General features: G+C 52.1%; 2 protein-coding genes across 2 annotated transcripts; both read left to right on the top strand.

Annotated features, from left to right (window-relative positions):
• Positions 1 to 560: 560 nt before the first annotated feature.
• Positions 561 to 41,844, top strand: LOC119091598 (E3 ubiquitin-protein ligase TRIM33). Its single transcript, XM_037214407.1, has 12 exons — positions 561 to 1,138; positions 2,499 to 2,643; positions 19,924 to 20,253; positions 25,583 to 25,779; positions 26,069 to 26,158; positions 27,817 to 27,962; positions 36,852 to 36,962; positions 37,452 to 37,646; positions 38,430 to 38,533; positions 39,315 to 39,685; positions 40,421 to 40,513; positions 41,809 to 41,844. Exons 3-12 carry the CDS (start codon positions 19,926 to 19,928, stop codon positions 41,842 to 41,844), a joined length of 1,671 nt encoding a protein of 556 aa, XP_037070302.1. The 5' UTR covers positions 561 to 1,138; positions 2,499 to 2,643; positions 19,924 to 19,925.
• A 3,756-nt stretch (positions 41,845 to 45,600) lies between these two features.
• LOC119091208 (transcription intermediary factor 1-alpha) lies at positions 45,601 to 49,386 on the top strand. Its single transcript, XM_037213856.1, has 5 exons — positions 45,601 to 46,575; positions 46,791 to 46,965; positions 47,200 to 47,340; positions 47,819 to 47,956; positions 48,517 to 49,386. The coding sequence occupies exons 1-5, from the start codon at positions 45,626 to 45,628 to the stop codon at positions 48,715 to 48,717; spliced, it is 1,605 nt and encodes a 534-aa protein (XP_037069751.1). The 5' UTR covers positions 45,601 to 45,625; the 3' UTR covers positions 48,718 to 49,386.
• Positions 49,387 to 60,948: the final 11,562 nt, after the last annotated feature.

The following is a 60,948-nucleotide window of genomic DNA, read 5'->3' as shown; positions in this document are numbered from 1 at the left end:
AGCTGATAAATATTGTTGCCCCCTCCGCGGTTCCTACGTCGCGGAACCAAGCAATGGAAACAATGAGTTTTTATCTAATAAGCGGTGAGTTCGCAAATCCAATCTCATGATATTTCAGAGCACTTCACTTCCATTCGAGTCGCATTCCTGCGAGCGGAGGAAGCCGGCCGCCCGCGCACTCCCGTGCGTAGTGGAGCGGCCTCGGGGTAGTTTCCCCAGTCATGGGCGCAGACAGGGACAGCAACATCGGCACAGACAACGGCTCACTTCCTGGGACTTTGATAATCGGCACCCAGTTCTTCTGTTGTCGCGCCGAAATTAGCGCAGCTGTGCGTCATAGTTCGTCGCCACGTGACCCAGGCTGCGCCCTTGCACAGCTCCGTCCTGCCCGGCGCTCTGCGGCCGGGCGCCTGACCTTCCGGCCCTGTTTGACCCGTGAGTGCAGCTCGCGCCCCTGGCCTGTCAGATCGCTGCCACGCCGCTGGTGTGTGGGCGGGGCGCAGGATGAAGACTGCACGATGGCTTGGCTGCGCGCGCTGTTCGAATTGAATCGAGCATCGTAAAACAGTTCGGAAGCTTTAACATGAGATGGGGTTCTCTGGGTGGTGAGATCCGGAAGACGACTTGAAAACTGATACAAGGCTGGTTGCAACGGAAGATTGACGGTACCGCAAACCATCATACCTCAAAACCAGCATTGATGTGCTCGAGCGCATGGCAACACAGATTGGCGAATCCAGTTGCGAATGGAACTGTGGCGTCAGTGCACGTGAAGAGTGGGGACGTTTCATGTGTATGACATCTGCAAGAACTGGTGATAATTATGCACACTACTGTTTTCGTGCGAAAGGAGGTCTGACTCGTGCAAGTGTGGCTCGGGCTTTTGTGAGTGTGCCACCTCGGCGGACAGCCGTCGGCTTTCCGCTCACGTTGACGCCCGTCGCGTGACGCTGCGTCCACGCCTGAACGCCCGCCGCACTGCGTGTCGACCTGTCCGTCCTGTTCGAAACGTTCGTGAGCACCCGTGAATATTTGGTGACGAAACCGGAAATCATATTCGCGCTGCACCGTTTCCAAGTCTAGGACAACAAACGTGGGGAGCTGTTATAACTCCAACAAAATCAACGTCAAGGCCGCAGTAAGTGACAACCTGGCTGCGCATTTGGAAATCACTGGGGTGGTTAGATTGCCCAAAGCGGTGCTACCAACACCGCCAAATGATTTCCGTGCGCTGAATTGCGAAACCGCCATATTTTTTGCGAACGCCACGTTCAAAGCCATTGAAGCAGCTGAGCTGAATTATTAATAATTTACTAACAAGGAGAGGCTTATATAACCAGCCTGACAAAATTCTAAGCATGCGTGGAACCCTATTGTTTATTTATAGTTATCACTTTATTTAGTTATTATCTAGTTGGTTTCTGCTTTTATTTTGTTATAAATACTATAGTTATATAATCTAGTCATTATTTAGTTATTATCTAGTTATATTATTAATCATTTACTAACAAGGAGAGGCTTATATAACCAGCCTGACAAAATTCTAAGCATGCGTGGAACCCTATTGTTTATTTATAGTTATCACTTTATTTAGTTATTATCTAATTGGTTTCTGCTTTTATTATGTTATAAATACTATTGTTATATAATCTAGTTATTATTTAGTTATTATCTAGTTATTATATTATTTAGTTATTATTTTACGTTATTAATTATCTAGGGTTGTTCTAGGCCACGCAAAAAACTGACTTAGGTGTGCCATGTTTCGGTTTTCACTTTGCTAGAAGCGTCCTTTTTCGTTATGTCGTAAGTTACACGGTGTTTGAAACTAACGTTAACAAATATTATCGAAGTGAAGTGTATCAATTGTGTCACGACCGAATTTGTGTCACTTCGCCTTATTCAACTGTTCTCGTTTTGCTACATTTGTTTTTACTAAAAAGAAATGCCTCAGGCTTGTGGTTTGCAGCATCCCGTGACAGCATTTTGTTGTTAATATTTTATGTCAGCATATAAAGCGCTCGCTATTTACGCCGTGGTAAATCAGCCAAGGCTCGGTGTTATTGCGTGCTCGATGAGAGAATATTGGTGCAAGGGTTCCAAGAGATCAGCTATGCAATGCGTCGTAAACATGACCTGTTCCCCATTCCGCATCTGTGCTAGCACTGACGCGGTGCTTTCGAAACTGCAGTTTTATGAATCCGGTGTTCAGTGACGTTTAGTATTCAACAACGTTGAGTGCCTTGGGCATGGGGCTTTTCACACAAGTAGGCAAGACACAGCTCGGGTAAATGCTAAGAAATTGACCAACGCATTAAATGCCAGATCTTTAGCAGGTCAACGCATCAACTGCCAGGTCTTTAGCAGGTTAGGGCATCAACGCACTGGGATGCAAACCGGAGTTATTAATATTTGGACCTGTGACAGGAATTGAACCCATACTTCCAAATCCGAAGCGCAGTAGCTGTACGTAATTGTTGCGTCACTTCCGTCGCCAGGAGCTCAGCACGTTCCGAGCTGATCGCCGTCCTCGGCATCACATCGGACCGGAAGCAGCAGGCACCCCTCTCATGATGGCGGATCACGTCACGGCATGAGCCTCCGTTGCCTTTCCAGTTGACCCAAGACCAGCTGGATATCCAGGTAAATATGATTGCCTGTTTTTATTTGCCCTGCTTGGAAAGGACGTTTTGGGAAGGTTGACGAGGTCCTTCTACCAGGAGCTTATGGCTAACCACATTTAACTTCATTATTGCACGTCACACAACCTACTTCCAGGGGCGCGGCAGTTTTGCTATGAAGTGGAGCACAACTAAATAATATGGCCAAAACACAAGTTTAAACGGGGGAGTAAGCCAGCCGTTCAGTCGAAAAACCTGAAATGTCGTTGCAATATATCACAACCACTTTCAGTATATAAGCCATATAAGCCATATAAGTCATAAGCGTTTGCATTATTCAGCAAGCGATCCCTGAGACCCCACTCTCACGGCAGCATGATAACTATGTTTGTGTGTGACTCCCCCATACAGCATGTCTTGTCATTTAGCGCTACCAAGGGCACATTCGTCAGAATTATTGACAAATGAGTTTCCGAACTAGCTGCACGATTGGCTCGCCGTGAAAGAAGTGTGTTCTGCACACAATGTTTTGACAGAAATGGAGTCAAACAATGCAAGATCACGTTATACCAATGGCTACGCGCAAGAAAAGGCCAATAGTTCGCAGCAATTAATGGAAGCAAAGGGGGCCCATAGTCCGAACAGCGAGGAAGTGATTCGGAACGGCGAGCGATGAGGCAATACGAAACACGTGAACGGTTCGGATAAAAGAATAGTCACCGCTGAAAGTAACTTCAAGCCAGACTGAACCGCTTGACAAAATGATGACATGGCTCGCTAAATACTGTGTTGATTATTAATTACCTTAACCCATAGATGAACATACACGCCGAGAGATGCACGAGCTAACGCGTTATTTATCGATACACGTACACATCACAAGATACAAAAGCTATGGCACCTCCCGGACGCACCATTCTATTCTCACGCACCAGCCCATATCCGAAAGCGGTCTTTCCGCACTGCAGCAGCATGGACGTGCAATACTAATTGTACTAAAGCCCACTGTCATGGGCTTATAGTGTGAGAACTCCTTTCAGCAGTGATGTTGTGACTTTGCTTGACTCTATAGACATGGACAGAAGCGACTGTTCCACTACGCGTGCGCATCAATCAAATAGATGCGTTAGATTAAATGTGCAGATATCGCTAGTAGCACACATGGTCGCCTGTGAGATTAAACGAGCAGAGACCACCAATAACACACAAAGATCATCTAGCTAAGCAACAGACATAGAGGCCACTTAGTAAGAGCAATATAGGCAGACCGCCTAGTGAAATGCAAGCACGGACACAGACCGCCTAATCAATTACACGAAGAGAACGCTAACAATACGGGAAAAGCCTTCTGGAACAGACACAAGCATGCCACCCGGCCAGCCTGGCCCGCCGCAATACACACACGGCATATTTCGACCATTTAGAATAAGGGCATTATGTTCGTGACTCGATCTCGCACACCGACGGATTGCCTCCTCTCCAGGCTAGCCCGCACGTCAGACAGATACAACGGCAACGGCCACCGCAATCAACGCTCCATGTGCAAAGGACGCCACTCGCTTGTTTTAAGAATTAAAACAGCTTAGTTCAGGGGTAAAATTGGTTAGTTTATTATTGAATACCTGACCGGCCACCACAAGCATGACTGGGCGAGGACTTGCATGCCTCGAGTGTTACGAAGGCTCTTGACGCGGTCGGCGGTCAGCTGCCCTGAATCCAGACTCGTTATTCATGTTCGAGGGAGTCCTTTTATATGGGTGTCGTAGTTTTCCTCGTCTTAATGTTATCGGACACTTTTAATTTAATTGGTCGATCTCGCCATGACTCACACAGCCTGACCTCCATTTGACGACATTGCCTTCTCGGCGGTGATCCCCGACCAACACCAGTCAGCGATATTTGAGCTAATTGTGGCGAATGCGGATTTGTGACGGCGACTTCAGAGTGCGGAAGGCGCGGTCCGTGGTCCAGTGGCGGCGGCGTCAGCCAGCCCCCCCCCCCCCCCCTCCGCGCGGTCCGTGGTCCGGTGGTGGCGGTGGCAGCCAGCCCCCCCCCCCGCGGTCCGTGGTCTAGTGGCGGCGGCATCAGCCAGCCCCACCCCCTCCCCTCCGCCACCCCTCCGCGCGGTCCGTGGTCCAGTGGTGGGGGTGGCATCCCTCTCCTCTCCCCGTGCGGTCCATATGCCGGTGGTGGCGGCAGGCCAGCGGACGGCGCTCCAGCTGCGGTCGACGGTGGATACCAATCACAGAAACCTGAGTCATTGTGGCAGAGAAGGATTTCGGCGGTGTGGCGGCTTTTGCACGAGGCGAGCATGGTTCGGGGACCGGCGGTGGTGCGCGGCGGGCGGCAAAAGATACAAAAATTCGTAGCGGTGCATTGCACTCAAGATATTCGCACAGATTTAAAACTAATGGGATTTTGGTCGGCTTGTCTTAAGAAGAGCGTAAGGGTATAAACACCGCGTGACACCACACCTCTAGTGTTTGTTTTTATTTCCTTGTTTTCTTCGTTATGTTTGAGTAAAAGTGGAATCCAGTTTGAAATGCTTGAGTCGCCAGGAAATTGGATCAAGGCGTAGTCCGGACGGGAAGGCTCGAAGATGCGGAGACGAGCCGGCGAGGCCATCCTACCATGATCGGCGACTGTCAGTGGTGTGATGGCAAATCCTCGGCTATTTCGCCGAAAGCTGGCGTGGCCGCTGGGACATCTCTCATGCTGCATGTTGTCCTCCCATGACCTCTGGACGGGTAATCCGTGAGCGTGGAGCGCCCGGCTCGGCGGGATTCGACGGACGAAACCCGACCGCCAGCTCAACCGCGCGGGGCGAGGTCGGAGGCGCCTGCTCTGGCCGTCCCGACTCTCGCCCCTCTCATTCCCGCTCTCTCGTCCGGTTTGCTTCTTCTCAGTCAGGCAGATAGTTAGCGAGTCGCCCGCCCGCCGGGTGGGCGTGCTGCGCTTGCCTCTGCCATGTGAGCGTGCTTCAGCGAGACCCCGGGTGCAGCGGCAAAAGCCTTGAACGTTTCGGACGTAACATAAAAAATGGCTGAATCGCACTGCGCCTTATTCATTAATGTGGCGTGCCATCGTCCACTGTCGGAAAATCAGGCAGTGATATGTAAAGCGCGTGGCACCGCAAATAAAAAGCCCCGTCGGTTGAGTCAAGACTGTTTTCTAAAGTGTAAGTGTAACGTCACGCACAATGCTAATATCTGTGCGTTTGCTTGGCATGTCTTTGCCACTTCCTTTGTACCGAACAGCCACGTACCGTAGCAGGCTGGGCTGGACCACCGGTAGTGTCGGTGATATCTGGCTTCCAGTAACCAAGAATATACTATTTTTGTGATTCACTCACACAAAGACATGATAATATATTTATAATACCCGTCGATCGCAGTGCTCCTGACTCGTGCCTTGAGGACAGCAGTGACTGTTCCAGGGTAAGTGTGCATACAGCGCATCATGAGCTCCGCACACGTGAGGTTTCCACATTAAACGGCACACAACTGGTCGTCTCGGCCTAAGGGTCGCGCGGTGCACGCTCAGACCGCGTGGGTCGTCATTCTGCCAAGCCCAATTCCACTGTACGGAGAACTGATATGCATGAAGCTGGGTTATATCTTTCGTATCCGCAAGAGTAAATAATGGCTTCAAGGATCCAGAACTTGGAAGACAAACCGTGCACGATTCGCAGCACACGGTGAAGACCGAAACTCATGCACGCTGATCATGTGCAACTCACTCATATGAACGGCCTTCATGGGTGTCTTAAATGTATTTGCCCCCCCCCCCCCCGCCCCGAAGAAAAACAGTGTTCAATATTTACGTGAAAATTGTGATATTTTGTCTAAATTCATAGGCTGTGTCTTCGTATGCAAAGGATTCGTTCTTGTGTGTGGCAATAAGTATTTTACCTTGTGGCAATAAGTATTTTACTTCGATATAGGTCATTTCGCAGGCAAGGAAATGTGAGACCACTTTTGATTCTAGCGTTGCGACGAGAGGAGCTCAACGAAACAGAACCAATGTGGGAATCTTCTGGTTGTTTTACATCCTGGGCTGGGCCCAAAACAGAATCTCTTTGTAATTGTGGCTGTTGCATTACTCTAGGACAACTGAAAGTGGAAAACTTGTGTCGAAAATTCAAGCATTTGTTGCGTATTGCCTGGCCATAATTTGCACATACCAGCCAAGCTAATAAGCAGTTCCTATTGAAATGCATAGAAGTAACCATTTTCCATGCGATGTCAGCAGTGCCTCACACGCACGGGACTAGTGCCCATCCCCTGATAATTTCCCAACGTTGATCCGTACATTATTACGCGTGTCCGGCTCACTGAGGTGTCATGGTATTGGTTCTCGAAATAATTACTTCCATAAACACGGGGCTCCATGGGAACGTGAACGGCGCCCGGCTCTAGGCGATCTTTTATAACGGTCACCCGTGGAACACGGCTAGGAGTGCTCCCCCTCCACTAGCCTGAGTGGCTAGTGGAGGAGGAGCACTCCTAGCTGCATTAGCCCGAGCCACACTCCTTGCTTAGAGATGGAGTACAAAGGCAGCACCGTAGAAAGCAAGCGTCGCACGGAGAGGCGCAGACTGTGGATGGGGACATTAATAGGAATTTGTTGTCAACCCGGCAGGCGTCAGCGCGAGGCTGGAATCGCACCGGACCCGGCGCACGCGCCTTCTCAAGGGCCGGACTGCGTGGTCTATCCGACGGGTGGACCGCAGCACTATCGACGCCGTGTGGCGTACCTCACATCGAAAGAAGCGACCAAGCGAGCAACGCTGTGTGGTGTACCTGACATCGAGAGAGAAGCGACGAAACGAGCAACGCCGTGTGGTGTACCTCACATCGAGAGAAGCGACGAAACGAGCAACGCCGTGTGGTGTACCTCACATCGAGAGAAGCGACGAAACGAGCAACACCGTGTGGTGTACCTGACATCCAGAGAGAAGCGACGAAATGAGCAACGCCGTGTGATGTGCCTCACATCGAGAGAGAAGCGACGAAACGAACAACGCTGTGTGGTGTACCTCACGTCGAGAGGAGAGCGACGAAACAAGCAACGCCGTATTGTGTACCTCACATCGAGACAAAAGCGACGAAACGAACAACGCTGTGTGGTGTACCTCACATCGAGAGAGAAGCGATGAATGGGGCGGAGAGTCTATTATCTATCAGGTAATTCATCCCCTCTGCCTTCTCAAAATATGTTTTGTGGTACCAGGGGTGGGACATTCTACAATGTGTGGATCAACTTGATTGAGCAACGTAACCGTAATTCTATGTTGTTTTGACATGGCTCTTTCACTCTCAGTTTTGTACTCCCTGACAGGAATTCCTCAGCAAAGAACATAAGTAATTTGTGACTAGGTACATCGCACGCCGTGCATGCACGCATTTCCGTTCGATTGATATATTCCCAAGTGCTTCTCCAAGTGACGTGTTGATCAAAAGGTTATCTGCCCCCCTCCCCCCCCCCCCCCCGCCCCCACCTTATCTCGACTCGCCATCGGCAACGGTATTGGAGATGCTTCTTTATAGTTTTCCTCCTTTATATCAGAATGCAATCCTGGGATCTAAAGAACTTTGCCAGTGGACAGCGATAGATGCCCTTCTCTGGAAAACATGGAGTAACCTCACTGTTTACTGACAACATCACAGCTCACGTCAACTTTCCCCAAAGCCCTCAACATCATCTGATGGCTCGGGGCTCGCGTCGTATCACGCGTCTTAAAGACGCGTGATGGTCGCACAACAAACTGCTGGAGGATGAATGATCTTTTTCCCGCATCTGAAACATGCAAAGCCTATTGTCTACTGAATGTTCAGTCATAAGATGTGCCGTAAGTTCATGTAAACCTCGTTTTATTTTTTAAGATAGGTCATTGCGCTCAGGCTGCATTAATTGTATGTATTTTGTATTTTACGTAAAAGCTGTTCCTGAGGGTTAAATACCTTTGCGATGGACTGCGATGAGCTGCGGTAACAGTGTTTGAGCAGTCGAGACATTACTTCCTTGCAAGTGGGAAAGCAAGAATAATTTGGGCTTGACATTTAAGAGGTGACGAAGACTGCATGTTTGGGTAGTTGATGTGACACGTATCTTGCAATTTCTTCAGATTGAAAGGAATTCAAGGCATCACAGATGTTACCAAGCCGTTAAATGTGACCTATATATATATATATATATATATATATATATATATATATATGCATAAGATAGCTAAGAGCCAATAGAGACTTTGACTAACTACAGCAGGATTTGCAAGCACGGTTCGTAATAGACGGGGTTCATTTGCAAATTTTTTTTGTCAGGAAAGATGGGTGACGGAAAAAGCTCATCACGAAAGAGCCGTATCTTAGTTGCGTGGCTGTGTCTTACGTTTCGTCGACATTGCTGAATATGTTTGTAAAATAAAACAACACTGGTGGGAGGACCAAAACGGCGCACTACGCCAGCCACGGTACGTATTTTGTGTGGTGTCATCGAGATGCCTCTCGGCCAGCTAGTACTATTGGGGTTAGTATGCGAGCCTTCCTCGCCACAGAAAGAATCACCAACTTCTGGTCGCAAACTGGAAATTTGGAGATAAATCCCGCATTTCCACAGCAGGACGCTTGAGACCTTGGTGGTGTGCAAACACTGCTGAGCGCTGCTGCTGCTCGTTAACAGCTGAACATCGGAATAACTGCGAGCGGTCACTCATATCCCTCGCTTCCTTTTTTGTTTTCTTATCTGATGCACTTAATGTCTCCATTTGTGATTCCGTTACTGTGATATGTTCAGTTTTTCCACTTGTTTTCCACGGTATGAACACCACTGACGCCTGTCATTACAATGAAACCGTTTGGAACTTGCACATTCGCCACTGCCCAAGTCTCCTTATCTTTTTGACCCCATCGCTCACCACCGGTTGAAAACGACAGTTAAAAGGGTTTTGCTCTCTGAAATCCCTGTTGCTATGACTAGTGAGGACAGCACTAATGTTGTTATGCCTGCAGAAAATCATAGCCTTCAGCTGCAAAGTTGGTGTTAAAGTTTCGGAGAGCATGTCTTCGTTGGTTTTTCACATATAAGACAGTAATAATAGTCTTATTCCTTGGAGAATAACCAGGAGAATGGGGATATAGATACGTTGATATTTCGGCATCATGTATTTATCGAAACAATAGCAGAAGTCTTCTGTAAACCGCACAACATACACCTGCTATTAGTTCGATGAAGGTGTGTTGCCGAAATATCAACGCATCTGTATCTCCAGTCTCCTGGTTTCCCTTTAAGGAATAAGGCTATCATTACTGTTTCATCTACGTGAATACTGTTCCTCACAACACGCACTTAACAACTTACGTGGTTTTGTTTTGTGAATTACCCTTGAATGGCCTCTTCAAGTGAGATAGCTTGCCCAACTTGGAGTAAATTGCATCGCTTGGTGGGGAAAGTTGAGCTTATGTTTTTGCTGTCATATACGAAGTGACATCAAAAGTAGCCTAGATGCGTTACGACATGTAGACCAAATTCGCTTATCTGTGGCATTTCGTAACTTGTCGTGGCTATGACATGACACGCTTTTGCCATTTTTCAACCATGTTTGTTTGTTGTACGATGTCAACTATGTTTTCAACAATGTTTCGCATTATATACAGCAAATGCATTTCCCTCCTCTCAATATGACTTTTAGATTGGCCGGATTATGCCATTCATGAATAAAGATACATTAAAAATGTACACTTCCTCTGATCGCTATGCTTTTCAATGATATGCAAAACACATATGTGTCGTCCCCATCCCAAGACGCATACACGTATGCGGCCGGAAGTACACTTACGGGCAGAGGTAGCTGCTGTGCGTCAGCTGAGTGGCTCAAGACCGACATCCATCGCATAAATTGGGAATAAATCACCTGATATTACTTGGACATGATGCAACTCACTCAACTCTTCCCTACCTCACAAGACCTGTGAAATTTTCGTTGTACTTACTCGCTATATATTGTAGATACTTGCATTGTATTTTCATTGTTGCTTCGTCGTAAAGCACGTTGTTTACTTTTGCTCCTTATTTTGCAACTTGATTTTGTCTGCATTGGTTTCAGTAAATAGTTTGTGGGAAAGCGAATGTCCAGACATTTTTTGGTAAAATTTTTGGGGTTAAAATCTTTCTGTGCTAAAAATTCAACTTCTTTTTTAGAGCTTAGATGACCCGTTTGAAGTGACGATGACCCGTTTGAACAGAGAAATTTTCACACCGAGAAATGTTCACACATTGATTCACAGAGAGATAGGTTAATAGTTAATGCCACGTTTTTTGGCTCAGTCGTGGCAACCACACAACATATTTTTCCCTCTGCATAAGCTTTCGTGTCCGCTTGTAAGACCTTCGTCAGGTGGCAAGGAACCCCACAAAATGTTCACGACCGACCTTCATCAGTCGATGTGGGAACGCGGAAACCAGAAACATTCAGCCCGGTCACCAACTCTCGCGGTCACTCCATCGGCTCTCGAGGCACACCGATCAGCCCTCTTCCAGCGTTCGAGGTAACGAGTCGCGCCGCGGTGGACTCCCTGCCCAAAGAGCCAGCTGAACGCGTCATGACTCAGCGTATCGACCAACTCAGCGGCCGCGAACACATTCAGCCCAGGTAGGCAGCCACGGCGCAAAAGTCGTCAACGACCCCGCCCAGCACGTCCGCTAGAGGGGAATGTAGTTTGGCTGTGGCCCAGCTCGCTCCGAAACTTCACACCTGTTATCGATCATCAGAACGGCGTCAATTTTGTTTTGTCACAAAGTAATTGCTCAGGCTGATATGGAGGTTTTCGTCGTCATGGCACCAGATGCAATTTCACGATTACTTTAGTTTTTATTTAGCATGTAAGCCACTTCTTATTTTCGAAATCGTGTGACCGGCTTTGCTAAATGTTACACGGAGGGTTACACCATGCCGCCTGTGTGTAGGTCAGTTTGGACTTGGCAACGCAGACTGATCAGAATAAGCACACACACTTTGTCGTACATGACTAGAAATACAAGTTTGTACTGTGGACGTTGCCTAAGGTGTAAACGTCAGCAAACAGCAGAATGGCAGCAGCAGTATCAGTAACGCTGTCTTAGATCACTCGTTAACACTGTTCCCTTGTGAAAGGTAATGTAATCCTTGTAAAAATATCTGATGTGTCAACTGTATGTACAAAGCTGCACCCATCGGTATGAAATAGTTGTTTCCAACGTGATCTGTCAAACATTCCAAAAAAAAAAAACACGTGACATGCGGACGACCAGTGACCTCGTGTTACCTTCTTGAAAGTCATGGATCTGTTTTTGATGGAAATATGTATGGAGCATACTCCAATGCCTGAATTGTTTCATTTGTGCGCGTGCTTAAACATAAAATTAAAATGGCAGTATTGTTTTACCCGCCACATATTTTTCAGCCACAATTTCACGGATTTGGAAGTCTTATGAATACCACTGTCGCTGCTCGTGGTTTGCCCTTAAATTGGCAGTCGATTGGCAACACAATCACGATTGTGTACCATACACGATAGTCGCTGTTGAGGAAAACGTGTGCTAACTTTTGGTCGGCGATCTAGTGCTTTAAAGAGCTAGCGCATATTGCAGTCCATTTTCTTTTCCCGATCTACCTGTGTTATCTTGTGGAAAGCCGGTCAACACTCGCAGACTGGCCTTGGGTTCTTAACCTTAGGTATCTTAGGTACCTGCATGGACGAGTGTCATTTTCTCAAATCGGTTTGGGTGCTGAGCCGAAACGATTGACCTAACCTACCCACAAAACATGATTTCTTCTCGGATTTCGGCGACTTCTATTTGAGTCCTTGATGTAAAACTAGTCGGTCTTTAAAATAATTTGTAGATTAGAAATGCTTTTCCCATGGAGGAATTACTTTTCATTTCAAGCTACTGTAAGCTGCCTTTCCGCGAAAAGCTTAGAATAGGGTGTAATTCACAGAAACATCTCTGCGAATCAGAAAAGGACCACTGGAGATAACCACCGTTACCGATCGTATCGTTTAACCACCACAGCCACGACTCTGTGACAAATACACTTGCCACTCTTCTAGAAAATATGCATTAACTTACTTATATCGTTTATCTGAGCTAGCCTGAACTTTTACAAGCTGCCGCATATTGCAGCCAATTGTTCTTCATCCCCATCCAGGCATGATCATTTGAAAGAAACTTGCCCTAATATTCGCAGACTGGCGTCCGGAGTAAGGAGTTAGCATGGCAAAACATAAAGCGAGCATCGAAAGGATACTATTCGATATAAAATTAAAGTGATACCAATAGTGATAGGTTTAGGACTATCTAGCATGTCAACAGTTATGATAATTGCTCTAGATTTATCTGGCACAGTACTTCCTCTTTTATCATATGTATCGGGAGGCTCAGAGGAGCGTGGGCGGGGCGGGGGGGGGGGGGTACGCAGGCTTCCCCGAAAGGTTTTAAAGGATGAAGCCCCTGGCGAGCCCCCGAAAAGGATGTAAAGCCCCTGGTTGGCGCTTTTAAATCTGTTGCGGAGATATTTGCGTATTCAGCTATGTAGCTAAAAATTTCACGCGTTTGATCAGTCTTCTTTTTGAAAAGATGCTTTAGGGAAATCAATTAGCCGCCATATTCGGTGCTGTTTTTCGCAAACTACATTCAATTTTAAAATGGTATTATTTTTGTCATTGCAATATTGTATCATGCATTTGTATTCGCATGTTTTATGTTTTGGCGAGGTTTAGCTTTTTAATGACCAGTATTTCTTATCAATTTCAGCACACGTGTGTGAGGTTCATTGGTCAAAACTCCCAGTCAAAACGGGTTCCGCCACAGTAGCAAACTTGAGTGCGCTGTTTGTGGCGGCGTGACACGCCAGTTGCCAGCTGAACGCATTTCCGCCGCTGCGTACTCGCCGAGCGCTGGTCGCTACGTCAACAGAACCGACCCAGGCTGGCCGGGGATGGCAGGGCGGCCCTCGGCCGCATCAGACCAGGCGCAGCCAGCGGCGTGAGGCCAGCAGCAGCGCGCCCCCTCCCCTTCATCCGCCCGGCTATGCGGGCCGGCCTTCATCCTCTCTCGCTGTCTCTCGTACCCCGGTTCCGACCGGCACAGCCCCCTGCCGCCTGCTCTCCCCCCCCCCCCCCCCGACGCCGTGGGGCGGCAGTCACATCCCAGATGGGGCGGTCGACCATCGACCGCCAGTGGCGCCGCGGCCGGCCTGGAGACGCGCCACGCCGCGGCCGCCGCCTGGGCTTCACTCGACGTTGAGCGGCGCGGGGCGAGGGGCGCGGCACACAGCCGCCGTCCGCTGGACAGTGCCGGTCATGTGTCTCGGGGCCGCAGGACCACGCCGACGCGCCCTGATCACGGTCACGTGATGGGGACGGCTGTTGGGCTCGTCAGGCCTGCTGATCTCTGACGCGGCGTTCCGTAGTATTCGTCGGTCTGATAGTTTTGGGACGTGGTCATTTTCGAGGCGTTGCTCGTGGAGGTGTCCTCCGGAGGGCAGGTGGCCATTCCCGCTTGCTGCGCTCCTTTCATTAATGGCTAGGCTACAGGACAAGTTGAAGCAGAGCCTCGCACTTGCCCGAGACTTAATGGCAAATGTCATCAACTGCCAGGGCCTTAACTTGAAACCGGCGCGATGGTATAATGTTAGCCGACCTGAGCAGACGCCGCATGTGAACGAGCTGCGCGCTGGCGCCGTAGGAAGTCTGGGCCTTGCTTGGGTCATTTTATGAGGGTCTGTTTATTGCTCAATTACTCTTTTTGCAGAATTCCAGCCACATAATCACCGGTCCGAATCGGTGACTTATTTACTGAAAAGATCGACCCGTCAGAGCGTCGTCATGAAGCGACAGGCTCCAGTTGAAGGTATTCATCACATGCGTACGTACGCGTTTCGTGACTAACGACCCTGGAACGCTTCCGTACGCATTCGGCGTACGCACCCTCGCGATTTACCGCCACGCGAGCACCCCACCCGAGGCGTCCCCGCGTACGAATAGCCGCTGTCGGCTCCACGCGGCTCTTATATCGGCGGGCTCGTCTGCCTTTTCCCGGAACGGTGACGTGGCGTGATGCTAGTGCGCATGCGCGGCGCGGGACATCCTTTGCGGGAAAGGGTCGGCGGGCTCGGGGCCTCATACCGCGTTCAGAGGGTCGGCGGGGAGGAGACGCACGCGGCGCAGCGGAGGATCGGCCCGCACTGCGCTGGACGGCGAGCAGAGCCGTTGCCGTGGCGGTCGCTTTGCCTTTTCTGAAACCAGCGTAAGTGGACGTGGTTGTTGGCCGGTTGATTCACCATTGGCGCCAGATCTTACTAAGCGGGAGGTTTGAGGTGAGCCGTTCAGAGTTTTTCTTCACAAGCTTCTTTTGTTGTATTGTTTTTCCTGTTAGTGGTCATTTTGCCATCCACCTTTTTTAGCTCGGACTGCGGCGATTCAATGGTTGATGTTTATTGGTGCTCTGACATTTGTGGGCCGCACGAAAATTGTCACAAACGATTTATACCACCCTTGCAATCTAGTGGTATTCACCGCGCACCTGTGCAGCGTATCCTGTGTTCTGAGGAACGTGTTTTTCTACTTGTTATCATGTGAATGAATGTCACACTCCAAGGAGATCTGGGCATTTCGATCGTCAGTGGACAAAACTCCGAGTAGTGGAGGATAGGCATCCGTGGTCGCTAGCCTTCCTGTAAAACGTCAGTGCCCTTTACGTCGGCATCAACAAGGAGTGCATTTAACACCAGGCACACGATGAGGCGCCTGCGCACGCTCGACGATCAACGCAGAGGTGTCCGGCGCCTCTTCTGACTGCAAGGTCAGCGGCGCCCAGATGAAGAATTATAATTTAAAGAGCACGGCCGCCGTCCATGTCCCCCGCCGCTTTGGCCAGCACTGCGGAACAATCGTCCCTGCGTCACAACTGGCGTCGCGATGGTGCGCGGTCGCCATTCGGCCATCAGACGCGGGTTGTTTACTTTAACAAGTATATACAATGACGCCTGATGGAGTGGGACGTTCGCGGAATGCCAAGGCCGCCAGGGCGTGGACTGATTTTAGTGCCAGGAAAATCGACGCAGGTTCACGGGCCAAACGTCTTCAGCCCAACAAGCCTCTTAAATTACCAGGGATTTGTTGGGATTATGCAGGATGAAGATGGCTGCCAAGATCTCAACGGACACGAAGACTGACCGCGGTCGTGACGGTCGAAGTTCCTCTGAGACGGAAGAACGTCACGTCTGATGGGCGACTGCGAAACCGCCGAAGGCACCAGACACCGAGAGTTCATGAAACGGAAAACAAGAGATCGCTACGACCAGGAAGGCGTAGAACACCCGAGGGCCCAATATGTGACCGGCAGTGGCAGCAGGCTTGGTGTGGCCTCCAGGCGGTTGAAATGCAACGGATGTTGCCTGGTTCCAAGGAGTTGCGGATAGAACGGGGAGAAAGGTTAAGCCGAACCCAAAATGCTACAAAAGCTGTTTTTCCCCGAATTCGACACTTTTCAATCTGGGAAGGGGGGCAGGGGCATACCTAGCGGAAAAGTGCACTATATGGTCGCGAGCTCAACATGGACTAAGGGTTCCAAAGAACTAGAAGCGCCGTCAGTATGACGGTGCACGGACGAAATCAACACGGATGCCAAAGTCGAATGGATCGTGTATGAGTATGAAGAATAACGATAGCATAACCAAAAGTCTCATCGGGTCAAAGCATCCTACAATGCCGCTTACTTATGACGACCATGTATGATCATTACTAACCGCTTTTTTACGCATGCTCACTGTTAACCACGTATTTTTACATACAGGTATGATTATTACCTGACGCTTATTGTTGCGTTCTAGACGATTTCGATAGAAATGAGCCTCGGCTCTGAACAAAGTTCTCCTGCGTTACGACGGCGACAAGTGGACGGTGCAAGATCTCATGAGATGGGCAGACGCTAGACGGAACAACATTCAGGCACAATGTGACAGGATGGATGCCATTAGGACGGGTGTGGCAAAAGTTATGATGAAACCCATGTTTTAGTTGGGTCTTTGGCGACAAATAGCTGTTGATAAGTAGATCACGTGTGTCGAACTAAGAAGAAGCTAATCGTGCGAAACGGCGATTTTTAAGTTTTTTTCTTTCCAGTCCATGCTTGTAATTTACGCAGATTAGAAGGTAATGCTGGGCCTGGCAATCAGCGGCGCGGATCGGTCGAGGGTGTTGGGTGCTGGTTGCGCCATCATTGTTTGCGTCGGCGCTGCATGGAGCAGACGGGCTTTGGGGATCATTTTATTAAATCATCTTTCATTGTGGACCATGTTTAGGTACGTATCGCACCGCGTGCGTATTAGGAAATACATCAGGATAGAGGAATTTGTTTTGTTACGTCTGCGTCAAACATGCTACCGATTTTTTTTAGTTTCATTGAGTTGGTAGGAAGAGATCTGACATCAGAACTGGCGATACATGCATGGGCTTGCTTATAGCCAGCCAATAGTAATTTAATCAACGCAGACATTCAACAAGCATGCGTTTAAATTTTAAGCAGAAAATCGCTCATGTGAGTCGTGTGATTAGAAAATTACTCCTAAAACTTTTAAAACCTGTTGTTTAAGTTTCGCACCGTTATACTGCCTAAACGACAATTGTTATATTTCTTCGAATGTGGTATTATAACTTATCTGCTATGGACGCCAATAAAAGTTTCAAAGCTGTGTTTGTCGTGTCCCAGTGCCGCGCATTGTGCACCTACCCACCTCATGCGGGGGGGGGGGGGACTCGTCGGTCAGGCGGGGCATGGGGTAGGGTCAAGTGCGGGCCGGGCACACCCGAACCAGATGTGGTGGGCAGGCGTATAACGCCCAACGCTATCGACAAGATAATATGTCATTGGTGTACTATTGGCAAAACTATTGCATTGGTGTGACACGCGTCATTTATGAACTGGGATCTAGTGCACATATCCAGGACATGTGAAACAAAGAGGTTTGGAACTTGTTTCGGTGATCACATTTTCTAAGAAAAAAAGCAGATTGCATCACACTGGAAAACATGCTTTCGCAGTTTTACGTTCGTGCAGATATGCGACTGAGCTAGAATTGTCAAATTAATGATTATTGGTCACCACAAAGCTAGCTACGCTGTCACCACGTCATGCCCTGATTTCTGCCAGACGTTAACATACGTATTGAAATGCGGCGGCTTGCACCATCCATCGTGCTAGGGTTAAACCTTAGTGCCATCATGCACGTTGTTTGCCCTGTATCTGCCCATCGCATGGCGTGCGCATCGCGCGGTGGTCATAATTACGACGGTGGTCGCGACTGTAGGGAAGACGCGTAGTGCTGTCACAGAGCGTTGACAGCATAATTTGGACTTGAAGATAATTGAGATTGATATCATTGCTATGTCTTGCGGGTACTGCAGTGCCACTACCCAGTGTTTTTACTAGACTAACTGGTCTGGAGGGCATTTGAGTTTGTTTATGAAAAGTGCCCCAACTGTGTAACGCTCCATTTAATATGGTTGCAAATTTTGGGAAATGTTGAAAAACTGAGCTTACGGGAGTCTTAGATGAAAGGCTTATGTTATATCTGCCCCGCCATCTTTGACATTCGTAACATTTTTTCTTCTGCATAACCATTAAGTTGAGTGCCGGCCCGGCGCTCAATAAAATGGATCGGGCAATCTGAAAACCTGTCCCACGGCGTACTTACCACGTGGCTCCAAATGACATGAGCGCACTGGGCACGCGCAATACCACGTTCTCGCTGAACATTGCTCCGTGTCCTGCCTCCTTTCATTTCGTTCCTGTCAGCCGCGCCAGCATGTGCCAGCTATCGCCGTCCTGTTTTCTTGATTACCGCGCTGTGTGACGTCACGATCACGGACCGTGCGGTAGCTTGCTCCAGGCTGACCCGGCCCAGGTGCGCCGTGCCCGCCAGTGGGTCGATGGTGATGTCACTCCGTGGCGGCTGCCTCAGTTAAGTTGCTGGTGTCATTGATCGCATGGCGGTGCGCCGTGACCTCGTCTTTGCTCTTGAGGTTATCGAGCTAAGGTTCAGTGCATGGTCGAGTGCATTGCGCTTGCAAGCCTAAGTCTAAGTGTAAGTCTCGAGTCTAAGGGATTGTATCGCGAGGGCTGATTCCCCCGACCTTTTCGCCAGTTTTGCGTTATCCAATTCAGAAACTGGGACTGTGGGGCTGCGGTGGTGCCATCTGATGCGTGCGGTTGTTGGCCGGGCATGTGACCGCTCCATTACGTGATCTGGCCTTAGGCTTTGGCTTTATCTCAGCCGGTGCTTCTATCTGGTCGGCTCGTACGATTTTACAAATGAAATTGCCTCATATGGAACTGGTGCACTCATGTGTCACGGCCAAATGGCCCTGGGGCAGATGCGACGCAGGAGGTTTCGGGCCGCAGAGTGTGGAGTGGTCCCAAAACGGAGCGTGACTTCGAAGCAGTCGCTGGAACGCTGATAATGGTTGCCGACCACCGAGGCGGTGGCGTGGACCCAAGAAGATCAAGACTTGCCCCGATAGCTACGCAAGGTCAGGATCCTGAAAGCGTCATGCCATCATTGTTGACCATGTAGCCGTTTGCGGCGAATGTTTAAGAAGACGTGGATCCTGGATGGGCATGACAAAGATAAGGTCACGAAGGCAAGTGAAAAAAAACCGAATGTACGCGGTTGGTAGGCAGAAGCAGGAATTGACAAACACGCCGGGGAAGGCCTCGCGGGTTTCGCAGCCAGTCCATCTTTCGAATAAGATGTGATTCACATGGTCGATGAACGTTACAACATAAAACGGATGAAGAACACGTACCGATGACGGGCTTGTTATACAGGTCATAAAGTCTGCGGTCACGGCTACCAAATGGCGAGCATTTGCCCGTGGCATCTGGCAATCCCGCTGTTGCCACTCAAAGAAAAGTCGCGACTATCATATCATTCATATGTCATTTTCGCGGCATCAATATTTCGCAACTATGCTTGCTATATACCGCTGAATAAAACAATGTCCCTTTGAGGCGACTAATTTCGATTTGTTCAGCGGATATACAATGTATTTAGAAGACTTTCCAGTAGAGTTTGAGGAACATGGAATCGTCCTAGCAACATGTTTCATTACGAGTGCAAAAGGAACATAAAGCTGCATGTACACTCTTGCCCCGTTCAGCACCGTCCCGTCGCAGTCCATGGCACCGGTGGTGGTCCCGGGGGGTGTTCGATACCTGATCCATTCGCGGGAGTGCGACGATGACGTTAGCCATATACTCATAGGCATGTCTGAGGGGGATGCCGACCAGGGCGCTCGTCTGACCGGCACGCCCGAAGCGGAGAGGATGGTGGTCAGCGCGTCCAGCGAGGCCCAGCCGCCGACGACCAGGACTGCGCCGCCCGCCAGTCCCGGCCAGTGTTCCTCCAGCACAAGCGGCGATGCGACGGAGCTGGCCGTGCAAGAGGATGCCACCAGTGGCAGCTCCGTCGTCAGGGGCCTGTTGAGCTGTTCCAGCTGTAACGTGCTCCTGCGACACGGGGAGTGCACGCCGAAGCTGCTCACCGGGTGTCTGCACACCGTGTGTGCCCCGTGTGCGCAGCAGTGCAGTTCTGGTGAGTGGGAACATCACGGACCCAGTTGTCGCCGGAACTGCATGAAAACATTCCTGGACCGGCCCGTGTCACACTGTCTCTTGGCATTGCCTGGATAACTTTTTTAACATTCTTAGAGATCCATGTCGTGCTGAAGTTGTTTGATCTGACTTGTCTTCTTTGAATCATTGGTAGTAATTGTCGCCAATTGTTCATTGTCGCCATCACCCAGGAATGTTTTCGTATTGCTGCCTCCGTAATGTAGCTTATGCTATCGCTAATGCTACCAGGCCGCAGTAGTAGTGCGTGCTTGCATATTGTTTTACGCTACCATGCTGTTGCGATATAGATGTTTTAGTTCCATATCGGCTGATGGAAAAGCGGAGCTCCAAAGGTGTCTGGAAAACGGCGTTTAGATGGTGCAGCTCCATGCCGCATACTTTACCACACGCTAAATGCTGCATGTAAAAAGTAATGCTTATGACCTTGGATGAACGAACGTTTCCATGAGAATAAATTCAGAGCAGGGGTGACGTAGCGGAGTTGGGAGAGGCATAGAGAGCAAGAGCATGTTTTTGCTTCCCAAATTTTTGGGAGGTCCCTTTCTATCGAACTTAAGGCATTATAACTATTCGTAGATAACGAAAATTAGAGCAAAGCTCTCACAGCTAAGCTAGAGAGGATCAAATGGGCTCAGAAGACCATTTTCCTCTTAAAGTGGACAGTTTTCTGGATTATGCGGCCATCCTTATGAAAAAGGTACAGTGGCCCACGCTTTAGATCAGAAGACCCAATGTTGTGTTCAGAAGGCCCCTTGTTGTCTCGGGAGGCCCCTGTTATAAACTATGAGGCCTTATTCTGGGGTTATCTTTCTTCAGGAGGTCCCATTTATGGAACAGGAGGTCCCTTTCATGTATCAGATGGTCACGGCTCCGAATCAGGACCCCTATTTTGCGGTAACGAGGCTTCTTGGCTAGATTTTGAGGCCCCCTTCACGAATCAAAACATCCTGTTCTGGATTAGGAGGCCGCTCTATGCATCAGGAGGCCGTGTTTTAGGCCACGGAGACCCCTGACTGGATAAAAAGAAGCCTCCCCAATTCCGTCTTTTTAATGTCGACGTTTATTTTCTTGGGTATGATGCATGCAACAGTTCGATGAAAGAGCTCATACCCTCGACATCTCTCTCCCTCGAATACGACACTGCCCAGAGGCCCCTTGTGAGGAGGCCATTTTCGTCCATCAGAGACCTTTGAAAATGCTGCCTTCCCAGCTCAAAATCCGTGGCGCCGCCCCTGGTTCAAAGAGACTCAGCCATTCGTGCTGGCAGTTTCAAGCTTGCTGCGTTTTTTCCTGTTTCACCTACCTTTATAAAGGGTGACACTGATCTGTCTCTTCCCTTCAACTCTTCATCTGCTGGAGCGTTCTGGATAAACATCACTGGGGTCGTGCACGTCCTTCGTACCGTCACAAATGCTGTCGAGTGGTATTGAATACTTTTCATGTGATAGTGTTATTGATAACCGGTGACGTGAGTGTTATTGATAACCGGTGACGTGAGTGTTATTGATAACCGGTGACGTGAGTGTTATTGATAACCGGTGACGTGAGTGTTATTGATAACCGGTGACGTGAGTGTTTTTGATAACCGGTGACGTGAGTGTTATTGATAACCGGTGACGTGAGTGTTATTGATAACCGGTGACGTGAGTGTTATTGATAGCCGGTGACGTGAGTATTATTGATAACCGGTGACGTGAGTGTTAGTTGATAACCGGTGACTTGAGTGTTATTGATAACCGGTGACGTGAGTGTTATTGATAACCGGTGACGTGAGTGTTATTGATAACCGGTGACGTGAGTGTTATTGATAACCGGTGACTTGAGTGTTATTGATAACCGGTGACGTGAGTGTTATTGATAACCGGTGACGTGAGTGTTATTGATAACCGGTGACGTGAGTGTTATTGATAACCGGTGACGTGAGTGTTTATTGATAACCGGTGACGTGAGTGTTATTGATTACCAGGTGACGTGAGCGGAGTAAGCACCTTAAGCGATGGCTTTAGCCATGGTTGGTGGCCCAGGTCACATGCTGAGGACTATGCCCGTGATTGTATTGGGTGCAGTAAACCTTGGTTATGTGTGTCTTGACTTAAGCAAGAAAGGAATTGAGCTTTTGGTTGTTGCGGCGCAATGCTTTGTGTTTTATCAATTTATCATGACTTGAGAGTTTTATCAACATTACTAATGCTTTCGTGAAAACGCCACTTGACTAATATCTCGTGATATTAATCATTGATGATTGTGAGTCAGGAACTCCCAACTCCTTGTGTGTATTGTTAGGAAGCTGCTGGTATATTCCGTTTCGGTGGTATGCTTTTTACGTAAGGCCATTGCGCACTGAACAAGTAGAGATGCAGACCTTGGAACGCACAACGCAGTTTTGCGTTGGCTGTACATCAACTGAAATGTAAAAACTCAATTTTTTACTAACTGCAAAAGCGTTCACGTCTTTTACCGTAGTTACAATAGTGGTAACATACCTGGTATATAACTAAGGTGATGCGCATATATAGGGATGATAAGGGTATTGGCATCATGTACAAATACCAAAGCAAGCGTATGGTGCCAAACGCCTCTAAGACCGACAGTAAATGGTTCTTTGGTGCATTGACATGTCCGTCGTAAATGCAAATTCAGTCTGCAAAGAGTCCTACCGTTAAATTATCCACGCGCCAAGTCACAAATCGGTTTGCTTCAACATGGGGGGGGGGGGGGGTTTGATGGACCTCCCATTGTTGGGATTTCTATGCCACTCATGACATTAATGGTAAGCTCTTCACGTTTCTTGGTGATTGTCCTTAACAGGGGTTATTAAAATGAGTTCAAACAGTGGAAAATTACGTGAGCTACCCCTAAAGTTACGCTATCAAACAAGTTTTTCCTCGGGTTTTGCCCACTTCCTTTTCGAAGTTGTGGGGACTGGAGCCCCCAAACTTTTTCAAGTTGGAACTGAAGCCCGCCCCCCCCCCCCTCAAATGAATACAGATCCCACACCTGGATACAGTGAACGAGGTGACGCACCTTCGCAATGCATGCCTTATACAGCGGATCCAAATGTTCTACCGCACGTTTACGCTCATGTTAATAGCGCATTAGGACATATAGCCCAAGGGGCAAGCAACGCCCCGGTTCCGACAAAATTATTTAAACACAATTTTTGCCGGCCCCGTTTAGTAGTATTCAGGGTTGTAGTTTTGAAAAATGTGCTTGGAGGACTGAACAGTGAAACATGATTGAGCTTGCCTTTCAGGCACGCCAACAAACGTGTTTCTTTCCTAATTTGACCAGCTTTGTTTAAGTTGGGGTTGGGGGCAGAGGGTGGTGCCCCACTTTTTAGAAATAATTCGTATTTACGCTATGGTGATCCGGGAAAGAATCTTTTTCAAAATTGATGCCCCTCCCCTCACCTTAAGAGACGCGCCTTCGCCTGTGCATCTGAAGACCTGATTCATTCCGAAGTGTGGTCTACGAATCCACTTGGAATCAAGTGGGAATCTGTTCGATAGTGCATATGTCATGTGTTGTGCGGCTAATCGTGTGATGTTGCCGTGGTTGATTTAGTCTTAATCCCACACCAGTTTGGCGATGACCTAAATGTTACTACGTTTCTTCGTCTGTATAGCGTGCCTTTCCTATGTCGAAGCTCTGTTTTTTATTTAAAAAATTCTGCGACGCTGATTTCATTTCGTGTGCTGTGTTTAGGCTCTGGACCTGTCTGAAATCGCGATGTGCTAGCTTGAAGTCTCCAGTCGGCTGGAGCAGGAGGCACGGCAAACGCTTAGAATTAACGATGAATTGCAGCACAGACGCATTGCGGTCGTTCACGGTCGTGTGAATACGTACGGAATACCAGTCACCGAACGGGTGATGTTTCCCCATTCACGAAACATTCTTGAAAGGTGTCTAAACATTTGCTGTTGCCTCCGGGACTACGCATATGCCATTATGGCTCCACATGTGGTAGCACGCTCGACTCAGTTGGTGTGAAAGAGGCTCATCTGAACTACCTGCAGCAAGGTGTATGAGATATCTTACTGTGGGCCAGCGCCTGCCCGATGGACCCTGCCTGGTGGTGCAAGCGATCACAAAGCTGTCAACAATCAGGGTGTTAATGGCGAGCTGCGGGAGGATCTCCTGGTCAGCAGCTGTGTGGTGCGCCTGGAATGTGTCGTGCTTGCGTTGGCACGACGTCACGTCCGCAGAATGATACGTTAGGGGCCTGGGCATTGAGGCTGTGCTGCTGTAAGGTGTCTTCTAGCGATGTTTGTTGCAAGCACGCAAACGTGCGTACCGATCGTGCAATGAACGTTGCAAACTCCCCGCTGTGGTGTGTGAAGTTGTCGGCAGCATTCCAGTGTACCCTTCTCCCGTTCTGGTAGTTGTGATCAGATCTGCAGTGATTCCTGTCTGCTGGAGAACATTGGAGAAATTATCCCGAAGTATTGAAAGTTTCATATTCAGCGCAGGTGTCGTATTTTGATGGGACGAGTACGCTTGGATATATAGCATCATCTTGCAATAGCTTCACACGCCTTTATCTCTAAAGACCCGAAGGAGATTGCAGAACGCCGAGTGAAAATAACGGCATCACTTCTCTCTCCACATGCCAGTGATCATCAGTGACGGCTTGCTTCAATGTGTCAGTTTAATAGCTACGCAGTTGTTATATGTTCCAGCACTTTCAATAGCAACTGATGTAAAGGATACCAACATTGCTACATTCACTTACAATATGCTTTCTTGATGCCGGTTGGAAATGACACCCTGAAGATTAGAATGAAGGGTTAGAAGCCCTTAATCATAAGAGAAACCTTGAAGTTAAATTTTTCACAATTTTGCTTTGTAAAAACGCGATGGTAGTGGCGTGCCAGCAGAAAATTGGGCACCTACGGGAGACGTTGGACACGCCGATCATTGGAGGGGCCCATCATTAAAGGGGAAACTTTAGCGGGAAATATGAGCTGGGTAAATTTTAGGGTGCACAGTTCTCACGTAGCATCTTTTTGGTAAAATTTGAATTTTAGTCGGACGGTTTTTGGTTCAGATCGTGAAACTCGCCAGGTGGAGTGTGGTCCAATACAGCTTTGACAGACTGAAGGTTGAGTGTGAATTCGGCTGATAAACATGGGCAATACAAAATTCATATTGGTACTGCACAAAATGCCACATTTACCGCAGTTTTACCATGTGATGTTCACTGTATCTAAATTTGTGTTATTCGAGTCTTTCGGGGATATTCGACCGTGTTGTCCCCACCCCTGTTGTCAAGGCTGGTCCCTTTACAGCGGGATTCCAGTGCCAATTATGTATGACTTCGTCGCCGTCGCTGCTGGACCACCCGCTGGTGGAGGAGCTGCTTCAGCGGCAGCACGAGGAGCAGCGGAGCCGGCTTTGCGGCCAGTGCGCAGAGCGCGGCGGACAGGCAGCCGCTTCCGGCACGTGCACCGAATGCAGCACTGACCTCTGCAACGTCTGCATTCAGGTACCCCCCCCCCCCCTGCACTGCTCCGGGCCGGTTTTGAACGACTTTGGTGTGGCCACAGATGGCTGGCATGTGAATGGATCTCGCGCAGTTTTGGGTGTTTTGATGGGGTTTGCCTGTGTGTGACGCCTGCGTGTGTTGGTAGGTGGTGCCCACTCGCTACTGTGGCTGCTGAAATGACGTGTGCAGCTTTCACGGAAGCGCGTGTTTGAGCGATCGCGTTTTTATGCGCTTGGACTTCGTTTTAAGGTGTTCGCTTTCTAAGCATGCATTGGGGCTGGATTTACAGGCTCACAGAGTTACCAAGCCAACGTGGGGACACAACATCGATGTGTGCCAGGATAGCTGTGCGCAACAGCAGTGTTCAAGTCACTACAAGGTGAGCATTCGAGCGGCACTCTCAACCTCCAAACCAGTTCCATTGTCGTCTCTTCGTTACAATTTCCATTACAGTTCCATTGTCGTCTCTTCGGCACAATGGTATAACTCGTGTTCTGGGACTCTAGTAGAATCAGATCGCTGTCACAAGCTCGCCATCTTCCTCGCGGATGGCGAGCGATGGCATTAAACAAACTATAGGATGGCTTCAACATACAGATGGTTGTGTGGCATGTGTGGTATTAGCACGGTCTTGTGTAGGTGGTGTACGCATCTGTAAACATGCATAGCTTTTATTTCTACTTCGGCCTCGGCACAGCCTATTCGATCGTGTAAGTCTCAAGACCACATGAGAAGGGCAGAATGTTTTAGAAATCCAGTCCAGAAATATACTTTTTGCACAAGCGACGCCCTTAAAAGTCAGGGGGTACATACATAAATGAGGTTAGCCTCAGAATGTTTGTACCCTAGGATTTTTGTGCATTAAGGGACACGGATCCAAAATTCCTGGTCTCAATGTGGTGTCAGTCACAAAACCATATAAGGTATAAGCATATATGGTACATTTTTATTGGATGTTGCACACCACATTAATCAGATTTTTAACGCCCATAAAGCTCCGCCGCTCAGAAGCGGGACAGCTGAGCCTGAAAGAGCGCTCAATCGGCAGGTGACAAGCAGGGATGATTTTAAGTCGGAAATCTACGAGGACATTATTGGCCATTAGGTGCACCCTACTTAGCTCCCCAGTGCTCACACGCCTGCAGTTTTGTTTCTGCCAAATTTTCGGATTATGGCATCGCTACTATGTGTGCTGAATGCTTTGCGATGAACACAAGCGGCTGCATTACGACCTAGCGAAGCGACGGCTTCCAGTGGTTTTTGTGTTTTTTTTGTTTTTTTGTTTTTTTGGGTCGGGAGCATTAGGAACGAATGTATTGGTTTGGCTAGTAATTTCACAGCCTTGCCCTGTTTTTCGTGCAGGTCTGGATGCCTTTGTAACGATACATTGTAATACACCAGAATCGTATAAAATCGGCCATCGGATGCCATAAGGGACAGTAAATGATATATTTTCAATAATGTTTCTCAACTCTCGGCATTCCTACTGATACAATTTGGTGTCGGCTTATCTACACTTAAAGGGGAAGTGATCACATGCGGCGCGTCCTGCTGACTTGGACATCGCATAGATCGGAGAGCAGAGTGTGGCTTGACGGGTGAGGAAGCGGCCAGACCAGTCTTCTTTGAAAACGTCATGCTTCTTTGTGGTCCGTATGATAGTTGCTAGTTCTGATGGGTTTTCCAGATGAGGCTTTCTGGGCGGCAACACGTATCATGGCCAATCTTAATCCGACACTAATAACGGCATTTTTCATTAACCATATCCTCGATCGTCGCCCGCGGTTTTTGCCAGCATGGTGCTGAGAGTTTATATTGAAACCAAGAAGATATATATTGAACCAAAGGAATGATTACATTTGCACGTTTCATCACGCTTGACCCATGGGTTCCAAATGGACGCAACGTCAGCTCGGTTTCGACCACGGCCTTGTTGTTTTGTGACTGCAAAGCGCGTAGGTTGGCAGCTGTGATCCAGCCCCCGCCGCCGGAGCGGGCTAACGCAAACGCTGACGTGACCTTGCCTGCACGTTTCAGACTTTTGACAACTACTGTGACACGTGCAACACGTTGGGGTGCGGGGAGTGCATCCTCTCGGCGCATCGCTCCCACCAGTCGTGCACGCTGCTTGCCAAAGATGCAGAGGTGAAGGAGACGCTGAAGACCCGCCTGGCTGGCATGAGGTGAGCGCTCTTCACCGCTGGGACGGGGTGCGTCTTCTGTAGGGTAGGTTCGAGTCTTCACGCTTGTAGGTGACCCCAGCTAGAGACCGATGGTAATGTGTGGGAGGCAAGAAAGCCCCATGCTAAAATCATCCATGATGACGTCGGCGGTGCAGGAAACCACAAGGCAAGTGAAGGAAAGGGGCCGTTTACACGTGGGCAGGCTGCACTAAGAGATGAAGTCTTGAGTGGCGTGTTGTTGTTTAAACTTACGGAATTTTTCTATGAAGCTGAGCGATGGCCTGGCAAAGGCAGGTGTGAAAAGCAAAGGATAGCATGTCTTTGTCTCAAAAATCAACACAACGGAAATTGTACTAGAGTTAAAAGATCTGGATGGCCGTGAAAATTTTTGTCTGGCGAAGTCCAACTTTGTGTCCTATTAGATTAAAGGTAGCATCAAAATGCAAGGAACGAGTGGCGAGGCCTTGAACTACCACGCCAAGAATAGCATCATCCTCGCTAGAGAATCCGGGAGAAAAGATAAGTCGGCATCCACTCGTGGTTTGCACCTGACATGACCATCAAGCCCGTGGATGATGCAACCACAATGTGATATGCCGGGACCGGAGAAGATGCAGACCAGGCGAGCAAATCCCTATGAACTTCTCTGAGACACTGGACATCAGCCGGTCCGATTATGTACAGGAAAAGGCCGCAAACCTTGAAGAGTTAATGTGTAAAAATAGCTTGCGAGCTGGTCATGAGCCAAGACGATTCAAAGTGAATGCGGGCATCTGACGTTCTTGTTACCCTTGAGACATTTTTTTTAGTGTGGTTCAAACCCTCTCCCTAACACCATCGCGGTGTCGAAGCGGCGATCACGCAGTCATCATGACCTCCTTACCCTGCAGCACACCTGCTCCCCGGGCCTGGCGTCCGGAGCGTACTACGGTGTTGGCTTAATGCACTGGGCACGTGTCTGGACGCTGTAGGGAGGGATGAATCGACGCGGGCTAGCAAGCGGACCCATTAAGCTGAGTTAGTGCCGTGTGGCACCGGGCCGCACTGTTACCCTAAAGCATCGCACTGAACACATCTCGATGTGCTTAATCCCGAGGTGTAAGCTTTAAGCTGTGTGCGTAGGAGGCACAGAGAAAGAAAGCGAAGAAGGTGCATTAGGTTATGTAAGAGATGATTACGTTTAGACCGTACTTGAAGCTTATGCATGCCGGTCTAGCCGCGTCCATCTGTAGCTGAAAATCGGACCGTACCGTGCGCTTCGTCTCGCCACGTTGGGACACCAGCCATCCTCATTCCCCTCCCTCCCTCACGTCCTGCCGTCCGTCCGTCCGTCCGTCCGTCCGTCCGTCCGTCCTGGTGCATTACACCCGTGCGTCAGGTGTCGCCGTCGGGCAGGTCCTGAACCGCCCGCCAAACACCCTTTTATGCCCTCCCTCCCTCTCCCCCCCCCCCCCCCCAACGCGGCGAGGGCGCGAGCGGGCCCGACAAGCGGGGCAACACGTGGCAGAAAGACGGGCAAAACAGTTGAAGCTGGCGCCAACACAAGGCAAGACCAAGATAAGCTAAGCCGATCAGACGGAGGCTATCTAACGGAAGGTCGGTGAACTGCCGGTCCCGCGGGCGGCTCGGACTCTGAGCTCAAGGCCATTTATCACGCAGCAAAGGGGAATGCCGCGGGGTCAACTGCATACGCATCATTGCCACAGGGTATGGTGAGACACACGTCCCAAGCCCTCTCGGCCCTGGCACGCGTCCGGAGCCCTCTGACCCTGGGTTGGGCCAACATGGCCCGCTCCATTGCAGGTTAGCATGTTGCGTATCAAAGCAAGAAAACTCTACCGGAAGCCAGCAGGATGGCCAACATGAAGGGTCGCGAGACAAAACCGGCTGAAGATGCGGCAGAGGGCTTTTGGCTCGCTTCTCTCTCTCCTATCTCCCACCTCCTGTCCTGCTATTCCTCCCCCCCCCCCCCCCCCCCAGCTCTCCTCCCCTTTTCTCTCTCTCTCCTCTCTCTCTCTCTCTCTCTGACTCTCTCTCTCTCTCTCTCCCTCTCTCCCTCCTCTCCCCATCTCTCCCTCTTCTCCCTCTCCTCCTCTCTCTCTCCTCTATCTCTCTCTCTCTTCCACCCCCCCCCCAGCTCACTCCCGCTCACTCCCTCGGGCTCCAAGGTTTCTCGCCCCTAGCAACAAGAAGGAATTCGCTGTTGCGACGGTGCAGGCGGCAGGCCGACCTTCGGGCCGCCGCCACGCTGCGCCGCCCGACAGCACACCGCGACGCCATCCTGCGGGGCAGTCATCCGCGCCAAGGCGTCATGGACCATCTTTTGATTTAGCAGGACCCCACACCACCCACGTTGTTGCATACATTAGTTTCATCTGTTACTGGTGACAAGGCCTCGAAAATAATGCAAGTACGCGCGTCCCTGACAGCATGCGTCCGTCCGCAGCTGGGCATGGCCTTCTGAAAGCAAACTTCCCGTGAGCAAAACAAAAACATGAAAATGTGGTATTGGGGCAGACATAGTGTTAACAGAAACGGAAGGCTGGGAAAACGGGTGCCCGGATTTTTCATTCAGTTACAATTTTGATTGTTGCTCTGCAGTCCTGTCCTGCAGTCCTGCAACCAGCTTCTCCTGTCATCCAGCTTACTTGTCCTCTCCAATCAACGAACTTAATGGTTCGTCTCTGTAATGTCCTTTTGACGCAACTTGGAACTCGCTTTTGACACCACCCGGGGATATGATAAGTCGAGGCGGAAATAGACCGTCGTTAAGGGCAATAACACCATCTACGCCATGACCAAGTTGGCTGTAAAGCCGTGCTATGGGTACTGTTAGCGAGCAAACGGGCTGTCGTTGCCGGCGCGGCGGCGGCGTCTCCACGATGGTGTGACCCTCTGCCGATTGGTCCCCACATCTGGAGCTCATATGTGGGCCACGTGGGTTTATGGGGACACGCAGGCGGGGACGCACGGTCCCCGCCGAGCAGCCCACGTTCAGACTCCGACGGTGCGGCTCGACGCGTTTACGACGACGACGACGACCTCGGAGTGTGCAACGCCACCCTTCCAACCCCTCTCTTACATTTGCCTTGCAACTCTTTGGCTAATAGAGACTCTTCCCTTTCAACGTCTCAAGTCGATGGTCCTCCGGAATACTAGCGAACTCTTTCGCACGAACAGGTACTGACCGTGCACTTTACTATCGCTTACGACGTTTAGGTCACGTTCAGTGGAACAAACTGAACAATTGTAAAACTGTGGGCGTATCTACCATCGATCTTTAAGCTGTGCCGCAGTAATGTTATTAAGGATATCATCCTTGCCTGAGAAAGGAGTGCGCTGCACGCGAATGCACCAGCGCTTGTACAGATATGGTTTGGCATCTGGGGGAGCACGCCTGTCTCCAGACCTCGCTGTAAACAACGAGCCTCTTGTTCTACGAAAACGGCTCATCTGGACCGCGGGCCGCGCCAGGCTGCAGCGTATTTATGCACTAAAGCCTGCCGTGGTGTCCGACATAATCTGCTCCCAGTACCGTTGGCTCTGTCAGCATTCCGGTTTGGGGTGGATTAGGGGACGACTGTTTGCCTCCGCTGTCAGTCATTTGCGCCCCGCCGGCGTTCTCACAAATGTGGGGAACCGAATTTGGTGCATATTTGATATGTTTCGACTCCGCACAAATTGCAAACTGTTCCGCAATTCACCAATGAGTCTTCATAATGCGACGTAAGTTGTGCGGCCTGGGATGTTTAACAGTGTCTGCCACCTTTTTATAGTTTTCAGATATAGTTAGATGAGGCGCATACGATTTGATCAGTAATGCCAGGTTTCTCGAAATCCTTCTGAATAGCTCAGAATTTTGATTTGAAGTAGGCGACCCTGCAGGACACGTGTCATCACTCTATGCTTGCTGCTACGAAAGTAATACATTTCGATTGCGTTGCTCTTTCCAGTGTGCTTGCTCTGTAATGTTTGCAACACGAACGGAACCGTGCCATTTAGTATTTCCACTAGCGAAAGTGCGACGGTGGTCGCGACAACAGGGGAGAAGCGTGGTGCTGGTACAAAGCGTTGATGGTAATTTGGCTGGAACATAATTAAGATTGATGCCCCTATGTCTTCACGGTGCTGCAGTGGCACTACCCAGTGTTATTATAAGACGTAACTGATCATGAGGTTTCACTAGTGAACATTGCCGAAAGATGGACACTTTCTTTAACTTTTCATGCCATATATTTAATTAATGCTGGTATGGGTAAGGCCCCACCTCCCGTTCCTAGATGCTTGATTGCGTTAATTGGGGTGTCTCAAAGCACAGTATAATTTGCTCTGAACCTGATGTCCTTATTTTATGATATTTGTAGGAAGTGCATAGCATTTGTGACATTTGTTCAATAAGCGTTTAATTCAGACAGTATCGGTTTTTGCCCATTGGGCCATGTTCATCACAATGATTGTTTTTTATGTGGCTTGGCCACATGAGCAAACCTAGCATGTGGCTTGGCCACTGGAATGAGGAGGATTGACGGTAATAAGTGGATATGTGCCTGGCTTCGTCACTCGATGTCCACATCTTTCCGTGTGCTGTGTGTTGTTTATGTTGAGAAATGAACTGTATCAAGTTTTGAAAAATGTTGTATTTGTCGTTGTGAATCATTAGTTATAGATGGATCATTTTTATCAATCATGCTTCATATGATGTATACAAATATATGAATTATGATTATGAATTATATTTCATATCATGAATCATTAGCATTGCAGTGACATGGGCACTGCCAATGGTAATGATTCCGCTCCAGCTCGAAGGTAGAACGAAAATGGACAGTATCTACAGCAACATTAGATAGAAATGTTAGATACCTTCTTGGTGTTGGATATATCTTGTGTAAGTTGACTGTCTTGTGGAATGCTGCGATTAACTACATGTTGAAAATACCCAGCATTGTTGTACTCAATGCACGACCATTAGCCGGAGTGAATTTGAGAAGTGCTGTTGGTAGCCAAGTATTTCCTGACTGGAGGAACAGTAGTGGATAATTTCCGGTAAATTTGTTGAGTTCCAACGCCCTTCGCCTGCTCTTGCTTCTTACTTCTAATGTGAAACCGACATCGTGATGTCCGAAATGAAACAAGGTTCCACATAAGTCTGGTAGTTAAGATTTTGTGCTGTAGTCTGGCCCCTTCAACTTCACATGAGTCGCCTTATTATGCGCAATGGATTTCGCTGATTGCGTATTTAATTAGAATGTCAGGCATTGGCCTTCGTATGTCGAGTCGACGCAGTTGTCTAACTTGACACACAATCCTAAATATGGCTTGTATTTTTGTCGAATGCCCCGAGTAAGCCAATTCTCATGACCCAGCTTGGGGCAGCTTTCTAGTAACACGGCGTGCTGTTGCGGTCAACATCTCCAGCTGGCCGGGCCGAGGTCTGCTACGGGTCGGCAATAAGGAAAAGGCTATCTGTCGTCCCAACGATACGCGCGCCGCCCACGGGGCAGTGGCCATGCCACCTCCCATCGGAATGAAGCACAAGTTCAGCATGTCGCTGGGAAACGGCTGCTCTAGCGGACAATTTCAACGCAGCAGTGTTTGGCTAGGTGCTATCTGTGCCGCCTCGGGTGAACAGTAAAGTGGGCCGGCTCGGCGGGTCATTTGCCAGTCTCCGGCCGGTCTGGGTCTGCTTGCCCCACTCGGCGCCCTGGACGTCATCCCGGGCGGCTGGCGGCCGCCGCGCGCGCGGCGCCCCTGCCGCCTGAGCGAGAGGGCGCGGGAACCGCGCCCTGGCGCGGTGTCAACTGCGCTGCGTTGGTGGCATAAAATCCGTCTGATCCGGAAGTCACCCGACACGGCGAGATCATCCCGGCCGCCCAGCGCTGTGGAACACGGGCTGGTCATGTGTATAGGAACTTGAGGCTGATAGGCCGGTGCTCCCATGTTTCGCAAACTGAACGTTGACCGGGTCCCTCGGATGTATACCACCAACACCGGATGGGCTGATTTGATACCGCCTGCTTATCTCAAGAACGGTGGCGCCAAATTCAAATTCAAATGGCTAGCGGATGGAACCTTGACGTGTGACCTCGGATCGAGTTGCAAAAGCGCCTTTCGCCGCCCGGTCACGTCACTGTGGCAGCCCGGAGCTCCGCCGTCCGCTGCCGGGGGTCCGGGCACACATCGGCACTGCCAACATACGCTGCTATGCATTGTAGGTCATAGCTCAGTCATTGTTACAAAAACCGCGTGGAACGCGGTACAGACATTGTCTATAGCCTGGTCTAGGACGTGTTGTATTATGTCTCATTATTTTGAGGCGGCCAAACATGTTTAGCGTACTGTTTATCAATAGCTGTGTTATTTGATACGCCTTAATATTGGAAAAACACAACAAGGCATATGAATGATGACCTGATATTGGCACTCACTTCCCGTTTACAAATATGGAATATATTCACTAGGTCCGTTTTCATGTCAGTCAGCTTCACGCTTTTGTCAAAAATCGGCGAACATGACATCACTCTGACTTGATGAAACCTTAATTCATAGCCGTTATTTTAGCAGTTTTTGAGTTATCCATTCAATCGACAAGGCGACAGATTTGACCCCTCCCGGCGTGGTGAAACGACGATGTAGTAGTGCGTGGAAATAAAACCACGAACTATCAGCAAATTTGCGGAATATCGGACGTTTTGAATTTGCGAATACTTCATCACTATCGTTTGGGCCCACCCACCGCTCAATGAACCCAACATGTATCAGCTAAAAGCTGAAACGCGAGGCCGCTTGTGGCGAACGCATATTTGAGCGCGCCATAATTGTATATTTGTTGTAACATTTGTACTTTTTAAAGCATTGCTTAAGCTCTCGGTGTAAGTTACTGGCAAAGGGAGCGAATGGGCTGGAACCAGTATATCAAAGGTACCAGTATACGCGTATAGAAGCTATGCGCCGGCGGAACAACACGGAGAAACGGTCGCCGGGGGACCTTCCGTGGGAATCTGAAGTTATTTTGTCCTGCCATATAGAGGTGTCACTTTCTAAAACCGGTTCTCGGGCTGAGCCGATAGATTTGAACCAGCATACCCTACACTCTGATTTCTCTTCAGATTTCTGTCACTTCAATTTGCGTCTCTCATGTCGTTTTTTCATGAGAAAAGGTGGTCGAGTTCACAGTCGTTTTCGTTCTGAGGATTGAATCTTCATTTGAAACCGATGCCAAGCTGCATTGGTATGGAACGCTTAGAATGAGTTGTGGTTCATAAAGTCCTTATTGGATTGATCGAATGTTGTCAACGGATAAGTGTCCTTTTTCGTTCCATCAAAGATAATCCAAGGCCCAAAAAGACGGTATTATGCGGATGGTGTCGTCTGACACATACAGAAAGTAACGCCATTGCCACCAAACCCTCATTTTAGGTAACGTTTGCCGTCTTCAGCTTGTTTTGGCGGGTCGGTGAGGCTCAGGAGTCAGGACAGAACTGTGTCTGAGGCGGGCAACGGGCCGAGCTAGAGGCGGGCGCGCGCGCAAACTGCCTGTCCGAGGAGTCCGGACGGCCGCCACGCGCCCTCCGCTGCTGCTGCCAGGCGGCTGCTGGGACGGACTGGCGGTGGGCCGACGTCAACGGCAGCTCCGGCAAAGAAAGTCATATTCATGCCACGTCAATTCAAAATTCTGTATTGTTGTTTTCGGTATTGAATCGCAATGCAACGTTGCCAGCTCACTTTGCCGTCATTTCTCGTCATGGCTGGAGGGGTTCTCTTATCCTCAAAGGTTGGCCAAACTGATGAGGGAGCTTGATGCGTGCGACAAACCTTCCCGGAAATGACACACGACACAACCATATTTACCGTACATCAGCGCAATCAACGGCCGCGCAAAGCCATAAAATAGACGATTAGCGTTCTTGAGAACTAGACGGTAGATGGTGCAGCGCTGCCACGAACGGTGCTGCCGAGTTCAGCTCTCAATCACGTGTAGCGAAGTGACGTCTGCTTTGGGGGCTTACGGCTCTTCTGGGTGCATTTCATTGACAATCAGCTGGATCGCGTGTATCGGTGGCCGAGACAGCAGCGGTGTCGGCCCACAGCTCTGGACCATGGCTGTCAGCTAAAAGCGTTGTCAGCTGCCCGTCGGCGGCAGCCGGCGCTTGGTCGTAGCCTTGCGTAGTCGTCTGGTATGGGTGGGACGTAAACTTCCGCCTTGGAGTGGATGCTAAAACGATGGCGATTGCTGTCTCAAAAGTATCGTCTCACTGCCCTCGTCAGGCGCATTTTCAGTACGCATTCTATGTCACCCCCAATTCTGGGTGAGTCGTCACGAACTGTGGGGACTCAGTCGGGCTCGTGGAAAGTTGGAGTCGAAATGAGTGGATATCGATGGGCAGTATTCAGTCAGGCTCACGCAAAGGTAGCGGGTTATGTTTTGTTTGTTTTTTAATCGTGCTGCCAGCCGTTACCCAGGCTTTGAGTAAATATACGGCAATGCTTTATGATGTAGTATGGATGTGTATTGACCTTTTTTATCATTCCTCTACGGAACATTAATGTGTTGTTGTTACTTTCATTATTTTTCAGAAACCCCGATAAGTTATTCCGCCACCTTTTTACTACGTTTCTTTTGCAATTGCAAATCCTTCTGATGAGACTCGAGGGCGGAATGTTTTTATCTGCATATTCGCATGATAGTGACCAGAGTAAATGTGCGTTGATTCCCATTATGGCACGTCTGGTTTGAACTTCTCATCACATCACACGTGCTTATTTGTGGTAGCACCTCGGTCCCTATTCCCTCACACCATTTTCGAGGGAATGTATACGCTTTTTTTGCAGAGCAGGTGTCCGGGGCGGCGGAAAACCACCGTCTCACTGTCGTTTCCGTCATCCCAGGGAGCTTCGAAGTACCCTTGAAAAGCGAAGGGCGAGCCTGCAGGAGAGAGTGGCGGAGGCAGAGACGGAGATGTTGGCGGCGCTGGATCGTATCACAGCCCTGTGCAAGCAGTGAGTCGAGCGATGCCATACCTGGTGTTCATCGATGCAGGGTGTATCAGCAGAGTGCGGCTGACTGCTGCATAGTGGCTAGAAGCTGTCGACAGTATTGAGAGACCTCAAAAGGCAACTGGTACCGCTATTTGAACCGTGGTCTTCGCTGAGCACTCTCTGGTCGGCCGTATGGGTTCATCGATAGCAAACACCAGGGACAAGTTCATGACGTTGTGAAGTTCGGAACGGCTTGCATGAGTGGGCAATGCAATCACATGCGCTTCTATTACCGTTCGACAAGATTCACGAGTTGTCAATATCTGCCTACCGTCACAACTTTCAGTCTTCAAGCAGGCGGGTTACATTTGGTCATACACAGTGCAGTATCGCATGTTTGGTTGATGCGGTTGACTGTCATTACGCTGTTAAATGTTATTCACCATCCGCCATTTTGTCCTGCTGACCGCAACGTAAAGGTCACCTGACCTATCCCTCTCCCCGCCCCAGGCAGCAGGAGATCTTAAAGGGCTACTTCTCGAGACAGTTGGAGGTAGCTCAGTTGAAGTATAACGTGTACAAGCGCGAGCTGCTGGGTCACCTGAACAACGTGACACTCATGGAGATGAGGCTGGCGCACCTCGACAGCTTCGCCCAGCAGCTGATGGAGAACGGTCGGCCGCTGACGCTAATCAACAACTCAAGGTAAGCCGGCCGCACGCGCCGCCCGCCGGTCGTCGGAGCCAGCTGACTGTCGGAGCCGACACGGCGTCGAACGCCAGCTGACTGTCGGAGCCGACACAGCGTCGAACGGCAGCTGACCGACGGAGCCGACGCGGCGTCGGACGCCAGCTGACCGTCGGAGCCGGCACGGCGTCGAACGCCAGCTGGCCGTCGGGGCCGACACGGCGTCGAAAGCCAGCTGACCGTCAGAACCGACACGGCGTCGGACGCCAGCTGACCGTCGGAGCCGACACGGCGTCGGGCGCCAGCCGACTGTCGGAGCCGACAGGGCGTCGGACGCCAGCTGACCGTCGGAGCTAACAGGGCGTCGGGCGCCAGCCGACTGTCGGAGCCGACAGGGCGTCGGACGCCAGCTGACCGTCGGAGCCCACACGGCGTCGGACGCCAGCCTTTCGATGGCCTGCGTGGCTCGATATCCCGCCAAGCAACCTCACGTTTCCTTGTCGTGCTTGGCCTGGTGTCGATGCCTTTGCGGACTTGCTGGAGGTTGGTTAGGCGAACTTGAAAGCTAGCGTGAGGGCATGCCTTTTGCCCTATATAAAGCGGCTTTATCTCTAAGCGAAGACAGAAAGTGTAGTAAACCACTGGGTCAAAAACAAGACTGAGACGAAGAGACAAAATCGCAGACCAACTTCCATGGCAAGAGAACGCTACATATATGATGTTTGTCGAAGCGAAATGGTCGCACGGTTCTTCTAATGACCTCCGTGACCCTGGATTACAGCGTTTCGTTTTTCCTTTCAGACATGTCATCGGGATAACTAAACGACTTAAAAGTGTGGATATGAACCCCAAGATGGAAAACAAACTTCCTAAGCTGCAAATGCGTCGGGTCGTGCCATTTGACAGTAAGTTACTGCGTCAGAATATTTTAAAATTTGAGGACCCCAGGCACTACACTTGGCTTCAACAGTACCATTACACATCACACACTCCTGCCATAGATGCCGTCGTTCTTTTCTTCTTTCTTTTTTCCTGGAGGCAGCTCCACTGCAGACAGTCATGAGTAATGTAGCATTGCTTTCTAATATCCTACATTGAAGGTTTTAATATCCTACATTTGAAGGAAGGTTGTCGCTCCTGTACTGCTGTTGTCGCAGAAAATGCCGTTCGCAAGACTTAAAGCATCCATTGATCTGGAATACTTAAATGGCGTTCGACCAAACAGTGGATGTGGCCAAGCCATTAGATCTATTTCATTGAATAAATTATTTCCCCGTATCCAGGATCCATGCTGAAATCTACGAAAGTATCGTATGGGATCCCAGACCTGAACGTTGGGTTCATAGATATTACAACAGTTAAATATATATATATATATATATATATATATATATATATATATATATATAGTGTGTGATACATACATAATATAGTACATACAGTATAATATGTCTAATAAGTATATATACAACAGCTGGTTGTTTCTCGCATCCCTCCATGGTACCCTTGCCGTTGCTTTAAACTACGGTGTATGCAATGCATTTTCGTCATGAAACGTACATGTGTATGCTCTTTTCGTTTGAAGCTTGGTTGAAAATTGTGTTATAGTGCTGACGTGGGAACGCAATGGGCTGGATGTTAACGCCCATATGTCATGCTATAATGACCATGAAATAACGTTTCCAGGGATTGGTGACATGATGTGCTCGTGCTCGTATGTGCTCTTCGACGGGGCGTTCTGCATCCAGCCGGTGGAGAAGTCCGCGTTTTGCAAGGCCCTCCTGGACGTCACGCACCACGTCCTGACGCAGGAACTCAACATGGGCTCCGACTTCGGCTTCAGCTTCCTCAGGCTGCTGTTCCAGACCATCTGCAATCTGGAACCAATTCGACCGGAGCTGTTGAAGATGATAAACGTCCTGCACACCAGGACGACTCTGCGCGCGCGGGGCGAGCCTGATGCGGGCCGGGGGCCGACGCCCAGCACGCCGGCTCTGCAGCACCAGCCGGGGGCCGCCGCTGCGCTCTCGGGGACCTCCCAGGAGGAGGAGCAGGAGGTGTCGCGGCTGGCCAGGTGGCTCGCCGCGTCCACCGCCGGCGACCAGCAGTCGCCACCAGCGCGCGACCTATGTCAGCAGCGGCTGCATCAGAGGCAGCAGCAGCAGCAGCAGCATCTGCAGCCGCCTCCCTCGTATCAGCCAGCACACTTTCAGCAGCGCCCGCGGTATCAACAGCCGCAGCAGCTTCCTTCGTTTCCGCGTCTGCCGCCGTCGTCATACCAGAACCTACAGCAGCAATTCATGCGGGATCAGAACCTACAGCAGCAATTCATGCGGGATCAGAACCTACAGCAGCAATTCATGCGGGATCAGAACCCACAGCAGCATTTCATGCGGGATCAGAACCTACAGCAGCAATTCATGCGCGATCAGAACCCACAGCAGCAATTCATGCAAGATCAGAGCCTACAGCACCAATTCATGACGTCAGAGGCCGTGATCAGAGAGCGGCCCGCCCAGACAATGTCTTGGGCGGGGAGGACGGCCACGGCGGCGCCGCACTCGTGGAACAGCACGCCGCGACCGCTAGCACAGCCGACTCCGGGGCGACAGACGCCGGCGTTGCCTGCTCAGGCTGCTCAGCTCCGGGCGTCGCCGTCGTCGGAGCGGTGGCAGCGGGCGCGAGGAGGCGCGGCCGAGGTGCAGCGCGTGGCGACCGAGCCGGAGCCCCCAGAGCCGACCATCACCTGGCACAGCCCTGCCACACCCCAGCCGTCCCGGCCGACCCGCCAGCTCTCGCTGGACAAGGAGTTCCGGGTACCGCTGGGCAGAAAACGGATGCTCTCCGACGATGAGGACGAGGAGAACGACGCCGAAGCGGCCCAGGTAGGCCACGTTCTTCTTTGTCATGCTGCGGTGCTCTAAGACGATGTGTAGTCATTCGGGGTGGGCATGAGACGGACATATTTACGGGCATAACTTCTTCGAATGAGTAATTTTGTGTGTGCCGCTGCATGAAATTCCCCTCGTGTTTGTCGCTTCAGTGTCCTTTCCTCAATTGTCTTTGCTTGTGTCCTGTAACTTGTTACGTTGGAACGCTGGTTCTGAATAATGTTGGAAGAAGAGATGAATACTGTGCAATCCATTGCGATTCGTTTCAGCACACCGAAGTGTTGCTCGCGGGTTCCCGGCGCACTTTTGAAATGCATATTGATTATACGGCAGACAGACCGACATGCCCACTCTGCTGCACACACCAGCATTCGTCTGGTCCTAGGCGATAAGTGGTTAACCAAACTGTCACTTCCGCTACGTAGGTAAGATGACCATGCACGCTACAAACGTTAACGCACTGGTGACGCCATTGTGACGTCGCAGGGGTCGTCGAGGACGGGCCGGTCAGCGGAGGCCGGCGGTCGGACGAGGACGCCACCTGCTCTGGGAGATATCGGCCGATCCATCGGCGAGGCGCTCGCTCCGGGTGCCCCCCAGACCGGCGTCTCGGGCGGCGAGGCGCTCACTCCGGGTGCCCCACAGACCGGCGTCTCAAGCAGCGAGGCGCTCACTCCGGGTGCCCCCCAGACCGGCGTCTCGAGCGGCGAGGCGCTCACTCCGGGTGCCCCCCAGACCGGCGTCTCGAGCGGCGAGGCGCTCACTCCGGGTGCCCCCCAGACCGGCGTCTCAAGCGGCGAGGCGCTCGCTCCGGGTGCCCCCCAGACCGGCGTCTCAAGCAGCGAGGCGCTCACTCCGGGTGCCCCCCAGGCCGGCGTCTCGAGCGGCGAGGCGCTCACTCCGGGTGCCCCCCAGACCGGCGTCTCAAGCGGCGAGGCGCTCGCTCCGGGTGCCCCCCAGACCGGCGTCTCCAGCGGCGAGGCGCTCACTCCGGGTGCCCCCCAGACCGGCGTCTCGAGCGGCGAGGCGCTCGCTCCGGGTGCCCCCCAGACCGGCGTCTCCAGCGGCGAGGCGCTCACTCCGGGTGCCCCCCAGACCGGCGTCTCAAGCAGCGAGGCGCTCACTCCGGGTGCCTCCCAGACCGGCGTCTCAAGCAGCGAGGCGCTCACTCCGGGTGCCCCCCAGACCGGCGTCTCAAGTGGCGAGGCGCTCGCTCCGGGTGCCCCCCAGACCGGCGTCTCCAGCGGCGAGGCGCTCACTCTGGATGTCCCCCAGACCGGCGTCTCCAGCGACGAGCCGACTTTGGCGACGGCCGCTACCGATAGCGCATCGCCGCTGCGCATTAGCGAGATTTTCTCGCTGAGCGACCCGGTCGGCGCCATGCCGACAGTGGGCCGCTCGCCCTCCTCCGACCCCCTCCAGGCCCTGAACGACGCACTGGACGCGTTAATGGGCGACGCGTCAGGCCAGCCGCCGCCGCCGCCGTCAGCGGGCGCAGGCGCGGGTGAGCCCCCGCCCTCGGCCGTGGCATCCGGGGACCCGCCGCCGGCCGGCGAGGCACCGCGGACGGCCGAGGACGCCGCGCCGGCGCAGGCGGCCGACTTTGCGCTCCCGCGGCCGCTCAGCGCCTCCCCGCCGCAAGTGACGAGGCTGCTGAAGGAGGAGGTTGTGCTGCCCGCGGTGCCTGCTCCTCCGATGGTGATCATCCACCAATCGCCGGCGGTGTACGTGGTTGAAGCGTCGGTCACATCTGGGAGTGGCGCGGGTGTTTCCCAGAATGGCTCCAAGACGTCGGCGCCTGCAGGCGCGCCGCCTGCGCAGCGGGCCGAGAAGCGGCGCGGTAGCACCGACAGTTTGGTCGACACGGCACCGCTGGAGCCCGGACGGAAGAGGAGACGCAGCGACGCTCATGGGGCCCAGGCGAGCCTCCAGGGACGGGCATCGCTGACACAGGCAGAGCGGAGTGCGCCCGGGCAGCCGGAGGTCAGGTCCCAGGGCGCCGACCAGGGGACGGGACTGTCACGATCGAACCCGGCCGCCAACGCGGGAAACCAGCGGGGACCATCTGACGGTCAGGGGGCAGGACGGCAGGTCCGCGCGGAATACGCCGCTGGCGCCGCGCAGGGTAGCCGCTTGCAGTCTGTGCTGTCAGTTAATCGGCAGAAAAGGCAGCAGCAACAGCCGGACGCTCCCCCCGGCCAGCAGGCGAAGCAGCATCAGTCCTGCGCCAGCAGCCAGCCGACCCGACGTGACCCGGAGGTCGGTCACGGGGAGTCTGCCCGTCCTCTGAAGCGAGGCCGAGCCAACCGGGACATACTAATGCCGCAGCGGCCCACCGACACGCAGCCGAACCGCTTCATGCTGAACCGGCCGTCTGGCGGGCGGAGCCAGGAGGCGGCGCCCCCGGCGCCCCGGCCCGGGACCAAGGTCCCCCAGCCGCGCCCCGCGTCCGGTCGGCCGTCTGGCGGCGGCGCGGCGCAGGATAGCCACCTCCAGTCTGCTCCTCCACTTATTCGGCAGAAAAGGCAGCAGCAACAGCCGGACGCTCCCTCCGGCCAGCAGGTAAAACAGCATCAGTCCTGCGCCAGCAGCCAGTCGACCCGACGTGACCCGAAGGTCAGCCACGGGGAGTCTACCCGTCCTCTGAAGCGAGGCCGAGCCGACCGGGACATGCTGGTGCCGCAGCGGCCCACCGACACGCAGCCGAACCGCTTCATGCTGAACCGGCCGTCGGACGGGCGGAGCCAGGAGGTGGCGTCCTCGGCGCCCCGGCCCGGGACCAAGGTCCCCCAGCCGCGCCCCGCGTCCGGCCGGCCGTCTGGCGGCAAGCCGCGGCAGCCGGGCGCCGACCGCGCCGGGCCGCGCTCTCCGCCGCAGAATGTGGCGGCCGGCCGGGCGCGGCCGGCTGAACGGGCCGCGCCGGGCTCGCCGCCGGCTGAACGGGCCGCGCCGGGCTCGTCGCTGTCGCGGAGCTCGCGCTCCCAGAGCAAGGACTCTTCGTGCAGCGTTGATGAGGCTTCGTCGCTCGCCAACGCAGGGAAAAACAGCGCCTCGGCGACCATGACAGGTGAGTAGCTCAGCATTGTTGTGTTGACAGTGCGTACCGGGAGGCCAAGTGCTGGTTCCCATTGTAATGAGCATGCATGGTGCTGCGAGTTTCGCGTGATTGTCTATTTTTGCGTTTTGCTACGTGCTGTAGCTTCAGAAACCAGTTTGCTGTACTGTCATGGTACGTATCGGTAAACTTTGAGCATGACAGATACGCCAAGCGCAGACAACGCTTGTCAGTCGAGCTGCGGCGGCATGTTATGGTGATTTCTGCCGCGCTCTCCTGGATCTCGGTCACAAGTGACAGCGAAAGATGTTGGTTATAAGGCAAGCTCTAATCTTAGCACATGTAGTTGCTCGGATATGCCTGTGGATTTTACTGGATTCCTTGAAGTACAAAGCAGAATATACCTGTTAGCAATGATTCGAGCGTCGCTTGGGGTGGAATCCTGGCCGTGCGCTTTACCGCGCGTGTTTCGTTTTTCAGTTCCGGGTGTCCTGGCCACGGACGAATTTATTCTGCGCAACTGCGCGCCCCCAGACCACGCCGATCGGCACAGTTCATCCGAGGATGGTGCCGAAGAGTCGCTGGACATAGAGCTGTGCGTCGAGGAGCCGCCGGAGGCGGTGCCCCCGCCCGCCCCGGCGGCGACTCGTCCCAGTCCGCGGGCGGTGCCGTCAGAGGCGGTGCCCCCGCCCGCCCCGGCGGCGACTTGTCCCAGTCCGCGGGTGGTGCACCCGCTCGCCCGGGTAGAGGCTAGTTCCAGTCCGCTGGCGTTACCGTCAGAGGCGGTGCCCCCGCCCGCCCCGGCGGTGCCCCCGCCCGCCCCGGCGGCGACTCGTCCCAGTCCGCTGGCGGCGCCGTCAGAGGCGGTGCCCCCGCCCGCCCCGGCGGTGCCCCCGCCCGCCCCGGCGGCGACTCGTCCCAGTCCGCTGGCGTTACCGTCAGAGGCGGTGCCCCCGCCCGCCCCGGCGGCGACTCGTCCCAGTCCGCGGGCGGTGCCGTCAGAGGCGGTGCCCCCGCCCGCCCCGGCGGCGACTCGTCCCAGTCCGCGGGCGGTGCCGTCAGAGGCGGTGCCGCCGCCCGCCCCGGCGGCGACTCGTCCCAGTCCGCTGGCGGTGCCGTCAGAGGCGGTGCCGCCGCCCGCCCCGGCGGTGCCCCCGCCCGCCCCGGCGGCGACTCGTCCCAGTCCGCTGGCGTTACCGTCAGAGGCGGTGCCCCCGCCCGCCCCGGTGGCGACTCGTCCCAGTCCGCTGGCGTTACCGTCAGAGGCGGTGCCCCCGCCCGCCCCGGTGGCGACTCGTCCCAGTCCGCTGGCGTTACCGTCAGAGGCGGTGCCCCCGCCCGCCCCGGTGGCGACTCGTCCCAGTCCGCTGGCGTTACCGTCAGAGGCGGTGCCCCCGCCCGCCCCGGTGGCGACTCGTCCCAGTCCGCTGGCGTTACCGTCAGAGGCGGTGCCCCCGCCCGCCCCGGTGGCGACTCGTCCCAGTCCGCTGGCGGTGCCGTCAGAGGCGGTGCCCCCGCCCGCCCCGGCGGCGACTCGTCCCAGTCCGCTGGCGGTGCCGTCAGAGGCGGCGCCCCCGCCCGCCCCGGTGGCGACTCGTCCCAGTCCGCTGGCGGTGCCGTCAGAGGCGGTGCCCCCGCCCGCCCCGGTGGCGACTCGTCCCAGTCCGCTGGCGGTGCCGTCAGAGGCGGTGCCCCAGTCCGCCCCGGTGGCGACTCGTCCCAGTCCGCTGGCGGTGCCGTCAGAGGCGGTGCCCCAGTCCGCCCCGGTGGCGACTCGTCCCAGTCCGCTGGCGGTGCCGCCAGAGGCGGTGCCCCTGTCCGCCTTGGCGGTGGCTCGTCCCAGTCCACCGGCGGCGCCGTCGGGGCAAATTTCGCCGTCGGTGTCTGTTGATACGAACGTCGCGGGTTTCTCTCCGCCCGCTGCAGACGGTGTGGACCAGTGTCATCCCACTGTAGGAGATATGGACCCGTCTCCGCCCGCCGCTGCGGGCAAGGACCAGTGTCCGTGCCGTGCAGAAGGCACGGACCAGTCGCCTGTCCCTTCCGGTGGCATGGAGCAGTCTTCTCCCGCCGCCGAAGTCGTACATCAGCCTCTGCATTGTAACGAAACCGGGCAGCCTGTGCCCGCTACGAATAGCAAGGACCAAGATCTGACTTCTACAGAAACAGTCGGGTTTCCTCCCGTTGCGGGAGTGGTGGACCAAAGTGTTCTCGTTGCGAAGGGCACGAAGCAGTCTGTGTCCCTGAGGGAGATTAGTCAGTCTCTCCCCGCCGCTGAGGGCGTGGGCCAGACTCTGCTCTCTGGAGAAACGGACGGGTCACCTGCGACGGGAGACAATAATTCGTCTCCGCTCATTCAGGAAGCGGACCAGTCCGCTTTTTATGCAGATGCCGCGAACCGGCCTCCCGGCTGTGAAGGACGGGATCAACCTCCCGCTGCAGACGATATGCACCGGTCTGATGAGGCTGCGGAAGACCTGGGTCAGCCTGTGGTATCTGGTGACGACGTAGCTCAGTCGTCAAACATCGGGGGCTCTGGTGAAACGCGCGTCTCTGATAGCGGTGTTGAAAGTGCTAGTGCTGCTGATGCCACGGCCGAGGTCAGTTCCGGCCTGGTTGCTGCAAGTGCGATCCGGGCGGCGACGGAAGGCCTTGACCGGCAGCAGGTGTCGACCGAACCCAGGCGCCAGTCGTCTTCCTCTTCTGACTGTACCGGCGCGGCGACAGGCGCAGGACCGGGCTCTTCGGCCAGCGCCCCAGCCCCGGCTGCGGAGGGCGACCAGTCGGGAGCGGGGTGGACATCTGGGGATTCGTCGCTCGACGGGCCCGACGTCGGTCGCCCATCCGACACGCCGCACCAGCCGCCGGAGCGCGGCCGCCCGTCCCCCAACGTCAGCTACTGCGTGCTGTGCTGGGACGGCGGCGAGCTGCTGCTCTGCGACTACTGCGAGCGCGCCTTCCACCGTGAATGCTACGTCGGTCCTGCGGACCACTCTGACAGGTGAGCTGGCCGGAGCGACGGCCGGTGAGCAGATTGAGCGTCGAGCGCTGCAGCTGGCTGAGAGCGCTCCCGTCCGGCTGAGGCTCGTACGGCTGTGTTGTTCCGTCGTGTGATTCGTGTAGCGTTGCGCCTGTCGCTAGGTGCCAGCACTTGCGGTGGCAGCTGCGAACGTGCGTCGGTGGCGCGTTTGACGGCCGTGATCCTCTTGTCCGCAGGGGGCCGTGGCAGTGTCTGATGTGCCGCGTTATGCCGACCCCCACGAGTCCGCTGGAGCGGCGCGTCGGTGACCAGATGAGCACAGAGGACATGACGTTAGCCCGTCGTTTGCTGATGGAGCTCTATGCAGCGTACTATTCGTCCATGTACTTCAAAAGCCTGGAGAATCTATCGGTAAGGATGGGTTCTGCCCCAGTTTGTTATAACATGGAGGAGTTTGGGATGTTGAAGTGGATAGTGCTGGTTTATATAATGTTGATCTTGCTCCAGGATACATGCTGGATGTTCACCACTATACAGACGTATTCTATTATGAAGACTTCCTTTGTCGCTGTGCTGGACAGCAATTATGTTTGCTTATCTGGGGTTTGTTTGCACGCCTTTGATATGTTTGTCGTCTGTCTTCAGCTGAGGCGCTCAGAGAGCACATTTTCCCGGCGTTGGGTGAAGCATATTCAGACGCGGGCTGAGACCGAAATGGGGAAGGGCTTCAGCAAGGAGACGGCCTTCTACTCCAGTATGCACATCATCTGCCAACCATTGAGGGAGGTGAGCATGTTACCGGGTGGGACCAACGCCTTGGCCAGTTGCGTGTGCCGACTTCTCTCGTGACGCGGTGCTTCGCGTCAGCGCAGCGTTAACCAGCCGTCCGCCGCGTGACGTGCCTGCATCGCATGCCACTTGCGGGCGTTTTCATCGAAGCTGTGGTAGGTATTTACACCTGACCGAGCCTTGCGTTATCCCACTCAGCTTGTATCGCAATTAGCCATACGTCAAACGCCAGCTTCTTTCATATTTTAGGTCTTCTGGCCTGAAAGTTGAAAAACTGCGCGTGCTGGTAATGACGCTTTGTTCTTGACTGGCATTTGATGTTTGCCCAGCGCCTGCATGCTGTGTGGCCCCTGGTCCGCCGGGAGGGGCGATTTCCTTCAACGTGCTGTGCGCCCATCCTTAGAATGAGGAGTGGCAGCGTCCGATGGGCTCGAGTCGCGCGGGCGGTGGGTCATTCGGCACCGTGTTGTTGCAGATCATCGAGTATGGGAAGATCGCACGACCCACCTGGCTGGACCAGGTCAGGGACCGGCTGGTCGCAGAGGGCCTCTCCACGCTCATGGGCTGGCTCCGCGACCTGGAGACGCTCGTGGATCACAGCACATCCTCGGAGGTACCAGCCAAATACACGCATCCAGTGTATTTTCAGTATTTTTTTTTCCAAACAGCGAAAGCCAATGTCAGAGCAAGACGACTTGCAACCTCTCTTGCTTCTCTCCCCCCAGCCCCTTCAGACTCCAGAACTCTTGAATCCTGTTTGTGTTGTTACCCGAGTATATTTTGTGACTTGCACAACATCCACCCGACGCTGGAATATCACGAAACGGAGGTGACAGAAACATGTCGCATGTAACTGCATCATCACAATCCTGCGCCATTTAAGATGGAAATATTACATAACCACCTGTGGAAGTAGTATCTGTGAAAGATGGCAATGTTTTACGACGCAGTCCGAGTGGTCTCTCGTGGTGGTCGAGTGGTCAACCGAGTGGTCGAGTCGTCAACCGGTGGTCTCTTAGTCATGTTATTTGCCTCCCCGCATGACGCCGATGCAAACAGTAAACAGTGAGGAATACCAACGCTTGCTGGTGACGCAGCTCAGCACGCTGCTCGCTCACTTGCCCGTAGCAGATGGGCCGACAGTAACATCGTCTGGTGCTTGCTGTTTTGCAGAACGGCTCACCTGTCCACAAGTACCTGGAGGGGACGAGAGAGGCATTCAAGCAGTTCATGCTGCAGCACTTGCGCGTCGCCTGGCTCGAGTTGGACGCGATGTCGGACGAGAAATGGCGGCCAGCCGACTGTCCGGATGAGGCCAACAAAACAAAGTCAAAGACATGGTGCCCCAAGGTACGCTGCGCTGTTAAGAAATAGAGATAGAAATGGAGAAGTCGCGGCAGGGGGTATGACGTCACTACGCAAGGCTGGTACAACATCACTGTCCCGTTGTGATGTGATGTGATGTGATGTGATGTGATGATGTGATGTGAACCGGACCCAGATGTGGACCGGACTATGTCAAATATCTCAGGCCTTATATCACTCAGATGTGAAGATGTGGTGGACGATGGTCTTTGGGAGGAGATTGATCGTGATGAGATGGTCCATGGGAGGAGATTGATCGTGATGAGTCGAGAAGAGAAGTCGCCTGTGTCGCCAGCCGAGTGACTGCGTGCGCACACTTACCATGTCTGGATTAGTGAAGGCGTGTGCCTCTGTTTATGCGCTGATTGTATGGGCTGTGTGATGCCGCTGAATCGCCATTATTATGTCACCATCGGCTGAGCGTGTAGTTGCTGGGCAAAACGAACAACCGCAAAGAACGTGGTGACGAGGGCTCTGCATCTGTGATATCGGCCGTAAGGCGAGTGCTAACCAAGACCTGTTCCTGTCGCGATTCGCATTTCGTTGCTTTGTATTCAGATATTAGCCTTTGATACTCAGACGCGTGTTCCGCTGGCGGGTAGCCAGTGTGAGAAGATGTGCCCAGATGCGCCCTCAGCCTGTTCCGCCAGGCAGACGTTGACTGTTTAATAGAAAAAGATCGACCCTCGAGGTCTTGCCATTCTTGGGCAATGCAAAGATCTTGAGATTCGCAGCTACTGTTTTTAATCGCAGGGTACTGCGAGTGTCGGATCGCTCCCCGTGCTGTGGGACTGGAAGGTTTACAATGGAACTGGCAGGTTTACGAGGCCACATGATGAATGCCGGAACAGCATGCGGTGAGATGAATGACGATTAGGATGCGCAGTTTAGGATGCGTTCCCAAAATACAGCGTAGTAGTTAGCCATAATGTTTAAAAACGTAATCCAAATCCAACGTAAAAGGGAAACATCGTCTCCAGTTTTGTTCGGAGCGTGAGCTGTTTCCGGATGTTTTGTTGCGTGCTGGGGCGACAAGTTAGGGCGCGGGCGGATCCATCTGCTTGCTTGGGGGGGGGGGGGGGGCACGACATAACTAACCTACCACAAGTTTGAAGTTTTCCCCAGCTTCTACTCGCGTTATGTTTCGTGCAGTTTCTTTCAGAAAAAAAAGCACTAGGGAAAGATCGCAAAAACTCAGGAAAAGTGCGCACTGGAGTTTTGGCCATAACCGTATTATCCCTGGCAAAATATTTGAAACCCACGTGGATGCTTGTCAAGTAGATCAGCGTTAACATAATGCATACCACAGAGTAAGTCCAGCCATATGGTGTGGGAGAGGGAGGGGATCAATTATTTAACGGCCAGACAACAGACGACAATGAACGTAAATCAATGACGGTTTTGGCGATGTGGGGCAGAGACCTGGGTTCGCTGATGATGATCTATAATTAGACCTCAACAGTGTTCAGAGAAGTTTGTTTTCTGAGACGCTAATACTTGTGAATGTGATTAAGATTTTTTGACTGCCACATTTTGCAACCAAATGCTTTCCCTCTGCTGGTAGCCTTGCAGGATTCCTTATTCCCATCAAAGTACACATTCCCCCCGTCTTCCGAAAAATTTGGCGTAGATCGATCGTCTCTTTACATTCGCCGCAATGCCCACTGTTATCGGTCAGACCGACTTCCCCGACCTGCCCGCTCATGCAAGCTTGCAACTGGCCTTCCACGTCCAAATTTTACCCCGCGTTACGTTTCGGTTTTCTTCTGAATTATTTTGTCTCCTCGCTCCATTCTCCTGGCACCAATAAGTGACGCGAATACAGATGGCGATGATACAGGGGGGGGGGGGGGGGGGGGGGGAGAACGTTGTCGCCCGCTGACCCGGGAACCCGGTCAGACCGCAGTGAACGCGCACGGGAAGCTGACCCAGAGCCCATGGCACGCTCGGGCCCCAACCAGCAGCAGCGTCACCGCTCGGCTGGCGCCCCGAGACCGACCGGCACGCTGGGAGAACAAGACTCAGCATCGAGACCGGGTCCTCAGCGCTAACAACAGCCGGCGCGAGAACGCCAGCCATTTCGGGACAACCCCGAATAACAAGTCCATGCCTGTGGCGTCTCGCGTCCGGAACGGGCTGTCCCCGTTTCATGCGGCCAGAGGTACCGGTCCTGAGAAATCATGTGCGTAAACAGCCCGTGTGCGGTCTCCCGCCCCTGAAATGAGGGGGTGGGCGTTTATCTGGGTCAGACTCTGGCCTGGCTGCGCCGAGCTGCGTGGGAACGAGGGCAGCGATTGGGGATGCAGGTTCTCGCCCTCCGTCCCGCCACTGGCCACGTCTGACAGGGCAAGCAGCTTGAGGTTTTTTGGCAAGCCTTTTGTGGGCTAAAGATTGTTAGCAATTCAAGCGTTGCGTGCTTTGTTATGTTGGTTGGTAAAATTGTACCGCTATCACATCAGGCAGCCAATCCAAGCGCGGACAAATGCTGATGAAAATAATCTTCTAATTCCGCTAAACAGGACCACACCTGGCAAGTTGTCCAAACGCCATGAGCACCTAGGCGTGGATATGCATGCCAATATGATCAGGGGCGCAGCCAGAGCGTTGATAAAGGGGGAGGGGCACAGGATTGACGAAATCCCCACGAAAAAAAACACGGGATCAAGTCTGCTCGATTTCGAGGGCTACGATTTTCTTCATACCATTTTCATTTTTCCTTAACTGCAGAATGCATGCCAGAAACTACCGGAAGATGCAACTCGGGTCATATTTCGAAGCTATAAACTGAAGAGAACAGCATCAATGGCTGCATGGAATAAACCACCGGCACTATCTATTTCTCAATGGTCTAGCAGGCTCTTCCTAAACGGACAGAACTCGAGGATTTGCCAGAATACTTGTCCTGAGTTCTACAGAGATGTTGAAGACGCTATGAGGAGCCACGAGCACTATCATAGATTGAAATGGGTTTAAAAAAGGTTTAACATGGCCAGCACGTTATTTGTTGGGGAATGTCCGACCTTCATTCAGAACAAAAAGGAAGAAAACTACGTAACATGGTTTTGAGTACGCGCGCTCACAGGACTTAACACAAAACCCCGACGCCTTGTGCTGCAGTCTCCATAGGCCACGTGGCCCTGGCGCTGCGGCGTACTCTATGTGGCGGAGAATGAGCGGACAAAAACGATGACGGTTATGAAATAAATAGCGTTTGATGACGGTTCTGAACTAAAAATTTTGGACGCTTTGGGACATCAATTCATGCATTTTCGACATTGAATCATTTATGATCATGATTCATGTTTGAAAAAAGAAAATAGCAGGACCGGGCCAAATGATCACAGATCCGAAGGGTGCAAGTAAAGCGTAAAAAGTCGGCTGGGTAAATCGTCAAAATGCATCAAAATGAAGCCATCCTGGGGTCCTGAGAGTCAATCTCACAGCGCCCCTTTCGGAACAAATCCAGGGCTCTCCGCATGGCCAAGAGATCATTTGTACTCTTAACATGTCAGCCATAGGCCCCAACAAACACGTGAAAGTCAGAAGGGCCGTTTTGTTACAGGCGGGACGGCAGTTGCGAGAACGGGCAGGGAAGAGAGGCGGTAGTCCTCTGTCTGCCAGCATGGCCAGCAATAAAATGCATTTTGTGCCCCCAATCATTTGTGAGGTTCCTTTTTAAGCGAAGCTGAACGCTGTGCAGTTGCGCATGTATTGTGGAAATTCGGGTCGAGGAGGACCATGACTGAGCTATAGGGTCCTTCGCTGAGCTCAGGAAGCCGTTATTTGCACCTAGATGCCACTCTGCCGGATCAAGAAGCCCCTTTACGAACTGTTTACGCCCTGGGCTGCAACAGAATTCCCCATGATGTATATTGTGTTGCGTCGTTACTGCTCACCGGCCCGTTGTGAATCAGCAGAGTTCTGTTGAGAGGCGCTCCATGAATCAAGAGGCTGCTGTGTTCGGTCAGGAGACCCCTTCATGTATCCATGGACAGCCTGCTTCAGAAGGCCTTGTTCGGGATCAGGAAGCCAGGAGGATCTCTGTGCTGGGATGAGGAAGCCCTTCACTGGATTGGGGCCCCTTATTCATTCAGGAGCTTGCGATCCTCCCACCTTGGGTGCGACATGCGGCTGTGACAGATCGTTTTCACCCGCACCCCGATGGGCAACTTTTTATCCATCCCCCTCCCCAAATTGCCCAGCCAGGCGCACCGACTACGTCACCATGTTCGGACAGAAAACACTTGGGCTTGGCCCCCAGAATGATGACTAACGAAGTGACATGATTTTTTATTCCGGGAAGCAGTCATTTCGGTAATATAAATGTTTGGTGTAGGCTAGAGCTAACCAGGTCGTGTTCTCTCGTTGAGTGTCTATTTATTTTTCTGTAATGTACGGCAGACGGATGAGAGTTTGCACAAAAATGGCTTCGTCCGCGGGTAAAGGCGTGCACCGCCATACTAAGGTTGCTCTCGCCGCCTGTCCGCGATCGGGGAGCCTCTCAAAACAGGACAGAGCAGCAGGCAAGCCGGCTAGGTGGCCAGCGACTCCCGCTCAACCCGACCCAAACACCATCATCAATCAGGGGGACAGGCAGTAACCTGACGGGGGGAAGAATGTTCACCCTGCTCACCCGCCAGAACCTGCACCTGTCCGGGTCATGACAAGACGGAGCGTCTACGATCGGCCGGAGCTCTGAGATGAATCGACCCACGGCGTCGGACCATCCGCGAGAACCCCGTCCGGCCACCCCCTCCTCCCCCCTCCCCCCCCCCCGAACCCCGCCGCGACGGTGTCGATGTCACGACAGCTGAAGCTGTAGCGCCGGGCCAAGCGTGAGAACTCGGCCAGGGAGGGACACGGAATGGTCTGGTCGGGACGCAGCGCCACGGTGTCTGTAACTCACGCAGCTGGCGGGCCGCTGACGCGTCAGCACCCGCCAGCAGAACCCGTGGTGGCGCCGACCACGCCGAGTGATAACGGCGCGGTCAGGTCGTGCGGCTCGCGGGTCGGTGACGCGCCAAAACCCGCCAGCCGGACCCGGGGTGGCGCCGGCTGCGGAGGACGGAGTGCCGAGGGACGTTTCAAACTGCACCGAGGCTGTGAATAGTAAGAATTGAGATAAACGAGGGTGCAAAGCGAAGGAGACGAATGTTTGCCCGCGCCCCAGTGGTGGGCGGACCGCCGAGTGGGGCTGATCAGCCGGTAGTCGGGCGTGTCGGCTACGTACGCTTTGCACACGATCTTTGGAGGGACCATTCCCGTGGCTAGGAGATCGAGTGGGGTCGTTATTGGAAGTGCTGGCCGGCGTGTACGTCCGTCAATCTAGCAGCAGATTGATATCCAATTGCCAGTTGGATATTGCGGGGCATCTCGATTGCCTCCAAATTTGGTGTGCAGGGCCTTCTCAACACGCTGATTCCGAAAATAACGACCTTTGGGAGTGAATTTTGCGTAATTTTCGAGTTATACGCTGCGTAACATCCCAATGTGACATTGCGGGGCGTCTCGATTGCCCCCAAATTTGGTGTGCAGGGCCTTCTCAATACGCTGATTCCGAAAATCACTGCCTTTGGGGTAGAATTTTGCGCAATTTTCGAGTTATACGCTGCGTAACATCCCAATGTGATATTGGGGAGCGTCCCAATTGCCTCCAAATTTGGTGTGCAGGGCCTTCTCGACACGCTGATTCCGAAAATCACTGCCTTTGGGGTGGAATTTTGTGTAATTTTTGAGTTATACGCTGCGTAACATCCCAATGTGATATTGCGGGGCGTATCGATTGCCCCCAAATTTGGTGTGCAGGGCCTTCTCAAAACGCTGATTCCGAAGATCACTGCATTTGGGGTGGAATTTTGCGTAATTTTCGAGTTATACGCTGCGTAACATCCCAATGTGATATTGCGGGGCGTCCCGATTGCCTCCAAACTTGGTGTGCAGGGCCTTCTCGACACGCTGATTCCGAAAATCACTGCCTTTGGGGTGGAATTTTGTGTAATTTTCGAGTTATACGCTGCGTAACATCCCAATGTGATATTGCGGGGCATCTCGATCGCCTCCAAATTTTGTATGCAAGGCCTTTGGAGTTAAAAGGCGTAGAATGTGGCAGCTTTAGAAAGCTGCCCTAATGGTCGTGAAACCTGCAATATATTAATGCTGCTTAATTACGTGATTCTCCTTAGTTGTCCACGTGCTTGTTGCTTTCCTTTTAAAAATTTGTCAAGGATGAGGAAGTGCAGTACCGTGGGTTGGAAGGTGCAGCTATGGGTTGCAATGAGCAACGGTATTTTATACATGGAATTTTTCCTGACAATCTTATTTTTGGACACTGTTGGACGGACAGCTGATCCGTCCTCGTGGTTTCGATTGGACTTTGGACAATCGTTCCCGGAAAAACGTCTGGTCAGGAAACATCATCCCACCATTACACAAATGGAAAGTGATCATTCTCGCTGCCGCTGCTTTTGATGCTTATGACCGTACTAAAGCGTGTCCGTGGGTTCGTGAAAAGTCGACTACTTTGGGACTTAAGTCAAGTTTAAGTTTTATTTCCTGCAATTTGTACACATGCGAAGTGTATTTTACGTTACAAGCAACACCCTAGAAAAGTTTGACTCTATTGCATTTTCGGCATATGGAAATGAACATACAATACAATGCTTGACTATGAGCTGTGCAACATCGGACCTCACAATAAATAAGTTCTAAAACACCACTCTCCGGGCCACCATCACCTGCTTCTCTCGCACTTATGATTCCTGACATTCTTGGGGTCACACACGCCGCGCTCCTGTGAACGTTTGATGCGACGCAGCGCAATGACCCTGCCACACATCTTCGCCGCTAGCCAGCCAGTCATCTCGCGTGACGGCCATCACAGGAGTACGAACACGCGACAGGCAATGCCAGTAAAAACGTCGCTTCACGGAGGAAGAGAATCATCAGCGATACATTGCCGCGGCCCCAGTTCGTTTCCATCCCCTGCCTGATCCACCGCGTGAAGCAGTGCGGGATGCGGGCAACAAAATCCATCAGTGGCGCGTGGGAACGAGGCTGGTTGCCGTCAGCGCTTGGGTAAGGACGGGGTTGATGGCAATCAGCGCCCGGCGCGCACGTCGTGTGCCGTCCCATGCTCCGGCATGCAGTCGGCAAAATTCCACCCCAAACGCAGTGATTTTCGGAATCAGCGTGTTGAGAAGGCCCTGCACACCGAATTTGGGGGCAATCGAGACGCCCCGTAATATCACATTGGGATGCTACGCAGCGTATAACTCGAAAATTACGCAAAGTTCCACCCAGAAGGCAGTGATTTTCGGAATCAGCGTATTGAGAAGGCCCTGCACACCAAGTTTGGGGGCAATCGAGACGCCCCGCAATATCACATTGAGATGTTACGCAGCGTATAACTCAAAAATTACGCAAAATTCCACCCCAAAGGCAGTGATTTTCGGAATCAGCGTGTCGAGAAGGCCCTGCACACCAAATTTGGGGGCAATCGAGACGCCCCACAATATCACACTGGGATGTTACGCAGCGTATAACTCAAAAATTACACAAAATTCCACCCCAAAGGAAGTAATTTTCGGAATCAGCGTGTTGAGAAGGCCCTGCACACCAAATTTGGGGGCAATCGAGGCGCCCCGCAATATCACATTGGGATGTTACGCAACGTATTAACTCGAAAATTACGCAAAATCCACCCGAAAGGCAGTGATTTTTGGAATCAGCGTGTTGAGAACGCCCTGCGCACCAAATTCGGGGGCAATCGAGACGCCCCGCAATACCGCACTGGGATGTTACGCAGCGTATAACTCGAAAATTACGCAAAATTCCACCCCACGGGTTGTTATTTTCGGAATCAGCGTGTTGAGAAGGCCCTGCACACCAAATTTGGGGGCAATCGAGACGCCCCGCAATATCACATTGGGATGTTACGCAGCGTATAACTCGAAAATTACGCAAATTTCCACCCCAAAGGCAGTGATTTTCGGAATCAGCGTGTTGAGAAGGCCCTGCGTTCCAAATTTGGGGGCAATCGAGACGCCCCGCAATATCACATTGAGATGTTACGCAGCGTATAACTCGAAAATTGCGCAAAATTCCACCCCAAAGGCAGTGATTTTCGGAATCAGCGTATTGAGAAGGCCCTGCACACCAAATTTGGGGGCAATCAAGACGCCACGCAATGTCACATTGGGATGTTACGCAGCGTATAACTCGAAAATTACGCAAAATTCACTCCCAAAGGTTGTTATTTTCGGAATCAGCGTGTTGAGAAGGCCCTGCACACCAAATTTGGAGGCAATCGAGATGCCCCGCAATATCCAACTGGCAATTGGATATCAATCTGCTGCTAGATTGACGGACGTCCGGCGTGTCCTGTGCACACGCTACCGCGCTCAGAAGAGACTAGCGGCACCTGCCGGCCGATAATGGCACTCACAGTCACCTGAATGTGCACCAGAGGCTAGCAGCTGACGGTGCGTCCGGATACGGGAGCCCGGCGCTGGTGCTCGCGTCCGCCGGCAGGGCGCAGGATTGGACGGCGCGCGCGAACGCGTGAGAGCAGGAATTACTGTGCGTGGGTGTGAAGCTACAGCCGTTCATACGTAAATCATCCATTGCAATGGCGCCCCTCCATCAGCTGTTTTTTTTTAATCTAGTGAAAGTCGTCAGCTACATTGTCTTCGCGCGTCAGGCAGACTTCACATTTCCTAATTTTTAGCAGCGCCCGCGGCACTGTGGGTGCCTTTCCATGCTTCCACTGTGGGTGCCAACTTGCCCTTTTCACAGTGTAGCTTGTCGGCGACCGCGGAATGCGCCGAGCTCTGCATAAATTGGTGCATGATGTTTGATGCCTGAAGCCAAATTCGACAAGCTCTGCATCACGAAGCCTGAGGGCGTTCTGAGGCCGTAAGCCACTTTCAGCAAGGTGGTCAAGGCACGTGACTGCCGCACGGATGCGCTCAATTCGCCATTACACCAATCCCAGTTTCCATGGCGTGCCTTGCCGCAAATGACGACGGTGCTGTGTGCCGATAGCCTCCGGCTCTGTATCCACGCGGGCCGACATGGCGACTCAATGACGTGTGTCCAAATCCCAACCAGAAGGTCTGGCGTTCCAATCCCGGTAAGTCCAAATCCTTGTCATGAAGGCCTTACCCATGCACCATGGTAGCACGCCTCGATTTGACCAGCCGGATTCCCGTGGCCTGTACTGACAATAGCCGGACCTGAACTTATTTCGTGCCATAGTGCTTACGTGGTATGGCCTCAAGCTGGCGTGTCCATGGCTAGCAGACCGGGTAATTATGTGTCATAATGGAATCGATTAGGCAAGACTTCTACCACACCGACGGAATTTAGTTCTACTTGCATCCTGCTACTTGTTTTTGAATAGTGATAGCAACGGCCGTGAATGGGAATAAGCACGCAATACGCCCCAGCGATACGCCTCGGCGTAAGTTACCCCTCAGGAGGAGCCAAACGACCGCAATCCTGCTCTCCTGCAGAGAAATGCTTGAAGGGTGGCGCGACTTCAGTGAACGCTACCGTTGCTATTGCCGGCTATCAGGCTGGTCGTCTGTCACGTGACTCCAGGCGATACGGTATGATGAGGTGTAGGTCATGAACCAGTCAGGGCCGGGCTGGACCCCCGGTACGCAGGATTGCGCACGGCGGAAGCTGGGTCTGCCCTTAGGCGTTCAGTGAGGACACATCCTGCTCTCTTCCACCGAGACATATACCGGGCCTTATAAGCCCTAGGTGACAGAATGTTCTGAGTCCCGCCACCAAGGCAACAGACGGTTGGCCGAGGCAAAAGACGACAGGCCAAGGCAAAAGCCAAAATAAAAATGGAAGAGGAGCCGACGAATACAAGTCAAGAAGATGTAAGTAGAATGCAGAAGGGCAGCTTAGCAAAAGATCAAATGAAGCATGTTCAGGGATCCTGATGAAACCAACTGCGCGGAGTCCCTTCCGGACGAAAGCCGGGGCACTCCTCGCCCTCCACCGGGCCACCTGGCCTGCTTGCCCATTCACCTGAAGCCTAAGACTATTGTCACATATAAGCCAGGGCCTCCTTACAGAAGCCAGAAACAGCAGAGACCGTCTTGTTTTGCGTAGAGTCATTCACGACACAGCAGGGGGCAGGGGAGGGGTGAGAGCCTGCCCATCGGCAGGCGGAAAGTATATGCGTTTGTCACCCTCGCTTTCAGAAACCCTCGCACCCAAGCTGGACTGATCTAGGAGAACCCATAGCTGCGACATGGCTTACGCGCGATCTTACAATCGGGGCTCAGCTCACACATTCTCACTGAGAACCGAGTGTAGCAACTTTTGGAATGTCATAAAAACACACCGGCCGCTCCCGATATTCCTATTTACGCAAAAAAGCTGCGCCAGAGATGGAGGCGCCCGCGCGGTTTTTACAAAAGGGCTCAATAGCTGATGATCCTTCCTGTTTATACCTAGGCCATCTCTGTACATTCCGCAGTAGCTTTTTTCTATGCCGTTACCCAAGAACAGGTAACCAGGAGTGCCCCTCCCTCAATCCCAGCGACGCAGTAAACCGTACGTTAACATCAGAAAACATAAAATCAAGTCGCGGCACTACCAGCTAGGAAGATGAAACAAACGTAAAAAAGCAGGCGAAAAGGTGGTTCAGATCCGAGGGAATTGTGTTATGTGATAGGTAGGGAAAAACCACAGATGAGAAGGCTTAAAGTAGTCATTAGCCAAAGTCAGCTAATGACAGCCCGCTATAACCGCCCAATAAGCTACAACCACTCAATTCACCGTGTTAGTAAGGGTTATACAGTCACACAAGTTGGAGGGGGCAATTACCCGGTCATTTTTGTGCTGGGTTTTGAGCTGGATGTCCAGGGAGTCCACCCAGCTAAGCAGAGCGTGTTGCTGGGAGAACTCCCGGAGCCAGCGCCGTGAATTTGGGTATATGTGCATGACTAACTATATCAGAAATTGATTATGAAACATGAAAGAGGTCAGATATGAAGTGCGTTGGATATGAACAGCACAAAGGATTGCAATGTCTTCAAATATGTTGGTTACGTTAATATGTATTCACAAAAGGCTTGCAGATGATGTCCTTAACGATAGTTTTTGACATAGGGATATCAGTTATTCTTGGAAAATATGAAACCATAACGTCGTTCCACAGCTTAGGGCCAAGGCAAGATGCTGTAAATAGCCTATAATTACGATTAGAGAAAGGTTGGTCTAAATGTTTTGCTCGCCTCATATCCATGTCATTAGATTCGTAGAGATTGTAAATTAAATCGAATGATGCAGGGAGCTGTGAAGTTACAAATTTGCGCATCGCAATTAACATTTGGGATTTAGCAATATCCGATAGCTTCAAAATTTTGTATCGTTTAAAGATTGGCTCTGAGCTTTGTGGAGGATACACAGTTTCTATAAGGCGCACATAGTAGTAGCTGATGGTCCTTCCGATTTACACCTAGGGCCACCTCTGTACATTCCGCACTAGCTGGTGGCCCCTCCTATTTACATTGGCTTTTATATATTTTGACATTTTGCTAAGTTTATTTTTTCATTAGAGTTAACCATTTTAACTTCTTACATTCGAAACCATCCGTCTCAAATGGCACGACGATTTAAAACGTCGTGCAGGAGACTGATCACGTGCGTCGCAAGGTGCTGAGGCAAACCACCATTCCTGTGGCTGGTAAAAGTCTCGTTATTTGATGCTTTGTGCTGTCTAGCACCCTCAACAAGCTTGGTTGAAAAAATCTGTGAAAAAGCAGCCTTCCAGCAGAAAACGAAGCCGCTGACCCAAAGCAGGACAAATGCATATTTCATAATATGACTACCTGGGCCAGAAAAGTGGTCTCCTTAGAGCGTTAGAAAGCCCTGCCGATCTAGGAGGCTCGTGGTTTGTGAATGCTTGAACTGTAGTTTCAGAGGTAAACGGTGAAGGCAAAGAGGAAAACAGTGAAGCGATGCATGTCGAGGTCTCATCCAGAGATTCCTGCTGCTGAGAGGAACAGTGGCTTCTGGATGGTAGGCCGCTGGTTCACCTGGCACAGGAGGGCTGAAGGCATGGATTCAAATGTATGATCCTTTTTCTAATTTGATTGGATGTTATTCTCAGGTGCATAAAAGATCACGGTTTTCTGTAGCTATGGGGCTGCAGAGATCTATTTTTGGAAAAAGCACAGGAGAGGGGAGGCTCGGTAAGGAAAAATCGTTGCATCTATC

Source organism: Pollicipes pollicipes, unplaced genomic scaffold (genome assembly GCF_011947565.3).
Source record: "Pollicipes pollicipes isolate AB1234 unplaced genomic scaffold, Ppol_2.1 Scaffold_3447;HRSCAF=4054_pilon_pilon_pilon, whole genome shotgun sequence".
NCBI classification, from domain to species: domain Eukaryota; kingdom Metazoa; phylum Arthropoda; class Thecostraca; order Pollicipedomorpha; family Pollicipedidae; genus Pollicipes; species Pollicipes pollicipes.
This window is presented reverse-complemented; position numbering and strand designations above follow the sequence as displayed.

Bases quoted from the DNA above. Each gene is read 5' to 3' on its own strand.
- LOC119091598 (XM_037214407.1), top strand. From the start codon at position 19,926: ATGTCTGAGGGGGATGCCGACCAGGGCGCTCGTCTGACCGGCACGCCC. The intron at 26,159-27,816 runs GTGAGCATTCGA...TGCACGTTTCAG, and splicing joins AGTGTTCAAGTCACTACAAG to ACTTTTGACAACTACTGTGA. The intron at 39,686-40,420 runs GTGTCGCGGCTG...CCGACCCGCCAG, and splicing joins CCCAGGAGGAGGAGCAGGAG to CTCTCGCTGGACAAGGAGTT.
- LOC119091208 (XM_037213856.1), top strand. From the start codon at position 45,626: ATGGAGCAGTCTTCTCCCGCCGCCGAAGTCGTACATCAGCCTCTGCAT. The intron at 46,966-47,199 runs GTAAGGATGGGT...GTCTGTCTTCAG, and splicing joins AAAGCCTGGAGAATCTATCG to CTGAGGCGCTCAGAGAGCAC. The intron at 47,341-47,818 runs GTGAGCATGTTA...GTGTTGTTGCAG, and splicing joins TCTGCCAACCATTGAGGGAG to ATCATCGAGTATGGGAAGAT.